At 40.6% G+C, this 72,089-nt stretch overlaps 2 protein-coding genes across 2 annotated transcripts; one reads left to right on the top strand and one right to left on the bottom strand.

Annotated features, from left to right (window-relative positions):
• Positions 1–33,787: 33,787 nt before the first annotated feature.
• LOC138872506 (uncharacterized mitochondrial protein AtMg00810-like) lies at positions 33,788–34,501 on the bottom strand. The gene is made up of 3 exons (XM_070150663.1): positions 34,339–34,501; positions 34,001–34,223; positions 33,788–33,917 (listed from the first exon to the last, which is right to left on the bottom strand). The coding sequence occupies exons 1-3, from the start codon at positions 34,499–34,501 to the stop codon at positions 33,788–33,790; spliced, it is 516 nt and encodes a 171-aa protein (XP_070006764.1).
• Positions 34,502–48,853: 14,352 nt separating this feature from the next.
• Positions 48,854–50,480, top strand: LOC138872505 (uncharacterized). The gene is made up of 3 exons (XM_070150659.1): positions 48,854–49,120; positions 49,208–49,603; positions 49,929–50,480. The coding sequence occupies exons 1-3, from the start codon at positions 48,854–48,856 to the stop codon at positions 50,478–50,480; spliced, it is 1,215 nt and encodes a 404-aa protein (XP_070006760.1).
• The last annotated feature ends 21,609 nt before the right edge of the window (positions 50,481–72,089 follow it).

The raw sequence follows: 72,089 nt of genomic DNA, 5'->3' as shown, positions 1-72,089 counted from the left end.
CATCTTACTCTTTAATGGCAAGCTCAACAACGAGAAGTTTTCCTAGTTGAAAAGCAGTCCTTTACGGACATGAGAGCTTACTCCGTTGTTGCTGATTTACTAAGCTAAGCATTTCCATTCTTTATGATTATGAAAAAGAAATGAATAGGGAGGAAGGCTCCAGCAGAAACGGAACAAAGAAAAGTTTCACCCTAATCCACTAAAGACAATCATAAAATTTACTTTCCTTTTCAAACCCGACATATAATAAAAATATATATAGTAGAGCTCTAAGAAATTGTTTTGGTGTATAAAAGAGGGGTTCTTTTGACTAAAATATATGATAGCAAAATGGAAAGGGTCAAACTCAAACAAAAAAATTCGCACCTTGAAAAGATCCTAAAAAGAAGAAGATAATAAAATCAAGCTATCTTAACGAATATAATGCCTCAAAATGTGGTATATTTGAAAAGCACTTACTCATGAAGAGTTAAAAATTATACTCCGTACTTAGTTATGCGAATCCAGTGAAAGACAATTTGCGACTTAGCTGTTCTCCCCAAGATACTTCATCACAAAATAATAGTAGCTTAATAAATAATAAGCACATCTAAGTATGCTAATATGAATGCTTATCATCTGGCAACCACAACTTTGTTCAAACAGCGACTTGCATAATCTTTGAACCTTTACTTTTCCACATTTTTCCAACTTGTCTTTTGTCTTCTTATGCTGGAATTCTTGAGAACGAAGATGTATTTCCTAACTCCTAAGCCTAAATTCAGTGTAGCTTGACTTGCTATGAATAATATAGTTATGGATTGAATTGCTGAACTTAATCTAGAATTGAGGATGAGTTGGGAATATATGGGATTGCATGAATTCTCCGTATTTAGATGACTTGAAATTGAAGAACTAGAAATGGAATTGGGATGCCCATGGCATGTAATCCAGAGACGGATTCGATTGTCACACGATACCATTACGTTAAATATAAATCTATAATTACTCAAAAATATTGGTACTGTCACGACCCAGAATTCTGATCTTTGGGACCGTGATAGCACCTAACATTTCACTTGCTAGGCAAGCCAACATTAGAGGATTCTTAAGTCAACTTCAGTCAATTTTAACAACAGAAAAGAATTAAGCTAAACAGAAGCAAAAATTGAATTTGCGGAATAACATAAAACCCATAATGACTGATACAGTTCGGATCTGGTGTCACGATTCACGAGCTTTTAAGAGTTACTACAAACAAAGTCTGAAAGAAAATATAATTGTTCTGAAAGAAAAGAAACAGTGTAATAAAGAAACTAGGAAGGGACTCCAAGGTCTGCGGACGCCAGTAGATCTACCTTGGGTCTCCTACCAAGCAAGTCCAGTTGCTAACCTCACGATCAGCTAGGGTCTGTGCCAAAATCTGCACAAGAAGTACGGAGTGTAGTATGAGTACAACCGACCCCATGTACTCGTAAGTGTCGAGCCTAACCTCGACAAAGTAGTGACTAGGCTATGCCAAGACACCTACATAATATTATAATAAACCTATGCAATTAATAGTATATGTACAAAATAACAACAAATAAGAGCTAAACAAGTAATATTGGGAGGGGGACATGCTAAAGGGGATACAAGATATGAGAATTTCAGCAGAAATGATAACCAGGACAATCAATATGCCTTTGACCAGTGAAAATAATTAAACACAGTAAGAAAAAGTGCACGGCATCACCCTTTATGCTTTTGCTCTCGACCTCACAGTAAAACAATGAAACTGCACTGCATCACCCTTCGTGCTTTTACTCTCATCTTCACAATATAAATTAATAGATATGGTACGACATGATCCTTCGTGCATTAACTCTTATAACATGGCAAGACATCACCTTTCATGCATTAACACTCCCAATGTGGCACGGCATCACCCTTCGTGCATTAACATTCACTGTATGGCACGACATCACCCTTCGTGCATTAACACTCTCCCTTACCATAAAGCAATGAACAAAAAGTAACAGGGAGATAGAATCACAAGAACAAGTCTTACTTCAACATTTGGTTCCACAATACCAACCTCAACTTTGAAATCAATACCCAATTATCACGAAAAATCCGTAGACATGGTAAGAATTATCAATTTAACAACAACTACTCTAAACACGGATAACATTATCAAAGAAAGCAATGATTACAAGAAATCAAGTCCCACCCGCATCCTTCAACCCGACAACAACGCATAAGTACTCGCCACCTCACATATACGTTGTACCCAACATCTAATCATGTAGAAAATAGACAAACAAGTTATATTCCCTCAAGTCAAGGTTAACCGCGACACTTAACTCGCTCCAAGGACCAAACTCAAAGTTCAACCACAACTTTGCCTTTCAAACAAGCCTCTGAACCAATAGAATCTAGAAAATTACCAACCAAACGATTCAAATTAAGCCTTAGGAACTACCTACGATTGCAAAGAATTCAATTTACGTTATTATTTAAAAAGTCAACAAAAGCCAACACCCATATCCACTTGGTCCAAACCCGAAATTCGGACCAAAATCCAATTACACATTCACCCCCGAGCCCAGTTATGTAATTTATTTTGGAATCTGACCTCGATTCGAGGTCATAATCCCTATTTTACAAAAAAAAACCCTAATTCTACCTAAAACCCCCAATTTTCACCATGAAAATACAAGATTTTTGGTTGAAATCTAAGGAAATGTACTGGAAGATCGAAAGAAACCAGTTTAGAATCACTTACCAATGATTTGGAGAAGAAAAGTTCTTTGAAAAAACGTCTCTAAGGTTCTTGAGTTTGAAAATTTATAGAATGAACCAAAAATCTCGTCTAAGTCCCATTTTGATTAGTTGCACATGTCGCATTTGCGACCTGGGGTTCGCAAATGTGAATCCCGCAAATGCGAAGAATCCATCGCAAATGCGAAGACCTCCACAGCTCTACTTTCCTCGAAAATGCGAAGAAATGTTCGCAATTGCGAACCATGACCTCAACAAATGCGACCATTTGATGGAATTTGCGATCACTGCCTCCCTCTGTCCCACTTCGCAAATGCAAATTTTTGTTCGCAAATGCGAACTCTGGCCTCCCCAGCTACTCTTCGCTAATGCAATGAGTAGCTCGCAAATGGGAATCCATCAGTGGTCACAAATGCGAAGCTTGACCTCACAATTGCGAGGTTTGAGGCCTGCAATAAAAACCTAAGCACACCAGCAATGTTCTAAGTCCAATTTTCACTCTGTAGCCCATCTGAAACTCATCCGAACCCTCGGGGCTCCAAGACAAACATGCACACAAGTCTAAAAATATCATGCGAACTTGCTCGCACGATCAAATTGTCAAAAATAATACCTAGAACTACGAATTCAACACCAAATCAAATGAAATTTTGAAGAAAACTTTGGAACTTCTATTTTCACAACCGGACGTCCGAATATTGTCAAACCAATTCGTTTCTCACCAAATTTCACAGACACGTTATAAATATGGTATTGGACCTATACTGGGTTCCGAAACTAAAATACAGACCCGATATCCAAAAATTCAACCATTTGTCAAACATTTCAAATTCATTAAGCCTTTAACTTTCAAATTACAACACAGTCCGATAACTCAAGCTAGAGACTTCCGATTTTGATTTCGTACATACGGCCAAGTCCCAAATCACGATACAGATCCAACGCGACCATCAAAACACGAATATGGTTTTGTTTACTCAAAACATTGATCGAAGTCAACTCAAATAGATTTTAAGGCAAAATTTTCATATTTTCTCAGTTTTTAACATAAAAGCTTTCCGGAAATATGTCCGTACTATGCATGCAAATCAAGGAGGGCTTAAATGAGATATTTAAGTCTCCAGAGCGCAGAATTAGGTTTGAACACATAAGATGACCTATCGGGTCATCACATTCTCCACCTATAAAATAATCGTTCGTCCTCGAACAGATATTGAAAAATACCTGGCCTGGTGAAAAGGTGGGGATATTTACTCCGCATGTCTGACTCGGACTGCCAAGTAGCTACCTCGATGGGTTGACCTCTCCACTGCACTCGAAATGAAGGATAACTCTTCAATATCAACTGACAAATCTGCCGGGCTAGAATAGCCACCGGCTCCTCCTCATAAGTCAAATCCTTGTCCAATTGGACAGAGCTAAAATCTAGCATAAGGGACTGATCGTCGTGATACTTCTAGAGCATGGACGCATGTAATACGGATGAACTGCTGATAAACTGGGTGGCAATGTGATCTTGTAAGCCACCTCACCCACTCTATGAAGAATCTCAAAAGATCTGATATATCTAGGGCTCAACTTGCCCTTTTTTTCGAACCTCATTACACCCTTCATGGGTGAAACCTGGAGCAATACTCGCTCTCCGACCATGAATGCAACATTACGAACTCTACAATCGGCACAACTCTTCTGCCTGGACTAGGCTGTGCAAAGTCGATCCTGAATAATCTTGACATTATCCAAGGCATCCTGTACCAAATTTGTACCCAATAACCGAGCCTCCCCCGGCTCGAACTATCCAATTGGCGATCAGCACCGCCTACCATATAATGCCTCATAAGGAGCCATCTGAATGCCCGATTGGTAGTTATTATTGTAGGCAAACTCCGCAAGTGGCAAGAACTGATCGAAAGAACCTCCGAAGTCTATAACACAAGCACAAAACATATCCTCCAATATCTAAATAGTGTGCTCGGACTGTCCGTCTGTCTAAGGATGAAATATTATGCTCAACTTAACCTGCATGTCTAACTTACAATGTACTGCCCTCTAAAAATGTGAGGTGAACTGTGTACCTCAATAAAAAATGATAGACACGGGCACACTGTGAAGACGAACGATCTCGCGGATATAAATTTCTTCCAACCGCTCTGAAGAATAGGTGACTGCCAAAGAAATGTACTGCGCTGACTTGGTCAGCCTGTCCACAATGGCCCAAACTGCATCGAACTTCCTCTGAGTATGTGGAAGTCCAACAATGAAATCCATCATGATACGCTCCCATTTCCACTCGAGAATCTCTAACTTCTAAAGCAAACCACCCGGTCTCTGATGCTCATATTTTATCTGCTGACAATTTAGACATTGAGCTACATATGCAACTATATCCTTCTTCATCCTCCTCCACCAATAATGCTGCCACAAGTCCTGATACATCTTGGCGGCGCCCGGGTGAATAGAATACCGTGAACTATAGGACTCCTGTAGAATCAACTCACAAAGTCCATCCACATTAGGCACACAAACACGTCCCTGCATCCTCAAAAGTCCATCATCTCCAACCGTAAATTGCTTGGCATCACCATGTCGCACCGTGTCCCTAAGGATGAGCAAATGTGGGTCATCATATTGCTGCTCCCTAATGCACTCAAATAAGGAAAACTGAGCGACTGTACAAGCTAGAACATGACTGGGCTCAGAAACATCCAACCTCACGAACTAATTGACTAGGGCATGATCATCTAATACAAGCGGTCTCTCACCAATTAGAATGAATGCAAGGCTTCCCATACTCACTGACTTCCTACTCAAAGCATCGGCCACCACATTGGCCTTTTCGGGATGATACAAGATGGTGATATCATAGTCTTTGAATAGCTTCAACCACCTCCTCTGCCTCAAATTGAGTTCCTTCTGTTTGAACAAGTACTGCAAACTCCGATGATCTGTGAATACCTCAAATGACATGCTGTAAAGATAATGCCTCCAAATCTTCAGCGCATGAACAATGGTTGCCAACTCTAAGTCATGAACATGGTAATTTTTTCCGTGAACCTTCAGCTCCCGCAACGCATATGCAATCACCCTGCCATCCTGCATCAAAACCGAACCAAGTCCAATGCGAGATGCATCATAATATGTCGTATAAGATCATGTACCTGTAGGCAACACCAACACTGGTGTCATAGTCAAAACAGTTTTGAGCTTCTGAAAGCTCGCCTCACACTCGGCTGACCATCTGAATGGGGGCACCCTTCTAGGTCAACTTGGTCAACGGGGCTGTTATAGATGAGAACCCCTTCACAAACCGACGGTAATAACCCGCCAAACCCAAGAAACTCCGGATCTCTATAGATGAAGTGGGTCTGGGCCTATTCTGAACTGCCTCAATCTTCTTAGGATCTACCTGAATACCCTCTGCCGACACAACGTTCCCTAAGAAAGCGACCAAGCTCAACCAAAACATTTTAAAAACTTAGCATATAATTGGTTGTCTCTTAGACGCTGAATAACGATCTGAAGATACTGCTCACGCTCCTCTCGACTGCGGGTGTAGATCAAGATATCATCAATAAACACAAACATAAAGGAATCTAGATAGGGCTTGAACACCCAGTTCATCAAATCCATAAATGTTGTTGGGGCATTTTCCATCCCAAATGACATCGCTAGAAACTCATAATGCCCATATCGAGTCCAAAAAGTTGTCTTAGGGACATCAGACACCCTAATCCTCAAATGATGGTAACCAGATCTCAAATCGATCTTTGAAAATACCTTGGCACCCTGAAGCTAATCAAATAAGTCATCAATCCTCGGCAATGGATACTTGTTCTAGATGGTAACTTTGTTCAACTGCCGATAATCTATGCACATCCTCATCGATCCATCCTTCTTCTTCACAAACAATACGGGTGCACCGCAGGGCGAGACACTAGGTCTAATGAAGCCCTTATTAAGAAAATCTTGCAATTGCTCCTTCAATTCTTTCAACACTCGCGGGGCCATGCGGTATGGCAGAATAGAAATTGGCTGAGTACCCGGAGCCAAATCAATACAGAAGTCAATATCTCTGTCGGGTAGTATCCCCAACAGGTCTGCAAGAAATACCTCTGGAAACTTACGAACAACGGGTACTGAATCAATGGAAGGAACCTCCGCACTATAATCGCGAACATAAGCAAAATAAGCTAGACACCCCTTCTCGACCATATTACGAGCCTTTACATAAGAGATAACCTTGCTGATCGAATGGACAAGAGTCCCTCTCCACTCCAATCAGGGCAACCTTGGCAAGGCTAAGATCATCGTCTTGGCGTGACAATCCAATATAGCATAATAAGGTGACAACCAATCCATACCCAAGATTGTTACAACCCATATTCACTTACGTTAGTTCATGACGTAAGATAGTCTACGTAAATCCATGAAGAGATTATCTTTAAGATGGGAAGAAGTTAATCTTATTGGTCTTGTATGATACAAGGGTGTATAAGGGTGGTTAACAGGTCTTAGAAGTTAAACGAATCAAGGATGTTGTAACCCGTATTTTTAGGTAAACCTAGAGATTCTTAACATACTCAAGAGGTCGTATTTTAAGGTATTTGAATCATATAATATCCGTATCATAAGTCTTTAAGTCAAACGAGTTATGAAACAAAGGTCGACAAAAGTTGTCGCAACTTAGGTTCATAATTTTACTTAAATATTAGGTCAAATTTTACTAAGATTTCTACCAATGTAATTAGAATTATGGGGTGATATATCTATCAAATTGAAGATCTATGAGTCTATTTTCCAATGCATTAAACTGTTCATCGATACGATCTCGGAGTAGAGAAATATTCGTGTTTTCGTGAGACTGCACCAAGCACCTCTTTATGGGGCCCACATGTCTCCAACCCGTTTTAAGTCATTTATTTTCAGTATATTCAGACCTTAGAACCCTAAAAACATCCTCTCAAGTTTCTCTCATGATCCAAGACCCAAACAAAGGGCAAACAACACAAATCAAGTGTCAGAAATTCCGTGGCGCTAGTAAGTTTCTTGTTCTTCTTGTTGTTGCTCATTTTTGTATTGTTCCAGCTCGTGTGGGAGGTTGTTTTTAAGGGTTTATGTTCTGTAAATACTCCCTCAAGTTTTTAATATCAACTCTAGGTAATTTTAAGCCTTCTAAAGTGATTCTAGTACTGAAAAACCCTAATTGATTACTAGTTTCGCTTCCTTGTTGTTGTGGCAGCATTAGAGGTATATTTCGTGGATAATTAAGGTCAAATTGGAGTTTTTATTTCTGTTTAAAGGTAAGGAACTTCTTACTCTACATGCATTTAAGATTATCCAAGTTACGGCTAAGTCATTAAAGCTAGAAATATATATCGAAAGGCTTGGTAGTAGTCTTGTTAGTTGGTGGACTGTTTTGGGAGGCTCAATATGATTATTCCATTTGGTGATTGTTTTGACTTGTGGGAAGTCATATAAATAAGGGTTGCTATCCATTTCCTCGTAAAATAGGTTGTGTTCGATACATAATAGTTACGATGTCTAAACGACAACGATAGTGTCATTTCTCTTATTGTAGACTAAGGAGTCATGAAATTGCATAGCTTGAGGTTGGGAAGAATATACAAGGTATGTGAGGATATACCTTTCCTTCTTTTGCATGACTTCGATTGTACATAATGCAATGAACGAGCTTCCAAAGGTACTCTACTCTTAGAAGTTAGCGGTACTTACATTGTTTCCCTTCTTATGGAACAATTGATGTTGAGGTTGCTTCTCTTATTCTTATGTTATCGATATTGTTGGTACTTCCTAATTCTTATAAGATTCTTGATGAAGAGTTATTCCTAATAACGTGTACGGAGAATATCGACCTTACGTCACTCTGAAAGGTTCAGAATATGATTCCAATGAGTTCTGCATGCCGGGTATGATATGAGTTGGGTTTTACCGAGCTCCACGTGGCCAGGTATGATTCTACCGAGCCTTATGATGGTCGGGTACGTTTTTACCGAGCCTATTATGGCCGGGTATGATATGATGATGATGATGCCCACGTAGGCATATATTTTAAAAGTTTATGTATATATACATATGTATCATGCATTTCATGTCAGTAGCCTTCAGAGGTACCCAGATGTTACAGGTTGTATATTCTATATCCCTACTTACATTACTGTTCGTACTTATGGTTTCCTGTGAGAGCATCTAATTTTTGACCATGCTTGAGTTTTTTTTAACTCTTTCACATCATTTAGCACGAACCTTACCACTTACAAAATTATTCCCTCACAACTCACACTTCCACTCTATCTTGCTAATACAAACACACACAACAACAAAAAGGCAAAAAAGAGAGGTAGGAAAGTAGGGGACAATAAAAGAAAAATGGGCGTGTGAAAAGAGGATGAGGGCATAATCTTGCACCCTAAAAAAGACCAGTTGTAAAGCTCATGAAGAGATGGTCACTTTCGACCAAACAAAGTCAAAAAAAGCAGCCATCACACTCAATTTTTACGCCATAAAAACAGCCATGTAAAGCTCCTCTTAAAAAAAGGGCCAGCTTTAAAACAACCCCAAAAACCATCCGCAAGATAACTAAAAAAAAAGATAGCAGCCAAACTAGTTGAAAATTTACTAAAAACCAGTCCGAAAACCCCCAAAAAAGAGAGCTAAAAATCCACCCCAAAACCGACCCTATTCTCTGTCCAAAAACAACCCCATAACAGCCTCAAAACAACTGCAAAATCCAGCCCAAGAGAGCGGCAAAATTCAGTTGCAAATCTCTGAAAAATCAGTCCAAAACTACAAGCAAAGCACCTCATTTTCAGCCCCAAGGCGCGGCCAAAATGCAGCAGCTCACCTCCCAAAACAACCTCTAATACCACTCAAAAGCAGCTGAATATTTATCATCAAACAACTATGACAACACCACAATTCAACAACATCAAGAGTTGAGTTCGAGGGTGCTGTTCGAATGATCCGGTCTTCAGTTCCAGTTGAGGTCGCCGTCGAGGTCCTCGCACGATAGCAACTCTGATCTCAATGTGCCAGCCAGATTTTGATTTTTAGCATTTGAGGTGATTTTGACTCTAAAGAAGGTTCATTTCTCACCTTTTACTTGATTAATTTATGATTGGAAGTCTTGTGTCATGAATCTTGAAGATAAATGAAGTTATGTTTCCCTTAGTATGTTTGTATGTTTTAATATTTTTATTTATGTGAACTTCATATCTACTATTATTTTTGATATGTTAATGAAAATTTGGTACAAGTTGATTAGTTTGTGTGATAGTGCCCCTCCTTGTTTAAAACAAATATTTTATAATTTGTCTCATGGGCTGTTGCAAGACTGAGAATATGATTTAGGATTTGGGCCAACTGTTTTTGATAATAAAAGAGGCCGAACAGCTCAATAACAAATAGTGGAGCTAATTTAGTATATATAGTACACTAATCTACCTTTCATAATCAATTGACTTCATCTCCCTCACAACAATCCTCTATAGCTTTAGTCTTACAATAATATCAAACTTAGGAAAGAAACAAAGCAAGAATACGCTAGAATGTTATAGGCGCACTCTTAATTAATAGATTTCTCGTGATTAGGTATACATTCACGTGACATAATTATGATTTTTCCAAAAAAAAAAATTAAAATCGAAGTATGCATTCACGCAACTTTGGGCAAAAATAATATTAATATATTAAAATATTTTTAATTGTGTACACGTGCGCATGACATGATTTTGCCACAATAAACAATGCAGATTTACACAAGTAATTTGTTTCAAAGATAATTCCATTAGTTATTTAATAAAAAGTTGATAGGTAAAACAGGAAAACCAAATAGATCACAGTTTATCCAAAATTAATTCAAGCCAAGTTCAAGTCAATAAACCAACCGTGCTAGAACCACGAGACTTGGGGAATGCCTTACACCTTCTCCCCGGTCAACAGAATTCCTTACCCCGACTTGTTTTTGCAAACCAATAATAATAGAGTCAAACCTTTCTTTGAATAGAGATTCAAATAAAAGGTGACTTGGAATACCGGCAAAAATCAATTCCAAGTGGAAACTCTGTAAATAAAATAATCCATATTTCAACTTTGTCACTTCAAATGGAAAAACTCTTTAACCCACAATCCATAACACATTACATTTTGTACATATCTTTTGGAGGGGTAAAAAAGGAGTGTCACACCTTTGGCGACTCTGCTGGGGAACTCTGTATAAGAATTCGAGCTTGTACATGTTGACTTTTTATTTGGCTTTATTAATTTTGTAAATATTGTGATTTATTTGTTCCTAATGTGCTACATGTTCGCTTTTTATCATTTTGATGTTGTTGAACTTTACATATAAACTATTTTCTCATGCACCCCCTCTGAGTCTTTTTGAAATTAAAAATTGGGTATTTGCTTGACATAGACCGCTTTCTTCGAGATAGCCGAGGTGCTTTTCACCTGGTGAAGGATTTTAATCACACATATTTTTAGACGGGGAGCACCACCAGTTAAGCCGGAAAGCAATGCTACCGGTATACTGACCCTCCTCGGCTCGAGTTGTCCACTCGAGTAAGCCAGACTAGATACCTTCTCCACTAGGATTTAAACCTAGAAGAACAAACCTCATGCCGGATGTCCCTAGTAGGTTCGTTTTATGTGCATCACGTGCATTTGACTTAGCGAAACTCGGCACAGGGGCTGAGTCCGTATAAGATAGGTATCCTATTTGAGATCATCATATCCACTTATGTGTTACTTGCTACATTATTTGGAAGGTTTGCTTACATTGTCGACCGGCTTTAGAAAATTGGCGCATCAGAATTATTAAAAAAAGAAAGAAAAAAAGGAGTCTTTCTCCTAGTTTAGCGCAAATAAACCCTTTAAAAAAAATTTGTAGTAGTCTGGTGTGAGGTGTAAAAATTAATTTTCATAAAAATCAAAAGAGAAAAATACTCATTTTCACCGAACTACGCGGGTCTGATTCTCACCGGATGTGAGATACATAGGCAAACCTTATCGGTTCTGGCCCCCAATTTTTTTTATTTTAAAAAAATAAAAAATATTTTCCTCCTTTACTTTCTTCTTTAGAAAAGAATTTTTAGAGACCCCAATTTTAAGAAAATCAAAAAAAATTCAAAAATATTTTCTTCCTTTTTCTTTTAGAAGTATTTCTTCCACAAAAAAAGTCAAAATCAGAATTTTTTTTCAAAAATCACAAAAAATTAAATAAATGGAAAAGGCAAAAAAAAATTGAAAATTCAAATAACAATAGTTGAACTCCAAATTATTCCTTTTTCTGTTTCAGAAGTTTTTCTGAAAATAAAAATTTCTTTTTAAAAAAAAAAGTCTTTCTTCCAATAATTTCAAAAAGGAAATAAAAAAATCAAAATTCAAAAAAAAGAGTTATATTTTTATTTTTTCTTTAGAATACTTTCTTTCAATCATTTAAATTTTTTTTTAAAAAAAGTCCAAAAATTCTTTATTTTTTTTTAAGTCTTTCTTGTTACCAAAAAAAATCAAAAAATATTTTCTTTGTTAGGAGCTTTCGTGGAGTTATTTGTATATGAGTAAAAAAAATTAGAGTTAGTTTGTGTACTTTATTCCTGATTTATTTCTGAACTACGTAATGATCTGATTCATGTGACGTCATTATACGTAGGCAATCCACATCGGATTCGATCATAGTCATAAACAAACTGAGCAAAAAAAAGAAGAAGAAGAAAATATTGAGTAAAAGAAAAAGGAAAAAGAGAAAGATTGGGTGAAAAAAATGAAAAAAGAGTGACATAAACAATAGAGAATGGGGACCATGATAGCTTTTAGCTCGAGGGGGACCATATGTCATTCAACCAATCATATATGCTTCCTAAGGTCCCACAACACTATTGTCCCCATGTTGCTTATGTCGTGGCACCGCTTCCCTATGCAGTGATGAATGCACAACCTTACACGCGACCATAATATTCTACACAATACTAAGCTCCACCTCCCAGAAATGCCCGTTGCTACCAAGTTCCATATAATTCCCAGCCAAATGATCCCTAATACAATCCTCGCCCAAGAGAGCCTCTCAAAAGGAATCAGTTCACCCCTATTGGTGAATCATACTCAGGCTTGTTCCAAAAGCTAGTCAGGCTAGGTCTGTGGTAACCAGTGGTCCCGAACCAATCAAACCCCGAGTCCCCCTCACACCGGGCTAATGCTAGATGTGAATACCACTTTAGAGCAATGGGACATGATATAGAAGATTGTTGGACTCTTAAAAGAGCAGTGGAATACCTCATCGAAGTAAAGACAATAGTGCTTAGGGATGAAGAGGCCCCTAATATGATGAACAATCCTCTGCCTACTCACACCAATGTGCCAGTAGTCGGAATAATTTGTGAACATGAGAAATTTGATCCGGCACTGAAGGCCATTGCAGTCATTGCCGAGACAAAAAAAAAAAGGTCGTCAAAGCTGAAAGTTCCCTATCAGATGAGAGTCTTGGTAACCAGTCTTGCTATCTTTTATGCATTCAGATTATTTTAGAATATGATCAGAATGTTTTACTTTATTCTCTTACTTTCCAACGTAAACCTTTCTATCTCATTGTCCAGGAATGTCGTTTTTCTTAATCTTGTTACTCTTCTTATTATCTTTTTAGTTCTGTTAATGCGTATTTTAATAACATGACATGCTTGTGGACATCATATCCAGATCCTAAAACGTTGTCAGACCCCGAAATAATGAATTAAGAAATAGAATGTTTTGAAGACAAGGCTTGTAAGAAAATAACTAGAAAATTGGAACGAAGTTGAGATTTCTTCTCTTCGGATCATTGTTGAAGCCGAGATTGAGGATAAACATTGGGTCAGGACCCGATTGAAACAATTGACATTGATTGATAAAAGGTGATTGGCTGGAGTCTGCCATGGGTAGTTGTACATCAAAATGTCTCACACCTACAATAAGAAAGTGCGGCCTAGGAAATTTGGATTGGAGCAACTCCTTCCGAGACGTATTCTTTCGCATCATGAAGAAGCTAAAGGAAAGCATGCTCCAGATTGAAAAGGTCCATACATTACAACAGGAGTACTGCCAAAAGAGAGCATTGTACCTCAGAAGCATCGAAGGTAAATATCCCTGAAACAACCGTCAACACGGATGCAGTCAATAGGTACTATGTTTGACCCTCTATGTAGCATTAATGTTCTCTGATTGGGATGACGAAGGCTTTGATTCTTGCTACCCAAACATCATTAACGTTTTTGCTAACCATTTTGAGTCGGTTACCTTTCTTTGATTACCCTCTTGGGAACCTAAAGGTGTTATTGAAAAATAAATGAAAAAAAATGAAAAAAACAAAAAAAAAAAACAAAATCAAAACAAGTTCAAGTCGTCCTGAACTACGTTCAACTTGATTTCGAAAGGATACGTAGGTAGCCTCTCTTTGGGGTTCAGTCACACTAAAATAAAAACTCAAATTCCCCCAAAAGTGAAACTGGGGCAGATGTTATAATGGTTCGGTGGTGGTTCGCCTGAAAGGTTCCAAAGTTTTAATTCAGTCCAAACTCTTTTACCCCAAATCTTTTTCAAGTCCTTCCGATCAATCGGTAAAGATGTCCAAAATTGAAGGATACAACTACTTGGATCCGATTCAATCAAATGAGAGAAATAAAATGAGAGTCTTATTGGTGAAAACCCACACGGGAACCGTGAGGTGACAGTAAGCAAAGAAATAAAATGAGAGAGTATTATTGGTGAAAACCCGCACGGGCACTGTGAGGCGACAATAAGCAAAGAAATCAAAATGAGAGAGTCTTGTTAGTGAAAACTCGCAAAGAGCACTATAAGGCGATGGTGAGTAGAGAAATGAGAGAGACCAGCTCGTGAAAACCCGCAAAGGGTGCCCCTGATCGAAAGAGGATTCTCACAGCCATCGGCATCGACAGAGTCCTGGCTAGGTTTCTCGATTTTGAGGCAAAAGCTGTGATGAATTTTCTGAGAGTCTGACGGTTTACACATATCAGGCATCCAATCCAAAAGGCATGTCATGTTCATTGAAGTCCTCATGTACTCCAGATAAGTCATTCTTTCCTTTCCCCGAAAGGGACACATCTTGTTTTAAACTCATTCTCCATTCCATTGTTTATTTTTTTTAAATCCCTTTCGGTCTAACTCTGTTCTGAAACTAAGACAAAGAAAGGATGGTACGATTGATTTACAGGGTTCTCATTTGATACAAGCTAATATGCAAAAAGGCACCCAGCCTCGTCAGGGGGCATAAGTAGGCCTCGACTGGCCATGGAGGCCGATGCTTCAAAATCAAAACTCTTGGAAGGAGAAAATCAAATTGAAGTGCCTATAAAGGCAAATGAAGTTCAAAAGGTTGAGTCCCACGTGACCAACCATCTCAGCAAAAGTTTGGAAAGCCAAGGTCTCAAGAAAATAATACAGAGTAGTCAAGCATCTCGGTGCCACGCTGACAGAATCGGTTCTTAGACGGCAGTGGCCACGAATCAAACTACTTAGGGCATCAGAGCCACAAACCAACTACCACTTTGAAAACTCACAATTTTTTCTTTGTTTGAAGTAGGAACAAAGCATGTAGAATAGTGATGCTAAAAGAAAGAATGTCACCAAACGTAAGCACTTTAAACTCTCCATATTTCTTTTACTTTCGGCATACATCACTATTGTTCACACCACCTATTTTTACGCAGGATAACACATGTAGAACCTTTTCGCCTATGGGGATCCAGCTCATAGTTCAGGGTAGAAGTACTTTTCGCTCAGGTTGTTTTTACGCATCTTAACCCAGGTAGAACCTTTTCGCCTAAGGGGATCCAACTCCATATTTCCGGGTAGAAGTACTCTTCACTCAGGTTGTTTTACATAGCTTAACCCAGGTAGAACCTTTTCACCTAGTGAGATCCAGCTCATAGTTCCGGGTAGAAGTACTCTTCGCTCAGGTTGTTTTTACGCAGCTTAACCCAGGTAGAACCTTTTCGCCTAGGGGGATCCAGCTCCATATTTTTGGGTAGAAGTACTCTTCGCTCAGGTTGTTTTACATAGCTTAACCCAGGTAGAACCTTTTCACCTAGGGGGATCTAGCTCATAGTTCCGGGTAGAAGTACTCTTCGCTCAGGTTGTTTTTATGCAACTTAACCCAGGTAGAACCTTTTTACCTAGAGGGATCCAGCTCATATTTCCGAGTAGAAGTACTCTTCGCCTAGGCTTAGTTTTACATAGCTTAACCCAGGTAGAACCTTTTCACCTAGGGGGATCCAGCTCATAGTTTCTGGTAGAACTACTCTTCGCTCAGGTTTTTTTTACGCAGCTTATCCGAGGTAGAACCTTTTCACCTAAGGGGATCCAGCTCATAGTTCCGGGTAGAAGTACTCTTTGCCCAGGTTGTTTTTACGCAGCTTAACCCAGGTAGAACCTTTTCAACTAGGGGGATGCAGATCATAGATCCGGGTAAAAGTACTATTCACTCAGGTTATTTTTACGCAGCTTAACCCAAGTAGAACCTTTTTGCCTAGGGGGATCCAGCTCATAGTTCTGGGTAGAAGTACTCTTCGCTCAGGTTGTTTTTATGCAGCTTAACCCAGGTAGAACCTTTTCGCCTAGGGGGATCCAGCTCCATATTTCCGGGTAGAAGTACTCTTCGCTCAGGTTGTTTTACATAGCTTAACCCAGGTAGAACCTTTTCGCCTAGGAGGATCCAGCTCATAGTTCCGGGTAGAAGTACTCTTCGCTCAGGTTGTTTTTACGTGGCTTAACCCAGGTAGAACCTTTTCACCTAGGGGGACCCAGCTCCATATTTCTGGGTAGAAGTACTCTTCTCTCAGGTTGTTTTACATAGCTTAACCCAGGTAGAACCTTTTCATCTAGGGGGATTCAGCTCATAGTTCCGGGTAGAAGTACTCTTCGCTCAGATTGTTTTTACGCAGCTTAACCCAGGTAGAACCTTTTCACCTAGGGGGATCCAGCTCATAGTTCCGGATAGAAGTACTCTTCGCTCAGGTTGTTTTTACGCAGCTTAACCCAGGTAGAACCTTTTCGGCTAGGGGCATCCAGCTCATAGTTCCGGATAGAAGTACTTTTCGCTCAGGTTATTTTTACGCAGCTTAACCCAAGTAGAACCTTTTTGCCTAGGGGGATCCAACTCATAGTTCCGGGTAGAAGTACTCTCCGCTTAGGTTATTTTTACGCAACTTAACCCAGGTAGAACCTTTTTGCCTAGGGGATCCAGCTCCATATTTCCGTTTGTTTGTTTTGGTATATGAGCAGGTTTTGCCTCGAGGCACAAAGTTAGAGATGACCAAGAGAAGTGTCAATCCAGCATTAAAAAAAGTGAATTCAAAATGCAACAACAGATGAAAAGATTTGGACTACTCAAGATATGACTGAAGTCACAATGCATTGTATTTTCCCGTTTTGATAAGAAGAAGCTGTAGAAGAGCCAGTCAAGACACAAGATCAAGTTTCTGAAGACATAGATAGGATATTGTAGTTTCCTTTTCTTTAATGTAACTTTTTTATATCTTTGATGTAATAAACAAGACTGCGGACCGGAGCCTCGACGGAACCTCACTTGACTCCTCAACTCGGCATTCCAACCTTTTTCTTGAACTACATGCGACTTGATTCCCTTATAACCCGGGATATGTAGGCCGTCCAAACCATGACTCGGTTGCACTCTTTGTCTTTTATTTCTCCAATTTTAAATAATGATATGGCAAAAAATTAGTCATATCGCTCATCTTTTCTTTGCCTGAAAACTCTTCATGTTTTCAAGCAAAGAGGGGCATGTTGTGAGCATTTAAATTTTTACCATGCTTGAATTTTTTTTAACTCCTTCACATCATTTAGCACGAAACTTACCACCAATACAATTATTCCTTCACAACTCACCTTTCATCTCTATCTTACTAATACAAACATACACAACAAAAAAGTCAAAAAAGGGAGGAGGAAAGTAGGGGACAATAAAAGGAAAATGGACGTGTGAAAAGAGGATGAGGGCATCATCTTGCACCCTAAAAAAACCAGTTGTAAAGCTCATGAAGAGCTGGTCACTTTCGGCCAAACAAAGTCAAAAAGAGCAACCATCACACTCCATTATTTCCGCCATAAAAACAACCATGTAAAGCTCCTCTTAAAAAAAAGGGTCAGCTTTAAAACAACCCCAAAAACCATCCGCAAGATAGCTAAAAAATAACAACCAAACCAGCTGAAAATTTGTTAAAAACCAGTCCAAAAAATCCAAAAAAAGAGAGCTGAAAATCCACCCCAAAACCAACCCTCTTCTCTCCCCATAACAGCCTCAAAACAACTACAAAATCCAACCCAAGAGAGCCGCAAAAATCAGTTACGAATCTTCTGAAAAATCAGTCCAAAACTACAAGCAAAACACCTCATTTTCAACCTCCCAAAACAACCTCTAAATACCACTCAAAAGTAGCTGAACATTTATCACCAAACAACCATGACAACACCACAAAACAACAACATCAAGAGTTGAGTTCGAGGGTGCTATTCGAAAGATCTGGTCTTCAGTTCCAGTTGAGGTCGCCGTCGAGGTCGTCGCACGATAGCAACTCTGATCTCAATGTGCCAGCCAGATTTTGATTTTTAGCATTTGAGGTGATTTTGACTCTAAAGAAGGTTCATTTCTCACCTTTTACTTGATTAATTTATGATTGGATGTCTTCTGTCATGAATCTTGAAGATAAATGAAGTTATGTTTCCCTTAGTACGTTTGTATGCTTTAATATTTTTATTTATGTGAACTTCATATCTACTACATTATTTTTGATATATTAATGAAAATTTGGTACAAGTTGGTTAGTTTGTGCGATAGTGCCCTTCCTTATTTAAAAAATATTATTTTATAATTTTTCTCATAGGCTTTGCAAGATTGAGAATATGATTTAGGATTTGGGCCAACTGTTTTTGATAATAAAAGAGGCCGAACAGCTCAATAACAAATAGTGGAGCTAATTTAGTATATAATGTAAGCTAATCTACCTTTCATAATCAATTGACTTCATCTCCCTCACAATAATCCTCCATAGTTCTAGTCTTACAATAATCTCAAACTTAGGAAAGAAGCAAAGCAAGAATACGCTAGAATGTTATAAGCGTGCTCTTAATTAATAGATTTCTCGTGATTAGGTATACGTTCACGTGACATAATTACGATTTTCAAAAGAAAATTAAAATTGAAGTATGCATTCGCGCAACTTTGGGCAAAAATAATATTAATATAATAAAATATTTTTAATTGTGTACACGTGCGCATGACATGATTTTGACACAATAAACAATGCGGATTTACACAAGTAATTTGTTTCAAAGATAATTCCTTTAGTTATTTAATTAAAAGTTGATAGGTAAAACATGAAAGCCAAATAAATCACAGTTTATCTAAAATTAATTCAAGCCAAGTTCAAGTCAATAAAGCAACCATGCTAGAACCACGGGACTTGGGGAATGTCTTACACCTTCTCCCCGGTCAACAGAATTCCTTACCCGGACTTGTTTTTGCGGACCAATAATAATAGAGTCAAATCTTTCTTTGAATAGGGATTCAAATAAAAGGTGACTTGGAACACCGGCAAAAATCAATTCCAAGTGGCGACTCTGTAAATAAAATAATCCATATTGTCACACCTCCTTTTTACCTACACCCCCGAAGGGTATAAGAGAATTTTTCTAGTTTAAGTGACAATCGAAATGAGATTATTTATTTAAAAATTCAGAGTCGCCACTTGGGATAATTTATGGTATCCCAAGTCACCGGTTTCAAATCCCGAATCGAGGAAAGATTGACTCTGTTTTACAGTCCGCGAATACAGAAATCCAGGTAAGGAATTCTGTTAACCCGGGAGAAGGTGTTAGGCATTCCCAAATTATGTGGTTCTAGCACGGTCGCTCAACTATTATATTTGGCCTATTTACTTGATTTTAATACATGTTTTAGCCTATGGTTCAATTTTACCTTTATAACCACTTTATTTAAATATTTTTCAGGAAGATTCAACGTCATTTAAGACACATCTTGAACCACGTCACATAAATGCACCCGCGGTCCACGACATATTTTATTTAACGTTGTTGAGATTTGGATTTGGGTCACATAAATGCACATCCGAGTTTAGGGAAATTAATTTAAATTACGCGCCTAAAGCACTACGCATTTTCGAAGCATTTTCTAAACTAACTTTGTGAGGGCCATATGTTATGAATTTTATTTTTGTATGGCGTACCTCAAATTATTTTTTAAAAGAAAGGTTTGTATATATACTTTTGAAGGCCAACTAAAGATATTCCTACTTATTTAATCTAAAAACAAGTACTATAACCACGTCACGGGAACCATACCCGTAGTTGTGATAGTTTAATTACGTGTCTAAAGTAAACTACGAGATTCAAGATTAACGTCCTAAACTAATTTGAGATTGTTTATGAGGTCATGAACTATGAAATTACTTATGGGAAAGTGTAGTAATTAATTATGGAATGGGCATGGCGTAATTTAAGTTTATAGGCCCAAGATTCCTTTCCTTTCAAGATCAAACCCATTGCCAATACAAAGGCCCTAAACCTTATGCTTACTCTTAGCAATTGCTTTTCAGGTATCTTGCATTAAAACAAAAAATGTCCATGCCTATGAATTCAAAACTTTCAAACCAATCAACATGGAAAATTTAGAGGAAAGTAATGGAATAGTTTCGTAAGTTACCAAACAATATATAGGTGTGGAAAGGCAATAACAGTGAAGAAAATGGAACAAATATACAAAATTGGAGAATGTATTATACACTAACTCAAACAACAAGTAGAGTTAAGCAACAGAGAATTGATAACAAAAATGTAATTAGAAAAGGAAGTAGTTAAGGGACAAAAAGAACGAACCATCAGTTAAGATTAAGGACGTTTCCTTAGGAATTGAATTACAGGACTTTCAACATCGACTCATCGTCTAAACAATAAGATTACAACTCGACTCGCCGGAGACTCGACCTCGACGGACCAGAAATGAAAATGTCACTGCGCCTTTCAACCTCGAACGGCAACAGGGCTCGAATCGGAACCAACGTCGAACAACGACTCAGATCACATCCATCTCAGTTTCATGCTCAAACTTTCTGCTGGATTTTCGGCCAGTTATGGTAACTGTTGCTGCTGGTTTCCAGCGAGTTCTGGTGTGAGGTGATGGGGTTAAGATCGTGGGCTGGTGGAGGATGATTTTGGTGATCAGAGATCATGCCGGCGTTTATGGGGTTCGACAGCAGCCGACACTGGCTGGAAATGGAGGAACTCGTCACCAGCGAGTTGCAGAAGAAGAAGGTGGAGATGGAGAGGAAGGTCATTTTTGGACTGGTTTCCGACAGTTGCTCCTTGATTTTTCACTGGTTCGATTTCTTGAAGAAGATGATTTGATGAGGGGTCTAATTTGTTCAAAACGGCGCCTGAAAAGGTCTCTAGGTCTAGCGTCTCTTTTTTGGTTGCTTAAGAATCAGCCATGAAAATGGCTCTTGAAGAAGAAGGAGAACAAGGGGGTCGGGTGAAAGAGACGAGATCAGGGGGTCTCCTTAGTCTCTGCGGCTATCAGCTGATTCTTAGGCTTTTTAGGGTCTAGATCTAATGTGTATTTTTCTTCTTTATAAAGTGTAGAATATCTAGGTTATATCTTGTATTTTTTGCTAATTAGTCCTCAGGTCTTTTGTGTATTAGGTCCTTAGGTTTTTAAGAAAGGTGTTAAGGTATTGGGCTCAAGAAATGGGCTTGAGAATTATGTGTTAGGTCCGAATATTAGGCCTAAAATGGGTTGCTCGAGCCCAAGTTTTATTCTTTCTCCACGAATGAGATTAAAATATCATATCATTTATTAATTAGTCATACTCAAGTAAACTAGCTGTTAAAATAAAACCGACCATTAAAATAAACTATTTTTTTTTGTATTTTTCAAGATTAAAAATGACTACAAAACATTAATGAAACTATTTTTTTGTAATTTTTATTTTCTTGTAATAAAATAAAGCAACAAAATAAAAATTAGTTGAAATAGCTATATTAGGCCTAAATTAATTATTTATATGCTAAAATATAAAAAATCTTGGGGAGGGTCAAAAATCACATGTCTACAGCTGCCCCTCTTTGACTGGAAACGCGAAGAGTTTTCAGACAAAGAATGACTAGACAGGTTTTTGACCTGACCCTTATTGAAGAAGACCAAAATTAAGAGAAAAGGGGAATGTGATCGAGACCTGGTATCTGAGTTGCCTATATATCCTTGGCTACAAAGGAATCAGGCCACGTGTAGTTCAAAATTAAGAAGAGTAATGGAGTATACCGAGGCGGAGAGCCGATTGAGGTGTCGTCGAGGTTCTGATCCGCGGTCTCGTTATTACAGCAAAATCAAAAATCAAAAAGACTAACTAAGCCTATCAGCTACGAGTTACAAGATTCCTATCTATGAGTCTTCTGAAGCTTGATCTTGAGTCTTGGTTGGTTCTTCATGCGGACCCTGATCTGAATCTTGATGCTTGTTAGCCGCAGGTGTTGGTTCAATCTTCTTCATCTTTTCAAACCAAGACGGGACATGAAGAGTTTGTGACCTCAGCCCTGTCTTGAGCAGCTCACATCTTTCATTAACTTCTACATTTGGATTCACTTCTTGTCTTTCTTTTTATTTTTATTTTTTTATTCTGGATTGTGACTAACTTCTGTTGATCATCTTGGACTGCTAACTCGCATTCTTGACGCGAGCTTCTTTTGTTACTGACCTGAATTGCATTCTGAATTGAATTCCCCCTTTTCCAGGTGGGCACCTGATTGCTGAACTTGAACCGTCTTCTCTTATTACTTGACACACTGTTTTCCCTTGCACCATGAACTATTTTCCCTTGAAACTTGAACTGTCTTCCTTCGAAACTGCTTTCCCTTGAAACTTGAGTTGTCTTCCCTTGAAACTGCTTTCTCTTGAAACTTGAGTTGTCTTCCTTCGAAACTGCTTTCCCTTGAAACTTGAGTTGTCTTCCCTTGTTCTCCAGGTGGGAGCCTGATTACAACAAAACAAACAAAATAAAAGAAATTTTCCTGCCCCAGTTTGATATTGGGAACATCTGTGAGTGTTAACAAAACTATAAATCACCTGCGCTGCTGTCTTTTTTCTACTTCTTTTTTGGTATCTTAGGAGAAAGGTTCATCGGACTAAGATTTCTATCCTAGGAGAAAGTTCATCGGACTAGGTTTTCTATCTTAGGAGAAAGATTCATCAGTCTAAGATTTTGATCCTAGGAGAAAATTCATCAGACTAGGTCCTTTCTTTTTGGGTGTCTTAGGAGAAAGATTTATCAGACTACGATGTTTATCCTAGGAGAAAGATTCATCAGACTAGGTTTTCTATCTAAGGAGAAAGATTCATCATACTAAGATTTTGATCCTAGGAGAAAGTTCATCAGACTAGGTTTTTTTATCTTAGGAGAAAGATTCATCAGACTAAGATTTTGATCCTAAGAGAAAGTTCATCATACTAGGTCTTCTATCTTATGAGAAAGATTCATCGGACTAAGATTTCGATCCTAGGAGAAAGTTCATCAGACTAGGTCCTCTTTTGTTGTCTTAGGAGAAAGATTCATCAGACTAAGATTTTGATCCTAGGAGAAAGTTCATCAGACTAGGTCTTCTATCTTAGGAGAAAGATTCATCAGACTAAGATTTCTATCCTAAGAGAAAATTCATCAGACTAGGTCTTCTATTTTAGGAGAAAAATTCATACTAAGATTATGATCCTAGGAGAAAATTCATCAGACTAAGATTTATATTGGGAGGAAAATCCATCAGACTAGGACTTTTGTCCTAGGAGGAAAAATGTGAAGATCAATGGCAAGATTTTATGCACAATAACAAGAAAAATAAAGGCAAAGATTTAAGAAACTTCCCTTTGTAGTCTTTTCTCTTCTTTTCTTTTCCTTCTCTTTTTTTTGAACCACTTTTCTTGCACTGCTTTGTTCCTGTTTCACATAAAGAAAAAATTTGTCAGTTTTGAAAATGGTGGTCAGTTTGTGGACTTGAGTCTTGCGCAGCTTGGCTTTTGTTCAATCAGCTAGAGTTGGTCTCAAAAGACTTTTGTTCTGCACCAACTCTGATTGTTTCACACCCAGTACCATTTGTATTCAGCTCAATCAGCCTTATCCCAACTGGAGATCTTTGCTTAGGTGACCTTTTCTGATATCTTAAATGACTTCCTGCTTTTTGAGCAATTTGTTTGTCAGATAGAATCATCAGTTATCTTTCTTGCGCCAAGTAGGCTGACAAAAGTCTTTTTGGGGAAGCCTTTGCATGAATCCTCAAGGTATATTGACAATAACAACTGAGTGCTGGCCAAATTTACTTTGTACAACTGAAAAGCTGGTAGCAGATTTTGAAATCTTTTCTTACTTATTTTGACAAGGACTGACTCAGAGTGAAGGACACAATAACGCAAAGAAATGAATATTAACCAAAAATGCCCCTGGTCGAAAGGACAGAAAGAAGAGTTTTTTTTTTAAATAACTAGCCTTAATGATCAAGACATGCATTTTGGACTCCACGGCCTGATCTATCAAACTAATACAATCTTCCCTTTTGTCATTCTTATGAGCTTTGAAATTGGGCTTGTTCGTGCCAATTCTTTGCATCAGCTTCGCGACTCACTTTCGACTAGTTTTGCCCCAAGGGGTTTTCACCAACAAGTCTCTCTCATTTATTCATCTCTAATTATCGTCGTCTTACAGTGCCCGTGAGGGTTTTCACTAATAAGACTCTCTCATTTTTCTTTTTCTTTTTCTTTCCCTCTTTTTGTGAGCAACTCGACAATGTTCTATGTCGTGTGACAACTGTTGCTCATTGCATGCATCTCTTGGCATTCTTGAAGGCATATTGGGAGGTCTTTATTTGGAAGGTTTTTGGATAGGGTTGGAAAGAAAGGTCGGCATGAAGGCTCAAAATGAGGGGTTGTAGACTTGCAACTCTTGGAATCGACTCTTTCAAAAATGAAATAAAATTTTTGCCCCAGTTTTAGATGCTGGGGATTTTTGGATTTTTCTTTTTTTTTCTTTTTTTTTTCTCTTTCTTCTAAATTCTTATTTGGTTGGACCGAATCGTGAGGCTGCCTACGTATCCTTTTTTATGGAATCAGGTCTTAATGTAGTTCAAACATCTGACCTAACTAATTTTTTTTCATTTTTCTTTCTGTTATTTTCTTCTTTTCTTTTCTTTTATTTTCTTTCTTTTTCTTTTGTTTTCAAAACAAGTTGCCCCAGCTCCTATTTTTGGGGCATGGACCTTTGACAAATGTTTTCTTCTTTTTTTTTTGAACTTTCTAAGAATTGCCCCAGTTTGTACTCTTGGGACATGGATTTTTTTTTTGAGTCTAAACTTGATTCCAAAAGAGGGTAGTCAAAGAAAATAACACAGGCTCAAAAGAGATAGCGAAGGATATAGAGTGTTTGGGTAGCAGAAAAAGGGTCTCCCAACCTCGAAACATCAAACATGGTATCTTTTCGCGATCACAGCATTGACGAACATGTGTGTCTTCTTGGTGTGCCGTGGTCACAAGACATTTTTTCATTCCTTAGTGAGAAACTTTACAACAAACTTCAATTGATTAAACATCCTCAAGCCCGATCTTCACAATGATTTGAAAGTGAATTTTACTCGACCTTAGTTCCAAAGTATTACCATTCTTTATTCATCCTCAAATGTATTTTTTTTAGTTATCCAATTCTAGATTAAATCAGTTTCTAAGATCTGGCCAAAATTTTTGCATGCATGTCATGTTATTAGAACTAGCGACAAAAGAACTAGGAAACTCAAAAGGACAAACTGTATTTTATTGAGTAAAGTATGAAAGAGTTTTACAACTAAACAAGCAACCCAAAATACGAGTTACAACCCTAAAATAACCCAAATAATGAAAATAGCAACAGAACAGACAGACAAGACTCACACAAACAAAATGGAGGGATAGAAGGGTTTGACTCAATAAAACAAATAAAATCTGGATCACAACCCTGAAATAATCCGGATAATAGAAAAAACATCAAAACAAGCTACTAAGAATCCTTCCTAGTGAGGAGGGAATGACTTTTCAATTGCTAGGCTTGACATTTAGCCACAAATTTGCTCATTAGAATCAGCAGAGCCTTCTCCAATTTCAACATCATTAACTTCAGTTAGCAAGTTTCCGAGAGGATTCTCATACTCCATGTCACCAGGCATCATCCCCACAAAGTGTGCATCATGATGTGCAGGTAAAGGATTCTGCGCGATATTTTGTGTGTCACTGTCTTGGATCACAATCAGGTTTTCCTGGATCATCCTTTCTATTTCTCTTTTCAAATCCCGACAGCTTTCATCATTGTGTCCTTGGGCATTGGAATGGTATTCACACCTTTTAGAAGCAATGCTTCTTGCACGGGGGTCCACATGATTTGGAGGAATAGGTGCAATCATGTCATACTGCTTTAATTTCTCAAACAAGCTTGCATAGGACTCTCCTATTGGTGTAAAATTATCTTTCAGCCTTTGTTCCCTTCTATACCCCTGGCTTGGATGTGGGTTATAGGGCATTTGAAAATTTTGTGGAGGCTGGTGGAGATTTACGTGCCTAAACTAATTTGAGATTGTTTATGAGGTCATGAACTATGAAATTACTTATGGGAAAGTGTAGTAATTAATTATGGAATGGGACTGGCGTAATTTTAGTTTATAGGCCCAAGATTCCTTTCTTCAAGATCAAACCCATTGCCAATACGAAGGCCCTAAACCTTAAGCTTACTCTTAGCAATTGTTTTTCAGGTATCTTGCATTAAAACAAAAAATATCCATGCCTATAAATTCAAAACTAACAAACCAATCAACATGGAAAATTTAGTGGAAAATAATGGAATAGTTTCATAAGTTGCCAAACAATATATAGGTGTGGAAAGGCAATAACAGTGAAGAAAATGGAACAAATATACAAAATTGGAGAATGTATTATACAGTAACTCAAACAACAAATAGAGTTAAGCAACAGAGAATTGATAACAAAAATGTAATTAGAAAAGGAAGTAGTTAAGGGACAAAAAGAATGAACCATCAGTTAAGCTTAAGGACGTTTCCTTAGGGATTGAATTATAGGACTTTCAACATCGACTCTTCGTCTAAGAAGCAAGATTACAACTCGACGGACCAGAAATGAAAATGTCACTGCGCCTTTCAACCTCGAAAGGCAACAGGGCTCAAATCGGAACCAACGTCGAACAACGACTCAGATCACATCCATCTCAGTTTCATGCTCAAACTTTCTGCTGGATTTTCGGCCAGTTATGGTAGCTGTTGTTGCTGGTTTCCAGCGAGTTCTGGTGTGAGGTGATGGTGTTGAGATCGTGGGCTGGTGTAGGACGATTTTGGTGTTCAGAGATCACGCCGATGTTTATGGTGTTTGACAGCAGCCGGCACTAGCTGGAAATGGAGGAACTCGTCACCGGCTAGTTGCAGAAGAAGAAGGTGGCGATGGAGAGGAAGGTCGTTTTTGGACTGGTTTCCGACAATTACTCCTTGATTTTTCACTGGTTCGATTTCTTGAAGAAGATGATTTGATGAGGGTCTGATTTGTTTAAAACAGCGCCTGAAAAGGTCTCTAGGTCTAGCGTCTGTTTTTTGGTTGCTTAAGAATCAACCATGAAAATGGCTCTTGAAGAAGAAAGAGAACAGGGGGGTAGGGTGAAAGAGACAAGATCAGGGGTCTCCTTAGTCTCTGCGGCTATCAGCTGATTCTTAGGCTTTTTAGGGTCTAGCTCTAATGTGTATTTTTCACCTTTATAAAGTGTAGGGATTTTTAGGTTATATATTGTATTTTTTGTTAATTAGTCCCTAGGTCTTTTGTGTATTAGGTCCCTAGGTTTTTAAGAAAGGTGTTAAGGGTATTGGGCTCAGGAAATGGGCTTGAGAATTATGGGATATGTCCGAAAATTAGGCCTAAAATAGGTTGCTCGAGCCCAAGTTTTATTCTTTCCCCGCGAACAAGATTAAAATATGATCTCATTTATTAATTAGTACTACTCAAGTAAACTAGTTGTTAAAATAAGATTGACCATTAAAATAAACTATTTTTTGGTATTTTTCAAGATTAAAAATGACTACAAAACATTAATGAAACTATTTTTTTGTAATTTTATTTTCTTGTAATTAAATAAAGCAACCAAGTAAAAATTAGTTGAAATAGCTATATTAGGCCTAAATTAAATATTTATATGCTAAAATATAAAAAATCTTGGGGAGGGTCAAAAATCACATGTCTACACCTATTTCAAATTTGTTACTTCAAATGGAAAAACTCTTTAACCCACAATCCATAGCACGTTACATTTTGTACATATCTTTTGGAGGGGTATAAAAGGGGTGTGACATCCTGCTTTACATACTCAGTACTTTATTCGTACTGACGTCCTTTTATTTATGGAGGCTGCATGTCGTGCTGCAGTTCCTGATAGACAGGTAGGCGTAGCTTCCCCACCACAGTAGGTTGTCTAGTTCATCGGTGATTGGCAAGATCCCTTCTTCGGACTTGCCGTGGTCTTGGTATGCATTATTGTTATAGACATTATGGGTATGTCGAGGCCCTGTTCCGGCAATGTTGTAGCACTAATGTTCCTTTAGAGGCTCATAGACAGGTGTCGACTCATGTATAGTTTGATATGCCTTGTTGGCTGATTTTTGTTGTATTGTTTTATGGAGTGTGATAGCTCGTACCTTATATATAGTTTCTTGATTGTCTGGTCATTCCATGTTATGTATGTTCATGCCATCATCTTTTATTTTTGGTTTTCCATGATCCATATCTATCATTTATAATGATCTCGTTGGCCCTAAAAGATAATAAATAAAGTTAGATAAAATGTACTTTGGTGCTCGGCAAGTATGGCCGGGTGTTAGTCATGGCCCTCCAATTTGGGTCGTGACAAAGATGACATCGAAATCTACCATATTGAGAAGTAGAAGATCTATACTAGTCTCAAGACTCCCAATGGTAACCATACACGAATGGTAAACACGATCGAGAATAATAGCATCTCCCACAGGTATGGACACATACACAGGAGCACTCAAAGAATTACGAGGCATAACCAAATATGAAGCAAAATATAATGACACGTAGGAATAAGAAGAACCCGAATCAAATAGAACTGAGGCATCTTTACTATAAACTGAAACTGTACCTGTGATAACCGCGTCATATGACTTAACCTTAGGCCTGGCTGGAAAGGCATAGCATCGGGGCTGGGCTCCACCACTCTGAACTATATCTCGAGGACGGGCCCTAGTTGGCTGGCCTTCACCTCTAGCAGCCTGACCTCCACCCTCTAGTTGTTTGACCCCTACCCCTAGCTGGATAAGAAGATGGTACAACACCCAGTGTCGGTACCATGGAACGAGAACCTTGATGCTGAGAACTGATCGATGCTCGAGGCAAAATCTAGCAATGTGCCTCGGATCACCACAAGTATAACAGGACTTCGGCTGCTGTGACTGCTGACCCTGAAACTGACCCTGTCGGCCTGAGTAACCACCCTGTAAACTCTAGAGCGGAGGTGCACTAATAAGATCTGGTGGTGCACTGTAGGATAGCTGGTCTGAATAAGGCATATGAGGACCACGACTACCCGAAGCACCGTGGGATGCCTGGAGTGCTAAATGAAACGGCCTGGGAGGATGGCCTCTACCAAAGGTACCATTGCCTCTGGATGAGGCACCACTGAATCCACAAAAATGACGAGGCCTCTTGTTAGACCCCTGACCTCCTCCCTATGCTAAAGCCATCTCGACTCACCTGGCAACATTGGCATCCGTCTGAAAAGAAATCTCACTCCTGGTCTCCTTGGCCATCTGCAACCTGATATACTGAGAAAGTACCTCAATAAACCTCCTTACCCTCTCTTTATCTCTCTCTCGGTAGGAAGAAGAAGAATAGCATGACGAGCCAGATCTACAAACCGGGTCTCATACTGGATGACAGGCATAGTGCCCTGCTGAAGACGCTCGAACTTCCTCCAATAGTCCTCTCTCAGTGTGACAGGAAGGAGCTTCTTAAGAAATATCTGAGAGAACTGGTCCCAAGTAAGAGCAGGTGACCCAGGTGGTCTAGTCGATACAAAGTCCTTCCACCATCTCTTGGCGGAGCCCATCATCTGGAATACAGCAAAATCGACCCCATTGGTCTCCCGTATCCCCATGTTCTGCAGCACCTTATGGCAGCGGTCAAGATAATCTTGTGGGTCCTCAAAAGGTACACCACTGAAATGAATTGGGAAGAGCTTGGTAAACTTGTCCAATTTTAATAATCCCTCAGAAGACATAGCTGGTCTATCACTGGCTTGTGCCGCAACAACTGGCTGAACTACCCTAATTGGATGGGCTACTGAGTCTGAAACTGGGGAGCCATCTGCTCCGGAGTGTGAGTAGCAGGAGTCTGTGCTCCTCCCCCAGCCTGAGAGACGGCTGGTGCCATAGGGAATGTGCCGTCCAGTGCCACACTCTCCATAAGGCTCACTAAATGGACCAAAATGTGTTGAAGCACTGGAGTGGCGATAAACTCCTCTGGGACCTGAGCTGGTCTAACTGGTACAATCTGGGCTTGATCCTCCTCATCAAACTCCATATGAGGCTCCACTGCTGGTGCTGCTACTCGAGCTCTGGGCTGAGCTCTGCCCCTGCCTCGGCCTCTAGAACGACCTTGGCCTTGACCTTTGCCCTTCGTAAGAGCTTTCATTGGGGCTATGGCTGCTACTCAGCTGAAGATACAATGCGTGTTCTCGCCATCTGCGAGAGAACAAGAGTAGAAGAGTTCAATTAGAAATGAGAGAAGACAATCGCACGAGAGAGAAGAATAGAAGGGAGATTGTTCCTAAACTTTGTAGACTCTGGAATATAAGTACAGACATCTACTCTATATGCCTGCTCGTGAATTGTGAGACCTAGGCAACCTAGTGCTCTGATATCAACTTCTCACAACGCGAAATTTCCACCTTCTGGACCGTGATGGCGCCTAACATTTCAATAGGAAAACCAACATTAGAGGATTCTTAAGTTGACTTCAGTCAATTTTAACAATAGAAAGCAATTAAGCTAAACAGAAGCAAAAACTAAATTTGCGGAATAACATAAAACCCATAATGATTGATACAGTTCAGATCTGGTGTCACGGATCACGAATTTCTAAGAGTTACTACAAACGAAGTCTGAAAGAAAATACAATTGTTCTAAAAGAAACGAAACAAATAAGAGCTAGACAAGTAATATCGGGAGGGGGACATGCTAAAGGGGATACAAGATATGAGAATTTTAGCAGAAATGATAACGAGGACAATCAATATGCCTTTGACCAATGAAAATAATTAAACACAGTAAGGAAAAGTGTACGACATCACCCTTCGTACTTTTGCTCTCGATCTCATAGTAAAATAATGAAACTGCATGGTATCAGCCTTCATGCTTTTACTCTCAACCTCATAATATAAATCAATTGATATGGCACGGCATCACCCTTCGTTCATTAACTCTCATAAAATGGCACAACATCACTCTTTGTGCATTAACACTCCCAATATGGCATGTCATCACCCTTCTTGCATTAACACTCACAGTATGGCATGACATCACCCTTCGTGCATTAACACTCTCTCTTACTATAAAGCAATGAATAAATAACAACAGGGAGATAAAATAACAAGAACAAGCCTTACTTCCACATTTGGTTCCACAATACCAACCTCAACTTTGAAATCAATACCCAATTATCACCAAAATTCCGTAAACATGGTAAGAACGATCAATTTAACAATAACTAGTCTAAACATGGATAAAATTATCAAAGAAAGCAATGATTACAAGAAATCAAGTTCCACCCGCATCCTTAAACCCGACAACAATGCATAAGTACTTGTCACCTCACATATACATTGTACCCAACATCTAATCATGCAGAAAATAGACAAACAAGTCATATTCCCTCAAGTCAAGGTTAACCACGACACTTACCTCGCTCCAAGGACCAAACTCAAAGCTCAACCATAGCTTGCCTTTCAAACAAGCCTCCGAACTAATAGAATCTAGCAAATTACCAACCAAACGATTCAAATTAAGCCTTAGGAACTACCTACGATTGCAAAGAATTCAATTTAGGTCATTATTAGAAAAGTCAACATAAGTCAATACCCATGCTCGCTTGGTCCAAACCTGAAATTCAAACCAAAACCCGATTACCCATTCACCCCAGAGTCTGGTTATGTAATTTATTTTAGAATATGACCTCAATTCGAGGTCTTAATCCCTGTTTTACAAAAATCCTTAATTCTACCCAAAACCCCCAATTCCACCATGAAAACACAAGATTTTTGGTTGAAATCTAAGGAAATGTAGTGGAAGATTGAAAGAAACCAATTTAGAATCACTTACCAATGATTTGGGGAAGAAACGTTCTTTGAAAAATCGCCTCTAGGGTTTTTGAGTTTGAAAATTTGAAGAATGAATCAAAAATCCCGTCTAAGTACCATTTTGATCAGTTGCAGATGTCGCATTTGCGAACCTAGGGTTCACAAATGCGAACCTCACAAATGCGAAAACCACCACAGCTCTGTTTTCCTCGCAAATGCAATGAAATGTTCGCAATTGCGAACCATGACCTATGCAAATGCGTCCATTTGATCACAAATGCGACCATTTGATCGCATTTGCGATCACTGCTTCTCCCTATCCCACTTTGCAAATGCGAAGTTTGTTCGCAAATGCAAAGTTTTGTTCGCAAATGCGAACTCTGGCCTCCCCAACTACTCTTTGCTAATCCGATGAATAGCTCGCAAATGTGAATCCAACAGTGGTCGCAAATGCGAAGCTTGACCTTGCAATTGCGAGGTCTGAGGCCAGCAACAAAAACTGAAGCACACCATCAATGTTCTAAGTCCAATTTTTACTCCGTAGCCCATCTGAAACTCATCCGAGCCCTCAGGGCTCCAAACTTAATATGCACACAAGTCTAAAAACTTCATACGAACTTGCTTGCACGATCAAATCGCCAAATAACACCTAGAACTACGAATTGAACACCTAATCAAATGATATTTTCAAGAAAATTTTGAAACTTTTATTTTCACAACCGGACATCTGAATCACGTCAAACCACTATTTCTCACCAAATTTCATAGACAGGTAATAAATATGGTATTGGACCTATATCGGGTTTCAGAATCAAAATACGAACCCGATATCTAAAAAGTCAACCATTGGCCAAACATTTCAAATTCATTAAGCCTTTAACTTTCAAATTTCAACAAAGTTCGATAACTCGGGCTAGGGACTTTCGAATTCGATTTCGGGCATATTCCCAAGTTCAAAATCACGATACGGACCCACCGGAATCGTCAAAATATGAATCCAAGTATGTTTGCTCAAAAAATTATCGAAGTCACCTCAAATGGATTTTTAGGCAAAAGTTTTATATTTTCTTAGTCTTTATCATAAAAGCTTTCCGGAAACACGCCGGGCAGCGCATGCAAATCGAGGAGGGATAAAATGAGATATTTAAGGCTCTAGAGTGTAGAATTAGGTTCTAAAACATAAAATGACCTATCGGGTCATCACATGTACAAGTGATTTTATTAATATTTGACTATTTTTTGAAGATATTTATAAGTATACATGAAGTTCTTGCTGAAGTTTTCTGGTACCGGTTGTGAACTTATGGTATAGAGATAATGTCAAGAAGGCAATGTATTGATATTTTCAGTTACACAAGTCCCCTTGTACTTATACAAAATATTGATCCTAAATTTTGGCTATACAACATAAAGTAGGACTCTTCTAGGATAACTAATACAAAGAGTCCTAATTCTTGTTAACTAAGCTAAGTGATCGTATAGTTATCAGGTTTGTTAGCCTGATCATTATCTTCAACACTTCCCCTCAAGATAGTGGGAGGTGACTTCACTACACCTAGCTTATCTCGAAAGAACTGGAACTAGTCTTTGCCAAGGGCCTTTGTATGAACATCTGCTAGTTGGTCCTTGGACCTAACAAACTGAGGAATCAATTGTCCTTGAGCTACCTTCTCTTTGGAAAAGTGGTAATCTAGTTCTACATGCTTAGTTCTAGAATGCATTACTAGATGTTTTTAGTCATGTATATAGCACTCAAGTTGTCGCAAAATAAGACAGGAGCAATCTTGATATACATTCCAATGTCTTGTAGAATGTAACTTATCCAGGTAATTTTAGCTGCAGTTACTGCCAGTGCTCTATACTCAGCTCCAGCACTTGACCTTGCAACAATGTTATGCTTCCTTGATGACCAGGAGACACAATTTGCACCAAGGTATTTACTATATCCAGTAGTAAACCTCGTTGTAATGGCACATCCTGCGCAGTCTGCATCTGAGAATCCATATTCCATACAGCCTGAAAGAGGGTTGTGATATGATTCTCAGTCCATGATCGATGGTTCCTTTGACATACCTCAATATTCTCTTTATTTCCTGAAGATGCATGTTGTTAGGATTCTGCATGAATTGACTTGCAAGATTAATAGCATGAGTAATGTCTGGTCTTGCGAGTGTGAGGTACTGCAAGCTCCCTACAATACTTCTGTAAGCTGAGGGATCAACTGCTTTGCCATCTGCTTCTTGTAGACCATGTTTCTGAGCTAGTGGAGTATGCACTATTTTTACATTTTCCATATCCAATTTTCTAAGCAGATCGTTTGCATATTTGCTTTGATTCAAATGGATTACTCCAGGAAAATAGCTTATTCGATGCCTAACAAGTAACTCAAGGATCCAAGATCCTTCATAGCAAATTCATGCCCAAGCTTTTGCACTACTTCCTCTATCTGCCTTTAGTTGCTTCCTGTTACAATTATATCATCTACATATAATATGTAATATCGTTCCTTTTGCAACACAGAGAGTGAATAAGGAAGAATCAGCTCGACTGCATTTGAAACCAAGATGAATTAAAAATATACTAAATCTCTCAAACCAAGCTCTGGGAGTTTGTTTGAGACCATATAGTGCCTTTTTCAAGAGACATATATGGTCATGATACATTGGATCAATGAAGCCCGGTGGTTGAGTCTTAAACTTCTTCTTGTAAATGACTATGTAGGAAGGCATTCTTAACATTTAGTTGCCTAATGGGACAATGTAGAGTGGCAACAACAGAGAGAATAGCTCTTGTAGTTGTAGTTTTCACTACTGGACTAAAGGTTTCTTCAAAGTCAATCCCTTCAAGTTGTGAGTATCCTTTAGCAACTAGCCTTGCTTTGTGTCTTTCTATAGATCCACCTGGATTCATTTTTTTAAACACTCACTTAGATCCTACTACATTAATATTTGAAGTTCTAGGAACTAGTATCCAAGTTTCATTTTGATATAAAGTTGCTAATTTTTCTTGCATAGCCTTAAACCAGTGAGGGAAACTAAGAGCTTATTTTATAGTTTTAGGTTTTTCTGGTTGTGTTTGTACAGCAGCTGGTGAGGTATGAGTTATAGGGAGAAACTTATCTTTGAATCTGGTGACCATTTTATGGCCTTGAGTAGTGATTTCAGGTTCAGCATGAACTTGCTTTCTGCTGGAGGTGGTTCATCCTAGGCATTGAAGAAGTGTTACAGGTCCACTTCTAGTTGTAATCCTCTTGGATCTGTCACTGTAAACTACATAGGTGTTTCATTTGAGTGAGAGGCCTCTGAGTACAATTCATCAGTGTTTGAGTTTTGCATTTCTGTAGAGGGCTCAACAACACTAGTTGTGACCTCCACAACCTCATCCTGATCAGATTCAACAGCATCACTGTGATCAGTAGTTAAAGAAGTTATTTGAGCAATAACACCATCATCCTAATTTTTAGAAACATCAGCTACAACAACATCATGATCAGCTCCCAACGCATCACATTGGTCATGTGAAATATCAGTTGCAACAACATCATGATCAGCTCCCAACACTTCCCCTGCGGCAGTAGGGTCTGATGAACCATACTTAGCGTGTGATTCTGAGAAAAATTCAAAGAATGTGTCCATATGACTAGAGTCATTTGGTGCACTTTCAATCTTGTTTTCCTGCACATAAGGAAGTGTTAGTTCATCAAAGACAACATGTCTTGACACAAAGACCTTCCTTGTGGTTGGATGGTAGCACCTATAGCCTTTATACAAACTGTTGTAACCAATGAACACACATGGATGTGACTTAGGTGAGAACTTGTGCTTTCCCTTTAAGTAAGGGGAAACGCATGCACCCAAACACTTTTAAACTATTGTAATCATGGTGTAAACCGTGCAATTTGTGAAATGGTGTTTCCTTTTTAATCATAGATGATGGCAATCTATTTATCGGAATACTGTTGTGAGAAATTATTATGTTTGATATTTTCAGTTACACGAGTCCCTTGTACTTATACAGAATATTGATCCTATATTTTGGATATACAACGTAGAGTAGGACTCTTCTAGGATAGCTAATACAAAGAGTTGTAATTCTTGTAAACTAAACTAAGTGATCGCATAGTTATCAGGTTTGTTAGCCTGATCATTATCTTCAAACACCGGTGACTCCTCTCCTTACCATGTATGTCCGCCTATGGCATGTATAATGATAAGTAGGAATTTGAACTACTTATTTGCACTCTTTTACTTTTGTTTTAGCTCAAAATTACTTAAAGGTATTTTCGTAAACTAATGAAATGTGCTTACTTTCAGGAGTGTTGGAATATGAGCTAAAGAGTTGAAGATCGGCTTAAGAAGGAATAATTTTGAACAAGGACCAAAATGAGGCTAAATGGCATAATACGAACTGCACAATATTGAGTGCGACTGCAGAACCTAAAAAACCCTAACAAGAAAAGCTACACAAATACGGACTGCACAATTCTGGTGCGGCCGCAGAAGATAACGTTCAAAGAGTTGGGATTTTAAGGTCAAGAAGAAATGTGGACCGCACTATTTTTGTGTGGCTGCATAATCAAGAGCGCGGCCGCACTCAGAATTGTGCGGTCCGCAGAAGTTTCACAATGCCAAAGCCAAAGCTCAAGGAGTGTGGACCATATTATAATTGTGCGGCCGCAGAAGCAAGAGTGCAGTCGCACTCAAAAATATGCGGTCCCCAGTGAAATTATGTGGTCCATAGTGAAAATTGTGCGATCCGCACTGTTAAATGATCAGAGACCCAGTAGTTTGAACCTGGGGTTGTGCAGCCGCACTCAAATTTGTGCGACCACACTTTAAAATTTTGCGGTCCGCACTCGGTAGTCTGTGGCCGAACTCAATTTTGTGCAGTCCGTACTGCCTCTTCTGAGTTTGCTTTACTGCATCTATCAAGCATGCATCTCTATACACTATGAGCTTCAATTATAACTGATTTATATTATATATGTGTTGTAGACAATGGTTAGATCACGGGGCAGAGGCGATACATCAAAAGGGAGGGGTGAACCCTCCCGAGGCCGAGGCTGAGGCAAAAGTTACCTATCACTAGCCATAAAGAGAGCCATAAGCAAGAAAGCAACCTCCAACAAAGCTCTTGAACCCTCCGAGACCAGTGAGTATCTCCCATCTGGGGAAGCTTCTGAGGGAAACTCTGTGCAAGCATTACCTGATACCCAAACTTAACCCAAACAAATCCCGAGTAAATTCTACTTGAGAGATGAATCCTCTTCCGCTGCCAGTTCTTCTGGGGGATTGGAAAAGGGTAGCCAAGATTTTGAGCCCTCTTCCTCACATGCCCCGGCTACACCAATCAATGTAGATTATGATGATGATGATGTCTCATATGATGGGAGAGGAGGTGACACTCGAGTGGGCGGCCTTGAGAGGTCGAGAAGGAGAGAGATGTGGGAATATAGATTCGTCAGCTTAACTGCCTTCAACAGATTTAGAGAGTGGTAGCCCTAGAGATTGTTCACACTTGAGCGACAGTTCTTAATGAAAGATTTGGACATTCACAACCCTAATGTCCTTAGACAATTTCGGGAGCGAAAGGGATGGAAATGGTTCACCCACAGTGTCATTGATACAAATAATCACTTGGTTAAAGAATTTTATGCCAATGTGGAACACATTAAGAAGAATACCAAGTTAACAAAAGTGAGAAACCTGAAAGTCAGATTCGACTCATGTTCTCTGAACGCTTATGTGGATTATGAAGGAATGGAAGCAGTGCAATACTTGGAAAAACTTTCTATGGGTGATGCAGCTCGCCCGTGGTTAGTAGAGATTTTAACTGCTCGAGGACCACCACCTCCGTGGCTCACAGCAGGGGTTCCCATAATTTGGGCCACCCTAAATTTCGAAGCCAAAGGATGGGAAACATTCGTATGCAGCCGCATTGATCTGTGCTTAAATGAGAACAACCTCCCACTTCCCCGAGCAGTCCTGGTGGCTTCTATTATGGCTGGGTACCTGATTAATGTTGGTGCCATCGTGTCCACCAACATCACATTAGCTGTCCAGAAAGATGAGAGATCATACCCGTACTCGAACTTCCTCACAGAGTATTTCAATAATCAAAAGGTGGAGATGAGGTAGTATAATACAAAAGTAAACACCAAGAAGCCTTTCTCATGGTACCACCTACAGGGTACTGACAACCCGACGTTTAAGGGTAATGCATCTACCTCCACTGGCCAGTCTAAGGAGCCAATAACAGTAGTTACTGATTTAGGTACTGAGCCTTCCACAGCTGCCATGCCTTCCACAACAGCCGGTTCGTCCACCAGTACAGTAGCCATGCCACCATTTTCTTCTTCTAGACCATCAGCTCCATTATCAGTGCCAGCTTCGTCTACTTATCCACAGACTGTTTTGTGACTCTCCCAGACATTGGCGAGTCTCAACAACTGGATGCAGGCAGCTACTTCAAAGCTGTCTGACTTATCCAGTGTTGTTGTAGCATAGTCTTCTACCCCAGCAGCACCACAGGTACCTCCTATCGCGCCCTCTTTTTTCCCCTCCGCAGAGCGAGAGAGAAGTTCGGGTTTCAACATTCATGGGGGATAATAACTCATTTCCTTTTGGGAATTTGGATTTTTGAAGAGTCGCCACCTAAGGGATTATGGTGAGTTAGGGCACCTAGAGTGATTAACTCTTAGACTAGTTTGCATTACCAGAGATTTTAGGGTAAAAGCTCAAAATAACCTTGAAGGGAAGGTGTTAGGCACCCCTCACAGTCCACAATGTTGGGTCCCGGCCGAACTTATATTTATGAATTATTCCTTTTAACAAATAAATAGTTTAAACACATACTTGCAAATAAAGGCATATTTTGGACATTGTATGACTCAAGTAATGAGATTAAAAAGGAAAAAGACTTGAACAAGTTGCATACATATAGAAAAGTAAAGTTTAACATCGGGAATTGGGAAAGAGGGGTCCTAGGTTGGTTAGCCTACAGGTTCACCCCACACAATGCCCGGTAAACACTCCTCAATGAGGGGCTACACGTGATATTAGTGCGTAGCCATCATATCCTTACTACCAATTCCCTCCCCTTGATCATAGCCTAACACGTTCTAGCAACCTTAAAAATCTCCTATGCGTGCACTACCCGTCCCTTCCTCATGGCCCTAGAGGTATTTTAGGACCGCTACTTTTGGACAGTTCTAGACCATCCTAAGGTTCTAAAGGATAAAAGTCTAGGCATCAATCAAGAACAATTAGGATTGCATTTAAAGAGAACAAATTATAGGCTCACAGTCACCTCCACAAATATAACAAATAAATGCACGTCTTCAAACAACAGTCAGGAATTTAAGAGAAAATCCTAGAACATGATATCTAGGTGAGCAGGGATATTATAGTATTGAATTAGGAGAAATATAAAATCCTATTTAGCTTGCCTACTAATTTAGACCTGTTAAATCTGAACAGTTTAAAGAACAAAGCACAATTTCATAGTTGCAGAATTTAAATCGCCCTAGAGGCTTCCCTAACCGCATACAGTAACGTCCTAAAATCATGGTATCTAGATTGATTAGGAATGCAGTAAAATAGTGAACAATTTTTAAACCGGACAACTTCAGATCCTGCAGACATGTTTTCTAGCGGTACTAATTTAAGGCAGTGTTTGAAAACTCATTTAAAGAAACGGATAATTAATTAAACCAATTTACACATGAATTAACTGATTTGCTTAACTAAACTGATTTTAAGTTCTCTAGACATGATTTCTATTAGAGCTGATTTTAATCCTTCTAGGCATGGTATCTAGTTAAAGCTGACTCTTGAACTTATAGGCATGATATCTAAGAAGACGAATGTGAATACATGTTGTAACAAAAACTAACCTTCAATTATTTTACACTCTATAGGCATGATATCTAATTATAAGGCTAATTTTAACCCTATAGGCATGATTTCTAATATTGTGGAAGTAAAGCAAACATAGCAAATGCATTAACACAATCCTATAGGCATGCCATCTCCCTGATTTACCCAACAAATATGTAACTACCCACCCTTTTTTTACTAATCACTCCAATATTGTTTACAATAATTATTACAGACCAATGAATTAAAATATGTAAATGAATAGAAGTTAATCCATAGGGAGCCTGCAGTAGGCCCAAATGAATTCCAAACCTCCAGTAGCCTCAAGTGCCAAAGTTCCATAAACAGTATCATGTCTAGGTGCGTCAGAGTTCCCTAAGGACCTCAAGGATCCCGGGCAATGCTCACACCTAGACTTTTTCAAACAATAACTAATTTAGGTGCAGTATGGAAAGGCTAGCTCTGACATGCCAGAGTTCAGAGAGATATCAAGGGGTCTCAAGTCAGTACACATATCAGAGGGGCAGAACCTAATATTCTAAGAGTAAAGTGAGAGTGATTGACATAGTTTTGTGTTAAAAATAGTACATAGATGACTTCAGAAGTGGAAAAGTTTTTCAAAAACAGGAAATAACTTAGTGGTAAAAAACAGTTTGAGAAGAGTACCAAGCAGCAGACAATCAATTGGTCACAAGAGACATTCAGATTCAGAAAAGAACACTTAACAAACATATCTTCACATGGGGATAAAGGGATTTTAGTACATAAGAATCACATTAGGGTACATGTATAGGGATAAAGGAAACCTATAGTCACAAACTGCATGCAACACTTAGGATCTTAGAAACTCAGTAAATAGTTAGGACATAGATAATAGTGTTGATACCCAATTTTTATCTATGTATTTTTATACTCAAAATACTTTCAAAATAGCATATGTATGCATATACAAGCACGCCCAAAGGCTTTGGTATTTTCCCAAATTTTTAAAGATTTTTAAAACTAATTTATGGCCTATTTTGCACTATAGAAACCAATAATTATTCCCAAAACTTGTCATTTTGGCGAATAATTTATTTTATTCTCGCATTTACACAAAATATAATTTACATGATTTTTGCATAATTTTACAAGTCCATTTGGTATTTTTAAACTAAAATTGCATGAAATTGCAATTTTAGCCTATTTCTCGATTTAATAGCATTCGTAATCACAAAATCATTTCTAATATTTTTAAATTAATACTTATGCATTGCTTATTAACTCGGTATTTTTAATTTGATTTTTTTAAACAATATTTATTACAACAACAACAACAACGACGACGACCCAGTATAATCTCACAAGTGGGGTCTGGGGAGGGTAATATGTACGCAGACCTTACTCCTACCCCGAAGGGTAGAGAGACTATTTCTATGAGACCCTCGGCTCAAAAAAAACAACAGGACCCATTTAAACACTATTTACTATTTTTATAAAATCAAAACGGGGAAAATTGGCTATTTAAATTGCAGTCCCTTTTAATTTCAATTGTAGCCCAAATTGCACCCTCAATTTCAACCACAATCCAACCCAATTCCGACCCAATTTCATTAATTACCCGACCCACACCATATTAATATAACCCGCCCGAATCCCCGTTTTAAATCGTGGCCGTTGATTATTTAGATCAACGGTCCACGTTAGCCCCTTCCTTAATTAAACCCACAAGACCCCTAACCCTAAATCATTTACACAAATGAGCCGCCCTTGTATTCCCTCGTCTCTCAAAACGCTCTCAACCACCCTCTGAAACCCTAGCCCTCTCCGCTAATCTCCGACCTCGTTCCACCAGAAATCATGGCTTCCCAGGCCCTGTGTAACCTATATCTACCCCCACGTACCTCTATACTCTTTTTTGCTCGAGGTTTCAGAGTCCAACCTTGAAGACCTTGACTCAGAATCTCTCCGATTCAGTTTCTATGGCCATTTCCAGCTCATCTCCGGCGAGTCCTAGCCCTGTGAGTCCATCTCCGACTCAGGACCAGCCCATTCCAGGCCTTTCTCATTTTTCTAGGGTTTTCTCTAAAACCCTAAGCCTTCGAGGTTTTCTTTGTTTCTCTCTAAGATCTACTTCAGATCCGTGCTATTTTCTAGGATTTTAAAGTATTTTTCACATCTTTTCGATTTTTTGTTTTCAAAATTGTTCATCTTCTCAAAACTTAGGGTTTCTGTGATTTCTACTTGTTCTACTGTGATTTCTTGCATTATTTGGCTTTGTTGTAATTCCTAAATGTTTTCACTATGATTTTGCGTATTTTTCTTTATTGTAATTCCTCCTAGGGTTTCCGAGTAATTTCTTTACTGTATTTTTCTTTACTTAGGTTTCCATGAATATTTGTGTTCTTTGGACCTCCTGAGTTTATTTTTGCCTGATTTTATATGTTTTCGACTCTACACTTGACTTGTGGAAGAAACCCTAGATTTTGGAGAATTTTTCAAACTACTTGTGTGCGATTATTTGCTGCCTGCCTGATTTCAAAACCCTAATTCTCCAAACCCATCTCATGTTTCTGATTCTTGCTAAGCTTTGCAAGACCTTTTTATTCCTCGCATATCTATGTTCTTCTATTTTGATCACATGACTACACTGTTTGTTTAGTCTTAGCCCTGCATGTTTAAGTTTATGCATCTTTTATAACCAAACATTTTCCTTTCAAAATAACCCTAATTTTGGGGGTTGATTTCCTATGAATCTATTTTGATTCTTTCTTTTTGACTGATTTGGACCTATTCTCTGACTGAATTCAATACCGAGCTCGAATCCCTAATTCCTTGATTTACTATGTGATTAGTGATTCTATTCGTGCCTTATTTGCTTAAAACCGTGTATCTTTCAAAACTTTATATGTATTTACCCTTTATTTTACAATTTATTCTTGATTCTTCTTTCCATAAATGAAACTCTGTTTTATTACCTTAAGTCTGATTCCTTAATTAAAGGAAGTCCTTTCCCTAATTGATTATGACTTGATACTAAGTTATTTTCTTGCCTTACTTACTGCTTACTTTCAAACTATAAAAAACCCCACCCCTTTTATTTCAAGGAGGAATAATTGCAAGTTCACACTCACTAAACTCTTTCTTCTCTTCTCTGCTACTTGTTCTGTTGCTTGGGTTTAGCCGACTGAAAGCCAAGGCTAAGCTATAGGATTCTATCTGCCCTACTTGCTTTACTGTGGTATGTCCATGATTTAAATACCATCTCCAAACTACGTGATTATTTACCCTTTTCATATGTCTGTTTATGTTTGACTTTCTTACATTATGCAGTTAAACTTCAGCATGTTACATCCCTACCCCATATTCCCATGTCTTTGATTCTGTTATGCTTGTATAAGTACTTTCATGTACATCCCTTTCCCCAAGTCCCCGTGGCTTAACTCTATTTGTTGGTACAAATGTTTTCATATCAATCCCTTTCCCTGAACCCCCTTTGTGTGTGAGTATTGTTTAGACTAGGGTGGCACCCTATTGCCATCCCTAGTTTAGAACCAGGTTGCTCTAAACCTATACTCAAATCAGTCCCATTCCCTTGACCCTGTTATGTGTTGAGCTTGACTCAAGTCTGGTGGTGTCCTAATCACTATACAGGCCTAAGTCTGACTTTCTATAGTTTGCTCTCTAATTTGCTTGAACCAAGTAAAGGATTAGGGGTGTGTCAGTCCCATCCATGGCTAGGTATGACCACCCTTTGCTTTGGTCTCCTATAATCCCCTCACTTTTACACTTATTCTTAGTTCTTTAAGTCATATCCCCCTATGGTAAGCCATGCTTTGGGACCCTAGAGTTCCCTCTGAACTTGGATGCCTAAGGGCTGGTAATTCCACACATTGCACTATTCTACTCAATCTTTAGGGTGTAAGCATTGCCTGGGCTTCCTGAAATCCCTTGGAACTTTGAAACACTCTAAGAGAAGGCCTTGGAATCTGGAGCCCGGATTGGGTAAAATACATGTGTTGGACATTAAGGTTGCTTTGGGCTTCCTCGGGTCCGTTTTAGTTTTGATGTATTTATTTTTTTTAGTCTTTCCCTTCTACTTTTGTAATATTTTGTAAAAAAAAAACTTGAGAAATATTAGTAAAAGGATGTGGGAGGGGTTTATGTTGTTTGCATCAGTCAATGAGTAGAAATCATGCCTATAGGACTTCAATATTGCAAATCATCTAGAAATCATGCCTATAGGACCTTAACGTTGCAAATCACTTAGAAACCATGTCTATAGGGTTTAATATTGCATACCATTCAGAAATAATGCCTATAGAATTTTGTATTGCAAGCATGATAGAAATCATGTCTATAGGAACTGCATATGCGTTAGGCAAACTGTAGGATAATTACGCTCATCTTTTACCAATGCTTTAACAACCCCCTTTAAAATTGAAACGTAGATGTCATACCTATAGGATTAATTGCAACTTGCTTGATCCGTTTAAGTAACATCAGTCTATCAATTGGTTCTTAACGTTTTTTAAGTAATGTTTTCAACAAAACTCTTTTGTAAACCATGTGTGCTTTCAAACTCTACAAATCTGCATTCTTTTCCATGAACAGTTTTTTTTCTTAAATAGTTCTGCCTAAAGCATTTTAATCAGTCCCTGAAACTGCCTTTAAAACAATTCTGCAACCAAATTCTTTTCTCAAAAATATTCCTACCTCCAAAATTCTTGCATAGCTCTTTTGCTTTTTCACTCAAACAGTTTGATGCTTTCGAAATCTGTACTTTCCTTTAAAATTCTTCTGCATCTGATTACCTCTTCTGAAATCAGTATTTTCTAAATCATTCGCCTAAAATACTTTTGATTTCTAACAAACCGGACCTGAGGGGCTCAAAGTAGACTTATTATCCAACTCTATGTGTTAAACTAATCTGTCCACTGTCAGTTTTAATCTTAAGACCAAATCAGTAATTGTAAGACATGCTAAAATAATTGCTATGTGATTTATGGGGTTTGTATGAGCCTTTTGAGTATTTGTTTTATTTCCCACTTATCTGCTATTTGTTTTGATTGACGCCTAGTATTTTATCCTTTTGAAACTCCATATATGCCTCTACCCCTTTATTTATTTTAGGATTAGAAGTCCAAATACCCCGGGACTAATAGGTCGGGACGGGTACTAGCATGCAATAAGCAAAACGAGACTAATCGCACTTAATACCTTGACGAGGTGGGAAGGGTAGAATATGGAGATGATGACCGATGCGCTAATATCACGTGCGACCCCTCTTCTGAGGAGTGATTGCTGGATATTGCATTGAAGTGATCCATATTATATTTAAACCTAGGACCCCTTTTCTCCTTCTTTAGTTATTGATGTTTTCTTAAATTAATGTTTCTTCAACTAAGCTTTCTCCTTTTAAAATCACTTGTGTCTTTCTTCTTTCAAAATTTTTCAACTTGTTATGTGCAAACTTTGCTTGTTTATTCCTACTCTTCTTAAAGTCATAATTAAGCACGGTCGGGAACCACACTAGTGGATCTTGAGGGGTGCCTAACACCTTCCCCTCGAGATAATCTCAAGCCCTTACCCGAACTCTGGTTTATCTTTCAAAAAATCTTATCTTCTTTAAAAGTGTCCTAATGCACTATAATCATTAGGTGACGACTCTTCAAATTCCATAACCCGATTCCTCGAAAGGGAATAAGAGTTGTTTTGTCCATAATGTCGAAAACCCGATTTTGCTCTTTAGGAAAAAGGGGGCATCGACAGCATGTCGACTCTGCTGGGGAGATGCTTTAAGGCTTTTACCATTACGTTCTTTTTATGACTTTATTGCTTCCTTTATTACCTTTATTTCCTGCTTTTAATCATTTCTCAATGAATACTAACGTGACTCTTCGTGTTTTCTTTTCCTTTAATTGCTTTCCCCTTTACTGCGTTACCATTATCTCAATTTCGTTTTCATTTCCGAGCATTTATTGTAATCTTTACTTTATAAAATTGAAAATAAATGTAATTTGTTTCATTATTGTAATTGCATCTCTCAACATCATATCCCACCCGTGCCAAAACAAATCCTATAGCAACGCTTACAATGAGTGGTTGCGCCCTTCCGATATCATAACCCCTAAATGTGGCAAAGGTATATTTGCGGTAAAACCAGTCGATCAATGGTGTAGTCGACGGTTCCGCGCCTTTCCCTCTTGAGTTGTCCGCTCAAGGGTACCTTGTCTAGCACTTCAAAGTAGAAACCTTACTCTATTAAACTGTTCATGCATCATGGTCAAACTTAGCCGAGTCAGTTATGTTGTCCGCATAATGACTCATTAAGATAGTCTAAACCAAAGTCCATCGGGTTTCCTCGAAACCCAAACGAATACCTCCACGTTATGTGCATTTATTTGGAGAACTAAATGCCCTTTTGCTAATTATTGATTTAAATAGTCGAGTCCGGTGGGGGTTAAGGGCCTAACGTTTTGTTTTGCAGAAAATGAGGCACGAGGTCCCCAGATTCGGTATGGTATCCAACATCCACCCAAGGTTGCTAAGTTGGTGGGAAGATCTTCATGGTAGTGATCAAACCCTCGTCCGCAAGTACTTAGGGAATTTACCCTCACTTCTGGAAATCCAACCCAATAACAAGATCATTGAGGCTGCCACTTTGTTTTGGGATGGTGTCCGATCAGTGTTCTGTTTCGTAGACTTGGAAATGACCCCTATGCTAGAAGAGATAGGGGGCCTAGCTGGTATCCCTTGGGAAACTCTGGGTTTGCTTATGCCGAAGAATCGCAAAAGTAGAGGCTTTCTTAAGATGATGGGACTCAAGAAAAACCCCGACCCTTCTTGCTTGAAGGACTCCTACATACCCTTCAACTTCTTATACGAAAGGTATGGCCACAACAAGTCCTATCACACCTACATGGACGAATTCTCCCTCACCTCTTTGGGGCATATACATAGAAGGTTGTTCGTGTTCATGTTTTGCTTCTTGGGCATGATAATTTTCCCTATGAAGAAGGCTAGGATCCACACCAGACTAGCCATGGTGACCAAGACCTTAATGGAAGGAATTGACGGGCAGTCTTTCAGCATAGTACCTATGATCATCGCTGAAATCTATCGAGCCTTGGGAAAATGCCAATAAGGGGCTCCGCACTTCGAGGGCTGTAATCTGTTACTTCAGCTTTGGCTTATAGAACACTTTCAGAAAGGCGACTACAGATAGGAAATCATACGCAGGGATTGGGATGACCACATCGCCTTTCATCACCCAAAGTGAATGAACTTCACACCAATATGTCCGCTCAGCCAGAGGACGCCAGTGGATGGGTAGAGCTGTTCGAGAATCTAAAAGTAGAGCAAATTCAGTGGATGTTCGAGTGGTTCCCAAAAGGGGAGTTCATTATTCGTTCCCGAGACGCACCATTCCTCATACTCATTGGCCTAAGGGGAACTCACCCTTACTTCCCCCTCCGAGTCATGAGGCAAGCCGGAAGGAAACAAATCATACCCAGGATAGAGAAAATGAGTCATTCCAGGGCTGACTTTCAAGATGATGATATCCCGCACAGGTGTCACGCTCAGCATATGTGGCACTACAAGCTCATTTTAGGGAAGGAGTCTATTGAACCAGACAGGTATCATGCCGGGTGTGTGCCGCACTACACAGGTTGGCTGGAAGATGATCACATTGGTTTGGGTCACCCAGGGTTTGTCCATGGTCATAAGCTTATCGATGAAAAGACTGCAACAAAGGTTAAATACAATCAACTGCGCAAAAGGATGCGAGAATGCGAGAACGAACATCGGGAAATACAGGAAGCCCACGAGAAGCTGATCAACGAGTGGAAGGATATGGCTGTCAATGCCAACAATCGGCTGGTGTATCTGGAACGAGGCCTAGTTGAACTGGAAGGTAAATTTCTGAAGAGGATCGACGATTGACAGAATGCTGAGGGTAATGAAGGTGGGCACCTGGCCCGAGCTTACTTGATACTGGGACTGCGCGAGCTGGTGCAGCTGTACGAGGGAGGCAAGAGTACCGAATCTGGGAAGGTCCTTCTGGGACCAAGTAGTAGGACTCTTATTTTCTGCTTTCATAATGTAATAAGGCCACTGGCCATTAGTGATACTTTTATCATTCAGTTGTTTTAAGACTCGTCTTGTTTTTATCAATAAAATGAGGCATTTAGCAATATAAGTTCTCCAAATTTAATTTGTTGCTAGGCTTACTGCGGGCACAACGAGGCACCCAAATTAGGAAGCGATTTATATTCCAGCACAATGTGTTTAAATATTGCAATATTATTTATCAGAATCTGCGCTAACTTGTTACCTTTTTGTTTTTTTTCTTTTATTATTTTTATTCCCCTCCCCAAAGGTTAGTTCGTGCATTCTGGCACCATCAGCGTACTCAACAAGATCTAAGGGTCCTCCACCTCCTCCTCCTCCAAGTCCTACCAGAAACAGGAACAAAGGCAAAATGGGAGATACAAGTGCTACAAAGGAAATCGAGGAACCTCTCAGAACGCTTCAATCACTAAGGAAACTGCTGCTCATCTTGAGCAAACTTTGCTGATATTTCGAGAAGAATTGGAGCAAGTTCGAAACCTGGGAAGTCTATCAATCACTCTTGCCGCTGCTGATGCCAACAACTAGAACCATACTACACCACCAGCACAACCCGTTCATGCCCAAGCCTGCAACACCTGCAACAACACTCCACTGCACGTTCCTGAAACACAAAATACCAAAAAAGACCATAACACTCCAATCTTTGTGGACACCATGCCACATTACAGTCAGCCAATCGCTAGTGCAATCGAGACAGATGACAAGATCTCCCCCATTCAGGATTTGGCTGCTGAGATCAAGAAGTTGACTAGCCGGGTCCAAGATTTCGAAGGTAACAAAAGTGTTGAAGGGTTAAATTACGAAGATCTCTGTGTTCAGCTAGATGTTGAGCTCCCGGAAAGTTACAAACCTCCCAAGTTCAAACTATTCGACGGTACAGGTGATCCCAGGGTCCACCTTAGAATGTATTGTGATAAGCTGGTAGGAGTCGGAAGGGACGAGAAGATTCGCATGAAGCTGTTCATGAGGAGTTTGAAGGGTGATGCTTTATCATGGTATATTAGCCAGGATGCAAAGAAATGGACTAGTTGGGTGAACATGGCGTCTGACTTTATGGATCGATTTAGGTTCAACACGGAGAACACACCAGATATGTTCTATATCCAGAATCTCAAGAAGAATTCCACAGAGACCTTTCGCGAGTATGCTACTCGTTGGAGGTCAGAAGCTTCTAAGGTTAGACCGGCCTTGGAGGAAGAACAAATGAACAGGTTCTTCGTCCGTGCTCAGGATCCACAGTACTACGAGAGGCTGATGCTAATAGAGGGCCAAAAGTTCTCCGACATCATCAAGTTGGGAGAAAGAATCGAAGAAGGCATCAAAAATGGTATGGTCACTAACCTCGAGGCATTGCAATCTACCAACAAGGCTTTACAGTTTGGTGGCTCATCAAAGAAAAAGGATGTGAATTCTGTGATGGCTGCGCAAAGGAACAACTCCCCTATGAAGTACCAAGCCTATCCCTCAGCTCCACTCACATATCAACCTACCCTAAATTACCAAGCACCATCACCCACCTACCAAATTCCATCACCTGCTCTACCACCTACGTATGAACCCTCTTCACACAGATATTCCCAACCCGCACCTATATACCAAGCATATAACTCCCAACTTTCTCACTACCCGTCAAAACTTCCCTCGACCTAGACCAAACTTCGATCGCAAACCTCCCAGACAATATACCGCCATAGCCGAGCCAATTGACCAATTATATCAAAAACTCAAGGCAGCTGGTTACGTTACCCCTATCCCAACCGTAATTCCAGAAAATCCTTCCCAGTGGATCAACCCAAACAAGACTTGCGCATACTATTCTGGGATGAAGGGCCATACCATCGACGAGTGTCGCTCGTTGAAAGACAAGATTCAGAACCTGATTGACAACAAGATCATTATAGCAAAGGATCCCGCTCTTAATGTCCACAACAACCCTCTGCCTGACAACGAGGGTAGAGGAATCCACATGATCGAGATCGAAGATGATTGGGACCCCAAGGGGTCAATCGGGTTGATAACTGAAGGAGACGAGCCTAAGAAGCCAATAGTTACTCTCAATCCCATTGTTGTCCAGATTCAGCCCTCTGAGGGAGATGTGGTAAATGTGTCTGTACCACTCGAGTTTGAAGCACCACCTTCAAAGGCGCCAAAACCAATTGAGGTTGAGTTCAGAGTTCCAAGGGTGCCTATGCCATTTGAAGTTACTGTGTTACCTCCTAAGGCACCAATTCCAGTCTCCATGACAGGCGTAACCCCGTTCAAGACAAATGCTATACCTTGAGATTATACCGCTGAGGCTAGAAGGAAGGGAAAGACATATACTGGGGAAGCGATTGCCGCATAGGGCATGACCAGGATAGGCAAGGTATACACCCCGGAACACTTGGCTGAGTCCAGCAAGCAGGCCTCCGGGCGGGCTATTGAAACTGGACCCGATGACCTTTGGAGGAAGGTACAGGCCAAAGAGTACTCGGTCGTCGAGCAACTTAACAAAATGCCAGCACAGATTTCTATTCTGGCTCTTCTACAAAGCTTAGAGGCACATAAAAACGCCTTAATAAAAGTATTGAGTAAAGCTTATGTTCCCAGCAACATAACAGGAGGCGAAATAGCAAACATGGTGGGGGCAGGTACTAGAAAGCCATAAGATCACCTTCCATGAAGATGAATTACCGCCAGAAGGGTTTGGTCACAACAAATCATTGCACATCACTGCGCAATGCGAGGATCACTTTGTCACCAGGATTCTAGTCGACGGGGGATCCAGCCTCAACATTTGTCCGTTGGTAACTCTTAGGACATTGGGTAAGGGATTGCACGAGATCAAATACGGGGCTATCAGTGTCAAAGCTTTTGATGGATCTCAGAGGTCCACCATTGGAGAAATTAGCTTATGCCTGTAGATGGGACCCACCTGGTTCAATGTCGAGTTCCAAGTCATTGACGTACCAGCGTCCTACAATTTGTTGCTAGGACGACCCTGGATCTACGCCGCTGGGGCTGTGGCATCAACTTTGTATCAGGCTGTAAAATTTGAATGGAATCATGAGGAAGTAATCATTCATGGCGACGGTAGCAACCCTATATATAGTCTCCAGGCCATCCCGATGATCGGAGGTAGAAGGGAAATCGGTGGAGAAACATACCATCACATCGAGCGAGTCAACGCCATAGACAAAGACAAGTGGTGGGATAACAAAATTGAGAGAATCCTGAATTGGAGCGGGTATGAACCCGGAAAAGGACTTGGCAAGAACCTGCAAGGTATCACCAAACCTATCAAGCTGAAGAAGCACGGTACCACTTTTGGCCTAGGGTATGAGTACACTTGGGAGGAGTTCAACCACTGGTCACCCCCATGGCGCGGACCATACCATCCGCTGGAGCACCCTATACCTCAGTTGGAGCAGATTTTTCAGCCAACAGACACTTCGTACGGATCAGAGGAAGACGAGGCACTAGCAGCAATAAAGAACCTGTTTCTGGAAGATGATATGGATTGTTGTGTTATCTTCGAGGAGGAAGTGGAGGAAGGCCCTTCCATTCAAGCTATGAACCAAGGGGAGCACCTCGCCAATTGGTCAACCAGGACCACCAATGCCCGTAGAGCCTTGGGGTAGCAAGGCTAAACGACGCATATGCATCATACTTTACTTTAGTTGATTTTACTTCTCCGCATTGTCTTTACTTTTGAAAAGAGCTCCGATGTTTTAAACGATTATGAAAAAGCATTTTCCAAGTTTATCTTTACGTTTTGCTCTCATTTATTTTCTCTACCATTTACTTTATTTTACACAGCATTACTATTACATATCTTGATGATGAACCAATGACTGTGACTTGCAACGGGACAGTGCGACAAACGGATATAGATTCAGAAGAGGATGAGATACCAGAAGAGGTTGTCAGGGAGGTCAAAAATTTCGAGAACAGGCCCAAGTCTAACTTAGACGAAACTGAGGTCATCAATTTGGGAACGCAGAAAATGTCAAGGAAACACGTATCAGCATACACTTGTCACCATCAGAAAAGGAAGAATACACAGAGTTTTTGAAAGAATATGAGGATATATTCGCTTGGTCTTATGATGATATGACCGATCTCAGCACATCCATCGTGGCTTACAAGCTACCGACAGATCCGGCATGCCCACCAGTCAAAAAGAAACTCAGAAAGTTTAAGCCAGACATGAGTTTAAAAATCAAAGAAGAGGTCACCAAGTAAGTCAAAGCTAGGGTTCTCAGAGTAGTGGAGTATCCAACATGGTTAGCCAACGTTGTGCCGGTACCGAAGAAGGATGGAAAGGTTAGAGTATGTATTGACTACCGGGATCTCTACCGGGCCAGTCCTAAGGATGATTTCCCTTTACCAAATATACACATACTGATTGATAACTGTGCCAAACATGAGCTCCAGTCATTCATCGATTGTTTTGCTGGATACCACCAGATATGGATGGATGAAGAAGATGCAGAGAAAACGGCATTCATCACGCCGTGGGGAATGTACTGTTACAGAATGATGCCATTCGGTTTAAAGAATGCTGGTGCTACTTACATGAGAGCCATGACAACAATCTTTCATGATATGATACATAAAGAGATCGAGGTGTATGTGGACGACGTCATCATTAAATCCAGGAAAGTTGCAGATCACATGGGAGATTTGAGAAAATTCTTCAACAGACTGAGGAGATACAACTTAAAACTGAATCTCGCCAAGTGTGCGTTCGGGGTCCCAGCCGGAAAGTTATTGGGTTTCGTTGTGAGTCGTCGGGGAATAGAATTGGACCCATCAAAGGTCAAAGCCATTCAATAGTTGCCACCGCCAAAGAACAAGAAAGATGTAATGAGTTTTCTGGGAAGGCTCAACTATATCAGCCGATTCATAGCTCAGTACACTGTTATTTGTGAACCCATCTTCAAGATGCTAAAGAAGGATGCCGCCACTAAATGGACTGATGATTGTCAAAAGGCCTTCGACAGAATCAAGGAATACTTGTCGACACCGCCAGTCTTGGTTCCACCCGAGCCAGGGAGACCCCTATTGCTTTATCTTGCAGTGTTGGATGGGGCATTTTGTTGTGTTTTGGGACAACATGACGAGACGGGAAGAAAGGAGCAAGCCATCTATTACCTCAGCAAGAAGTTTACCCGGTACGAGGCTCGGTATTCCTTATTAGAGTGCACTTGTTGCGCCCTAACCTGGGTGGCTCAGAAATTGAGACACTATTTCTGTGCTTACACCACTTATCTCATATCCAGGATGGATCCATTGAAGTATATCTTTCAGAAGCCCATGCCTACCGGTAAGCTCGCCAAGTGGCAGATACTGTTAAGTGAATTTGACATCGTTTATGTTATCCAGAAGGTAGTCAAAGGCCAAGCCTTGGCAGATCACCTCGCCGAAAATCCTGTAGGAGGAGAATACGAACCTCTAAAGACGTATTTTCCTGATGAGGAGATAGCCTTCATAGGAGAAGACATTGCAGAATCCTATGACGGCTGGAGGATGTTTTTCGACGGAGCCGCAAATTTCAAAGGAGTTGGCATAGGAGCAGTCCTAGTATCAGAAACTGGTCAGCATTACCCGGTATCCGCCAAGCTCAGGTTCCCGTGCACCAACAACATGGCCGAATATGAAGCCTGCATTCTAGGGATTAAACTGGCCATTGATATGAACGTTCAGGAGTTACTAGTAATCAGAGACTTGGACCTACTCATACATCAAGTTCGAGAAGAATGGGCAACCAAGAATCCCAAGATACTCCCTTATCTGCATCACATACAGGAATTGAGAAAGAGGTTCAGGAAGACGGAATTCTAGCATATTCCCAGGGTACAGAATGAGTTCGCCGATGCACTGGCCACTTTGTCATCTATGATTCAGCATCCAGATACAAACTTTATTGACCCCATCCAGGTCAAGATTCACGACCAACCAGCTTATTGTGCTCACGTCAAAGAAGAAGCCGATGGGAAACCTTGGTTCCACTATATCAGAAAATACCTGACAACAGGAGAGTACCTAGGGCTTGCCAATGCTACTCAGAAACGGACACTTCGGAGATTATCCAACAACTTCTTTCACAGCGGGGGGAATCCTATATAGGAGGACTCCTGATATGGGATTATTAAGATGTGTCGAGGCAAGAGAAGCAACCAAACTATTGGAGGAAGTGCACGCATGGACCTGTGGACCGCATATGAATGGTTTCGTCTTGGCAAAGAAAATACTCCGAGCAGGATATTTTTGGATGACTATGGAAGCAGACTACATCCAGTACGTCCGGAGATGCCACCATTGTCAAATACCTGCAGATATGATAAAGGTACCTCCAAACGAGCTTACTACAACAAGCTCACCATGGTCGTTCGCCGCTTGGGGAATGGATGTCATTGGACCAATTGAACCAGCCGCGTCAAATAGGCACAGGTTCATCCTAGTGGCAATTGATTACTTTACTAAATGGGTTGAAGCAGTATCATAAAAGGCAGTCACTAAGAAAGTAGTAGCAGATTTCGTCCGAGATCGTATGGTTTGTCGGTTCGGGGTTCCGGAATCAATCATCACCGACAACGGTTCTAATCTTAACAGCAACCTGATGAAGGCAATGTGTAAAACATTCAAGATTAAACACAAGAACTCTACGGCTTACGGACCTCAAATGAATGGAGCTGTAGAAGCAGCCAATAAGAACATCAAGAAGATACTAAGGAAGATGATCGAAATGCACAAACAATGGCATGAGAAGTTGTCATTCGCCTTACTGGGTTATCGTACCACGGTCCGCACATCAACTGGGGCCACTCCTTACATGCTGGTTTATGGTACAGAGGCGGTCATCCCCGCCGAGGTAGAAATTCCTTCCTTAAGGGTCATACAAGAAGCAGAATCAGATGATGCAGAATGGGTCAAGAGTCGTTACGAGCAGTTAGCCCTCATAGATGGAAAAAGAATGAACGTTGTTTGTTACGGTCAATTATATCAGAATAGAATGTCCAGAGCCTTCAACAAGAGAGTCAAGCCAAGGAAGTTTACACCGGGACAGCTGGTGTTGAAGAAGATATTTCCATATCAAGATGAAGCCAAAGGGAAATTCTCTCCTAATTGGCAGGGTCCGTATATGGTGCATTGAGTTCTAACCGGAGGAGCCCTTATTCTCGCGGAAATGGACGGAGAAGTCTGGCCGAAGCCTATCAACGCAGACGTAGTGAAGAGATACTACATTTGATCATATGCTTTTCCTTCATGATGTATTTTGAACTACGCTTGACCTGATTCTCGTTTAAGAGGGGATACGTAGGCAGCCCTATGGGTTCGTTCACACTTTAATAAAAATCCCATTTTTCCCCTCTATGGGAACTGGGCAGAATTTTGAGGAGGACCCTCAAAATTCCGAAGCCAGTTTGTCAGCTTTCGCATCAGCACCAACCCAGTAAACTAGGGCAGAATTTTGAGGAGGACCCTCAAAATTCTGGAGCCAATCCGCGTTCGATCATGCAGCACAGCCGTCAACAGCGCCAGTCCAGTAAATTGGGGTAGAATTTTTGAGGAGGACCCTCAAAATTCCGGAGCAAGCGAGGTTGCCGTGTCTTGAACCACGTTGCAGTTGTTGGTTCATCCAGAAATAAAATTATTCTTTTTACCTATATATGCATGCACTTGCCCTATATTCACTAAGTCATGCCCGAATATCATTTGGATCGCATCGTTTAGCAATGCTACCCCAATGATATGCAACAACAAGAGCCGGAGGATACGAACTAACCTCCCCCCTATAAAACTCACAATTTTTCTTTGGATGCAGGAATTCAGGCAACAAATCAAAGTATATTTGCTCTTCAAAATCAAAAACCCTCCAGAGGGTCAGTATCCGCACTCGACACTCCCCAGCAGTCTTAGTAGCGCAAACCGCCGACCAGAATTCAGGTCGCAAAAGCAAAACGCACCCACTTTTTAGAGTCGAAACTCTCAAACAATCACTCATTTCGCAAAAGTCTACTATCTACACCCAACATTTCCCAGCAGTCATGATAGCGCAATCATCTATCAGCTAAAAGAACTTACTACTGTTCGTTTCTTTACATTTCTGCATTGCATAAGGCTACTTGTTGCCTTTCGAGACTAAGCTCTGTCTCCATCTGCATTTCTGCATAAGGCTATTCTCTTCCTTTCGAGGTTAAGCTCCACCTCCATATTGTATAAGGCTATCTATCTACCTTCCGAGACTAAGCTCTGTCTCCATTTGCATTTCTGCATAAGGCTACTCTCTGCCTTCCGAGGTTAAGCTCTACCTCCATATTGCATAAGGCTATCTATCTTCCTTCCGAGACTAAGCTCTGTCTCCATCTGCATTTTGCATAAGGCTACTCTATGCCTTTCGAGGTTAATCTCTACCTCCATATTGCATAAGGCTAGCTATCTGCCTTCCGAGACTAAGCTCTGTCTCCATCCGCATTTTGCATAAGGCTACTCTCTGCCTTCCGAGGTTAAGCTCTACCTCCATATTGCATAAGGCTATCTATCTGCCTTTCGAGACTAAGCTCTGTCTCCATCCTGCATGGCTAAAATATTGCCACTTTATTTAAATTCTCGCTTCGGCTGAAATATCGCCACCTGCATTCAAATTCACGCCTTGGCTAAAAAATCGCCACTCTTTGCATTCATTCGGCTGAAAGATTGCCACCTTCTCATGGGCTGAAAAATCGCCAACTTATTCAAAGGCATCATAGTTAGGAGGCACCATCTGAATAGCCCGAGAACATCATTTCATGGCCTGCGAATCTTTATTTTATGCGCTTCATGGCCCAGGACATCATAGTCTGAGGACGTCATCCTAACCGTCCAAAGACACCATTCATGGTCCAATGGGAACTTGCATCACGTTTAAATTATGCAAATATATACGCACATCATGCACTTGCAAGTACTCCGGCTGGCTCACGGCTGTCTCAGCGATCCTGCTCCAGTTCTTCGCAACCTGTCCGATTCCAAGCACCCTCTCAAACCTGGCCATCGTGACCGTTCGTTTAAATTTCCATCGGCATATTCCGCCAATGGTTCTTGAACTACATGTGGCCTGATTCCTGTAAAACCAGGGATATGTAGGCATCTCAGAAACTAGAGAACGATCAAAATTCTTTTACAATCGCCATTTCCGGTCAAAATTGGCCATCTTGTCTTTACCCGACAACTCTTTCATCCTCCTAGGGTAAAGAGGGGCAGCTGTTGATACCCAATTTTTCCCTATGTATTTTTATACTCAAAATACTTTCAAAATAGCATATGTATGCATATACAAGAACGCCCAAAGGCTTTGGTATTTTCTCAAATTTTTAAAGATTTTTAAAACCAATTTATGGCCTATTTTGCAATATAAAAACCAATAATTATTCCCAAAACTTGTCATTTTGGCGAATAATTTATTTTATTCTCGCATTTACACAAAATATAATTTACATGATTTTTGCATAATTTTACAAGTCCATTTGGTATTTTTAAACTAAAATTGCATGAAATTGCAATTTTAGCCTATTTCTCGATTTAATAGCATTCGTAATCACAAAATCATTTCTAATATTTTTAAATTAATTATGCATTGCTTATTGTAAGCACGTGATTTTTGCTTCACGAAAGCTACTCCAAAAGAAAAGAAAATCAAAAAATATATGTCTTGTCATTTAGTGATTTTTATTTAATGTTAAATCTTGTGTTAATTGTTAACCAATATGTGTGTAACTTTATTTTTAATTTTTCTAAGTTTTACAATTTGTTTAGGAATTTTGTTTAATTTTGTTTCTTAAAGAAAAATGGGTGTGGAAAATCAGATTGGGCCCCAAAGTGAGGCCCAAAATGGGCACACAAATCCAGTCCAAGTCAGGCCTGCCCAAGCACTGACTCAAACGACGCCGTATAAACGTCCCTATTAGAGCCGTTGATCTGATTCGAACGAACGGTCCTGATCAGGCTGCTCATTTAACCTCAAACGACGTCGTTGTAGGCGAAGTCGATCTGAGCCGTTCATCTACATTGATCCAACGGTCCCTGGCTTCCCTCATGACCCGACCCTATGAAACCCGGTATTGATCCGTCGATCCCGGACCAACCCGATTCCCCCTTAAGTGGAACGACGCCGTTCTGCATCAGTTAGGGGATCCTGGCCATTGATCTCATCAGATCGAACGGCCCAGGATCAATCCCCTCCCCCGTATAAAAGCCTCAATCCTTCACCCCAGCCCCCCATAGCTAGACCCCTATCCGTCTTCTGAAGCTGAGAGGCAGGTTCCCATGGAAACCCTGGCCGCCATCCCACCCCTTCGCCTGAAAGCCGGCGGCGACGGTGCCATTGGCCATGAGTCTAACACCCCTGAACCACCATGACCCCCCCTCTCCAAATCCACACTCAGCTTACCTCGAACCTTCCCCGAACGTCTCGAATATTCATTCGAAGATCCGAGACCAAACCTATATCTATACCAAACCACCCCATATTCACCCTAGTCACTCTCCTAACGCCCCTCAGGCCCTAATCAGCTTTGGTTCCGGTCAAATGCAAGCAGAACTTGTCGAATCTCAAATCTGAGTTCAAGAACCCTAAAAAACCAAACCTGTTTCGTTTGAGGTAAGTGTCTGATGTAATCGTCTTTTCTTTCCTCTTTGTTTAGGTTTATGCATATGGTTGTGGATTTATTCTAGATTATTTTTGATTATTTTCTGTCCATCTTCGAAGATCCTTTTTGTTTGGTTGATTTCTTTTCTTAAACGTTAGTTGAGTATTATAAGATGTCTATTCGCTTCGTTTGACGTGGTCGACTAGTTAAGTTTCATAAACTCCCTGTTAAATGCCCCGAGTCTTGAAATGAATTGGTGCTTTGTTTAGTCTGTGTTGTTTGACGATCAATTGTTACGTATAATAGTTTGTATAGTCGATTTGAGTAACGTCATCAAAAATTAAGGGTCGTAAAGTTTTCCATTGTTGTCCGAGAAATGCCTGAATCACTCAGTTGGTTCTGTTTTGAGTTTAGTTGATTAGCGACTAATTAGTATACATTATAACTCGCGAAGTCGACTCGACACCTGTTGTCGTTTAGTTTCACAGTATTAGAATAACACACGACGTAACTCCTACTGGTTGATTTTTGTTGAATGGTTGTTTGTTAGCTGTGGGAGGGGGGGATTCAAACTTGTTCTCAAATGATTATAACCAGCAGATTCAATAGAGTGAAATATTGGGGCAGGGCAGTAATGACCAAGGGTCTGTGGGGTAATTTTGGTTGGGCAAAAGACTGTGTAAACGTTCAGGATTAAGGGGGGGCTATCAGTTGTTTAATCAGAAATACTATTAAACTAGTATTAGTGGGGACAAAACATAAGAGCATGGGAGTAAAATGAATACTTAAAACCCATGACTCTTGATTAAAGCAATAAGGCCAAGCATGGGGAACCAGATAACTTGCATCAAGAAGATGCCCAGGCATGGGAAATGAGGGGTATGGGCAGACCTGAGGGCTGTAAAGTTCTAGGCAGCCCTTAGGGATCCTCATTCAGATATAAATAGAGCTGTTTTTTAGTTAAGGGGGCTGGACTTTTAGTCTTCAGAAAAAGAAAAAAGAAAACAGAAAGAAATTTCAGAATACTGTGAATGAACACTGTCTGAAAACTGCTTAGGAGTTCAAGTTGGCCAAGTTGTCTTTGCTAATTGTTTTGTTGGTTATTTGCCGAGCTGTTTATGATTGTTGATCTGCTGGTGCTGTTACTTTGAGCACTCTGGTTTTCTGTTTGCTTCATCATTCTGTTTCTGGGACTGCTTGTTTGTTGCTCGACCACTTGTAAACTTCGTCATTACGGCTGGTTGTTTGTTGCTGTGTTGTTGTTGTTTATCTGCTGCTGCTGTGTTTGCTGTATACTACTCAGCTGATCATTTTCCTTCTTCTTTTGCTTTCCCTACCAGGTACATGACTAATACACTACCAATGTAATTTGAAAGTCGAGCATGAATACAAAAGAGAAGAGTTGAAGATGTTATTTTATACACAGTCTGTTATATTAATTACCATGTGATGTATAATAGTTTACGTTTTGCTTGGATACTGGAGGCAGCCCTCATGCTTAGTGAATGCCAATGTATGGTAGTTTGATGTCAGATTGTGTATATAGGTTAGTAGATAAAAGGATTCACATTACAGTAGGGTGCATATTAGACTTTAGCCAATTTTGTTCAGCATGCCATTGAATGCCTGTCACGTATAATACTATCCATCGTTAAGCTAATTTCATTTCCTTTTGATAAACTGCCCTGTTACAACTGATAGACCACCCCTTTAGAACAAAAACACCAGTTTCCGGCCTAAACCTCACGAAGGTCGAGCCCAAATCGAAACGGGCCAAGCAGGCCTTCACCAGAAAATCAGTGGCCCAGGCCTGGCGAATCCCGCATAAGCTGGGTTTGGGCCCATGAGGCCCGATCGCTCGTCCATGAGCGTGGCCCTGTTTTCGATTTTTGTTTGAAAAGCATTCGGGATCCTACTGTAAATAATTGTAAGCATGTAATTAACTAGGGCGATTTCTGTTTTCAATTGGTAGAGACAAATGCGATAAGAAATATAGCCGCTATAGGATATCCTTTCAAAATAAAAGATGAGATGAGCCTCGACAAATAAAATGCACAAGCTGCGGGGCCCTCACTGAATGTATATATAAAAAAAAATACTTAGAATTCGGGATAGGCCGTTTAGCAAAATTCGCGGCCTTCCCAGGATAATAATACGATAGTCTCTTTAGGCGCGTGTTTAATAATCTTACCTTCTTAAACATGGGTGTGCATTTCATGCGACCCAAATCCAAATCCCAAAACTTCAAATAAGATATGTTCCGGATTGTGGGTGCATTTCATGTGACGCAGTCCAAAGACATGTTTTAAGCGATGTTCACATTCTTAATAATAATAATTATGAAAGCGGTAAAAAGTTAAAATTTGCACATAAGTTCATATTTGTACAAAATCAGATAATCAAGCCGAATATAACAGTTGAGCGACCGTGCTAGAACCACGGAACTCGGGAATGCCTAACACCTTCTCCCGGGTTAACAGAATTCCTTATCCGGATTTCTGGTACGCAGACTGTAATATGGAGTCATTCTTTTCCTCGATTCGGGATTAAAATTGGTGACTTGGGACACCCTAAATCTCCCAAGTGGCGACTCTGAAATAAACAAACCAATCCCGTTTCGATTGTCCTTTAATTGGAAAAAACTCCCATGTACCCTCGCGGGTGCTGAAAAAGGAGGTGTGACAGCTCTGGCGACTCTGCTGGGGATATGAAAACCCAGAACCACTGGTTCAGGGTTAGAAATTCGAGCTTAGATAAATTGTTATATTTGGTTTTATCTGATTTTGTTACATGTTTGTGCTCAATGTGCTAAATGATGTTTTTACCGCTTTGATATTATTTGAACTGTATATAAACTGTGTCGAAACCCATCTTCTCTCTGAGTCTTCTTAATCATGAAGAAGGGCGTACTTCGTATGACTTCTTTTTTGTATAGTGTCAAATTCCAATTTAGAACGAGGTTCGGACAAGTTGCTAAGCCGGTGAAGCTTCTGTATTCCCGGTACGCTGCCCCCACTCGGCTCGAGCTGTCCGCTCGGGTAAGCCAGGTCTAGAACAAACACCCAGGTTCTGAACCTAGTATAACAAAGCCACATGCCGGATCCCTAGTATGAACGTTTATTTGCATCATGTACATTTGACTTAGGGGACTCAACACAGGGGTTGGGTCCGTCTAGGACAAGCAACCTGAAAATAATAGACCATTTTTTGGCATCTTATGTGCTACATGTTGTACTTATTCAAGGGTGAATTGTTATGTTGATCACGTCTAATAAGAAAGACGCACGTTTTTCCAGCATGGTGTTATTTTAATCAAAAGCACGGGGAACATTTGTGGAATTCAAGAGGCCTTGGTATTCCATATGTCCCCCACGCTTTACATTTTGGGAAAAGCACATGGGAACATTTGTGGAATCCAAGAAGTCTTGGAATTCCCTATGTTCCCCATGCTTCATTTTGGGAAAAGCACATGGGGAACATTTGCGGAATCCAAGAAGTCTTGGAATTCCCTATGTCCCTCATGCCACATTTTTGAAAAATACAATAAATATAAAAAAATAAATATATATAAAAAAAAAAGAGCATGAAAATTCAAAAGATTTTGTATGCTGTCATCATTTTCCACAAATTAGAAAATCGTGAAAAGAGGAGAAAATAACAGTGTAGAGATATAACTACTTATTTTAGAAAAAAAACCAATGTCCAAGTAGTGTAGAAACTCTACCAAAATTTTGAAAAAAAAAAGAAAAGAAAAGAAGGAATGTTTAATGTTTTTTGTTAATTTGTTTGTTTGTTATGAATGAAAAATAATAGTCTATTTGATTGTTGTGAAAAAATAAAAACAAAATATATATATATAGAAAATGGAAAAGGGTCTTCTCAAAAATAGTTTATTGGCCCGAACTACGCGGGTTTGATTCTCACCGGATGTGAGATACGTAGGCAACCCTCATCGGGTCAAACCCCCCCTTTTTGCTAAAAAAGTCAAAAACAAATAAATAAATAAATAAATAAAAATAAAAAAAACATGTCATAAATAAGTCGGGTGATGTCCAACCCCACCTTTTTGCTAAAATAGCCAAAAGCAAATAAATAAATAATAATAATAAAAAAAAAACATGTCAAATTTTAATTTTGTCATAAAGAAGTCGGGTGACGCTCTTTTATCAAGACATAGCCGAATGTTCCCGAAAGGGACGCCGGAAGGCTGACTTTGCATAAACAGCCACCCTTGGGTCATTTTTAAGATTTGGTCCAGTTGACCCACACAGCCTTAAAAATCTTCGTCCCCGAGACATTGAAAGGCCGTATTTGCAATATTGAGTTTGCTAATTTGGAAAACGATAAAAAGAGTCATGAATAAGTCAGGTGACGTTGTTTTGTCATAAATAGCCGAATGTTCCCGAAAGGGACGCCGGAAGGCTGACGTTGTATAAACAGACACATTTGGGTCATTGTTTTAGATTTGGTCCAATTGACCCACACATCCTTAAAAAATCTTCGTCCCCGAGGCGCTGAAGGGTCGTGTTTGCAACACCGGGTTTTTATTATAAAAAAATACCGTTTGAATTTTGTCATAATAAGCCGAGCCAGCTTCGGCCGCGTCTTAAACCGTTCTTGCCGAAATAACCTTAGAGTATCTTTCAGTTGTCGAAAGGTTATTTTCGTAAAAGAACGGACAAGTTTGTAAAGTGTTATAAAATAATCCTCCCCGGCCTCAGAATTCATGTGAAATTCGGAAGGGACCACATTTGCAAAAATAACCATTTGGTTGCATTTGTCGAACAGAGAAAGGGAGCTAGCCTTTTGTTTTTGAGTTTATAAATCTTTAATTAGAATATGTGGTTTGTTTGATTTTTCAGTTTATTTTAATAAGTAAATTGAAAAAAAAATGATTAGTATTGTTTATCTTTTATTGTGCCGAACTACGCAAGGTCTGAATCATGCGGGGTCATGATACGTAGGTAATCTCCATAAGATTCGACCATAACAAAAAAAAATTTGAAAAAAAAAGAGAAAAGAAAAAAAAATGAAAAATCAAAAGAAAAGAAAATACAAAATAGAATAAAATACAGGGATTCTCAAAGTACTTCAAAGGGGCAAATAAGCAAGCCGGGATGACGCATGTTGTTTGAAGCAAAGCATGTTAGAAACGGTTAACTGCCTAGGAGCATTGCATCCTCAATGTGTTGTTATCAAATCTGTTAAACTCTAAACGCTAACAAGTTTGTTGTTTTCCGAATCTCAAACAGTTAGTTGTTAAAGAATTCTGGCAACACACCCTTACCAAACTAGATCCAAAGGACCGATAACAACAAGCATGACTACTTCAGAGAATAGTACCGAGGAAGAAAGGCCGATGAGCCAGTTGTTAAAGGAAGCGATGGAAAAGATAGAAAGGATGGGACTAGAGATGAATGCAATGCAGCTAGCTCTAGCCAAAGCACAAAGGAGCCCTGAGCCACTAGGGCACGTGCCCGAATACCCCCACTCCGGCCCTTCAACAAGCCTCCCAAATCACCGTTGTCTTCAGGAGAGAAGCCCCCATGATTCCCAAGCTCCACCATCCCATCAACCTCTCCCGACACCAAATGTTCCCACTTTGTGGGACCCACATCAGTCACCCTGCAAAGAACGACCATCGAGCCATTGTTTCAGGCTCCTGATATGCAATACTATCTCCCTGAGCCCACATTTCATGCATCAGAACCCCATACCTACAACCCGCACTTAGAGGTACCGGCAGAGATTGAAAAGCCGGTTAAAATCCCCGAACAAGATGAGGTGACGAGGAAGTTCAAGAGCCTGGAGCAGTCCTTTAGGAACCTGCACGGATTGGGCAACCAGGTCAGCGTGGCCTACAAGGATCTATGCCCTTTCCCGGATGTCCAACTCCCGGCTGGGTTCAAGATGCCTAAGTTTGATTTATATGAAGGGCACGGTGATCCCATGGCGCATTTGCGGGGATTCTGTAGCAAAATGAGAGGGGCAGGTGGCAAAGATGAGCTGCTGATAGCTTATTTCGGCCAAAGTCTGAGTGGATCGGCACTAGAATGGTATACCAGGCAGGATTCCAGCAGATGGTACACTTGGGATGATCTGGCGCAGGCTTTCGCAGGTCATTTTCAATACAATCTCGAGATAGTCCCTGACCGTCTCACATTGCTGAGGACTGGAAAGAAGCCTGGGGAAAGTTTTCGTGAGTTTGGTTTCCGCTGGAGAGAACAAGCGGCCAGAGTTGATCCTCCCATGAAAGAGGGAGAAATGGTGGACTACTTCTTGCAAACACTTGATCCAACTTACTTTGGTCACTTGGTGACAACGGTTGGGAAATCCTTCAATGAAGTGGTAAAGATAGGGGTCATGATAGAGGAGGGCCTAAGGTCTGACAAAATCCTAAATTACTCAGCGCTCAAGGCAACGACCCAAGCTATTCAGAGCGGCGCGGGAGGTGTGCTCGAGGTCGCATCAGTCGAAGCAGGTACTGGGTCCAAATTCAGAGGTCCTTCCCCTCACTACCAGCCCAGGCCCCACACTCCATACAACCTTCCACAACCCTACCACAACATTACTATCCGCCTCGAGAACCACATTGTTCCGTACACCAAGCCCAGACATACACTCAGTCTCCGGTTCGCCCGCAATGGCGTGCGCCGGCTCCCCAGAACACATATGCACCACCACAAAACACCTATCCTCCACCAGGGGCATATAGAAACCCTCCAGGGGCAGGCTTTCGGGGAAATCCAGCTGCTAGGAATGACAGGCTGCGGAAACAGAGAACTTTCACTGAGTTGGGAGAAACCTACACCGCTTTGTTCCACAAATTGAGGAAATTGGGTTTGGTTAGTCCGGTCGAGACTCGAGGACCAAATCCCCCGCCCCAAAACTTGGACCAATCAATAAGCTGTGAGTACTGCTCAGGGATGTTGGGGCATGATACCGAAAAGTGTTGGAAATTGAGGCATGCCATACAGGATCTTATCGACACCAATAAGATCAAGGTCCAGACACCGGAGGCTCCTAACATCAACCAGAACCCACTGCCAGCGCACCATGAGGCTCACATGATCGAGTTGGTGTATGAGGGAGGAGAGTTGAGAAAACCTTCACAGACAGTTATGTTGATCCAGGCCGCTCCAAAAGAAGGATCGACCAGTGGAGGAACTGGGGTAAAGTCGCAGAAAGAAGGCGTCCAACCAGTGGTGATATTGGGAAAGAGCCTGTCCGCCATAACAAGAAATTTTGAGCCAAACAAGTTGGTAATATCAGGGACTCCACCCACGCCTGCAGTTGTGTTGAAAGGGGTGTACAGGGAACTGGTCACTATAAAGCCTGTGGTCCAGCTGCCGATGATTGATAGCAAGGATGTGCCTTGGAAATACGAGAAGGCAGTGATGATGTACAAAGGAAAACAGGTGGAGGAAGTTAGTTGTGAAGCACAAGGGCTGACTCGATCAGGTCGGTGTTTTGCTTCGGTGGAGCTAAGAAGAACCAACCCGGCTGCAACCAAGAAACCTGTGTCCGAAGAAGAGGCTGAGGAGTTCCTAAGAAAGATGAAAGTGCAGGACTACTCTGTGGTCGAATAGCTAAGGAAAACACCGGCCCAGATATCGCTGCTGTCATTACTAATCCATTCTGAGGAGCATCGTCGGGCCTTGATGAAGATATTGAACGAAGCTCATGTGCCCAACGAGATTTCTGTAAACCACCTGGAAACCATCGCCAACAAGATTTTCGAGGTGAACAGGGTAACATTCTCAGATGATGACCTGCCGATGGAAGGTACAGAGCATAATAAAGCTCTCTACCTAACTGTAAAAAGTGAAAACTCGGTAGTTACTCGGGTATTGGTGGATAACGGTTCAAGTGCCAATATCTGCCCATTATCCACTCTGAACCAGTTGAGGATCGACCACAGAAGAATCCACAAGAATAGCATCTGTGTCCGAGGATTTGACGGAAATGGAACAGCCACTATAGGGGATGTTGTACTTGAATTGACCATCGGTCCAATCCTGTTCACCATGGAGTTCCAGGTGTTAGATGCCACAGTATCTTATAACCTTCTATTAGGACGACCATGGATTCATGCAGCCAAAGCAGTCCCCTCCACCCTACATCAGATGGTGAAGTTCGAGTGGGAAAGACAAGAGGTCGTGCTACACGGCGAGGACACGGCGTGCACCATGGGTGGCGCCATTTTACCTTTCATAGAGACCAATGATGACAAAGGTCCTTGGGTCTACCAGATTTTCGATACAGTTTCGGCAAACAAAATTTCTGAAGGAGAAATCATCCCGCACCCTAGGGTAGCCGCCGCGACAGTCATGATGGTCTCGGAAATGCTGGGTAATGGATTTGTGCCGGGAAAGGGCCTGGGAGTCGAGCTTCAGGGGATTGTCCAACCTGTCTCCCTGCCTAAAAATCTAGAAACTTTCGGATTGGGGTTCAAACCAACCGCAGCAGATGTAAAGCAAGCGCGGAAAATGAAGAAGAAAGTCTGGTATCTTCCCAAACCCGTGCCACGTCTCTCAAGATCTTTTGTCAGAGCAAGCGCCAAAAGGCCACCGGTCCCAAAGATTCTAGGACCATTGATTGGTATGGATGGGGACCTGAATCAGAGTTTCGAGCGGCTATTCGCTGATGTCAGTATGGTAGAAGCTGGAGAAGGTTCCAGCAGAGCAGAGATACAGTTTGTGGGGCCTGAGGCCAAAACCAACAATTGGACAGTTACTCCTCTTCCTGTCCGAGGGGAGTCTTGGTAGTAGGCTTTGATTTATGTTTTGTTTGTTTTGTTTTGTTCGGATTATTCCAGGGTGTAATCCAAATTTTACTTTTGTTTTGTAAAAGTGTGAACCCTTTTATCCCGCAAGTTTAATAAAGTTCTCTTCTTTTGTCCCATTTTAATTTTGTTTTGTTCTTTTTCTTTCTGAACAGTTCTCTTTTTACTGGTTCTAATGACATGGCATGCACAGCGGATCTTCGACCTAGTCTAATAAATCAATCTGAATCCGACTCAATGATGCAAGAGGTCGTTTGTGACGATGAATCTGAATATGACGAAGATAAAGCCTTCGAAGAGATAAACCGAGAACTGTGCCAATTTGAAGAAAAACCCAAACCTAACCTAAATGACACTGAGGCTGTGAATCTAGGAGACGCTGATAATGTCCGAGAAACCAAGATCAGCATCCATATTGAGCCGAATGTCAGGGAAGAATTGATCAAAACCCTCGTGGAATTCAAAGATGTTTTTGCATGGTCATATGATGATATGCCAGGATTAAGCACCAATCTAGTGGTTCACAAATTGCCCACTGACCCGGCATACCCTCCGGTCAAGCAAAAGCTAAGGAAATTTAAAACAGAAATGAGTGTAAAGATCAAAGAAGAGGTGATTAAAGCAGTTGCAGGCGAAGGTCATTCGGGTCACTCGATATCCCGAGTGGTTGGCCAATGTGGTACCAGTTCCAAAGAAGGACGGGAAAATCAGGGTGTGCGTCGACTACCGCAACCTCAACAAAGCAAGTCCCAAGGACAATTTTCCATTGCCCAACATCCATATCTTGATCGATAATTGCGCTGGGCACGAGATCGGATCATTTGTAGATTTCTATGCGGGTTATCATCAGATCCTAATGGACGAAGAAGATGCGGAAAAGACAGCATTTATCACGCCATGGGGAACTTACTGCTATCGGGTAATGCCGTTCGGACTGAAGAATGTCGGGGCAACGTACATGCGAGCAATGACTGCTGTGTTTCACGACATGATACACAAAGAAATTGAGGTGTACGTAGATGATGTGATCATAAAGTCTTGGCGTCAGGAAGACCATGTAGCAGACCTAAGGAGATTCTTCCAAAGACTCCGAAGGTATGATATCAAGCTTAACCCGGCCAAATGCGCATTCGGGGTTCCATCAGGAAAGTTGTTAGGATTCATCGTCAGTCGACGGGGGATTGAGTTAGACCCATCCAAAATCGAATCCATCCGAGATTTGCCACCGCCAAAGAACAAAACAGAGGTAATGAGTTTGCTGGGTAGACTCAATTACATCAGCAGGTTCATCGCTCAACTCACAGCAACTTGTGAGCCCATATTTCGGCTGCTGAAAAAGGATGTTGCGGTAAGTTGGACGGCAGAGTGTCAAGAGGCTTTCGACCAAATCAAAGGGGCAACATGATGACACAGGAAGGAAGGAGCAGGTCATCTACTATCTTAGCAAGAAATTCACAGTATATGAGGTCAAGTACACTCAACTCGAGAAAACATGCTGCGCCCTAACTTGGGTAGCTCAGAAGTTGAAACACTACCTGTCCTCGTATACTACTTATCTCATATCCCGTTTGGACCCATTGAAGTATATCTTTCAGAAACCTATGCCCACAGGGAGGTTGGCAAAATGGCAAATTCTGCTCACAGAGTTCGATATCGTCTATGTGACGAGGACAGCCATGAAAGCCCAGGCGCTGGCCGACCATTTGGCAAAGAATCCCGTTGATGAAAAATACGAGCCTTTAAGAACGTACTTTCCCGACGAAGAGGTAATGCCTACAAGTGAGCTGGAGTTACCCGAGGAACCAGGTTGGAAGCTTTTCTTCGATGGAGCCGCAAACGCGAAGGGGGTTGTAATAGGAGCAGTACTCATTTCCGAAACAGGACGCCATTATCCTGTTACGGCTCAACTACGCTTCTATTGCACCAATAATATGGCCGAGTATGAAGCTTGCATTTTGGGTCTGCGATTGGCTGCGGACATGGATGTCCAAGACGTCTTGGTCTTGGGAGACTCGGACCTCTTGGTACATCAGATTCAGGGCGAATGGGAAACACGGGACTTGAAACTCATACCTTATCGACAATGCTTGCACGATCTGAGCAAGCAATTTCGATCGGTGAAATTCAAACATATCCCGAGAGTTCATAACGAGGTTGCGGATGCATTGGCCACCTTAGCATCAATGTTGCACCACCCTGACAAAATGTATGTTGATCCTCTGCACATCCAGGTCCGTGATCAGCACGCTTATTGCAACGCCGTAGAAGAGGAAGCAGATGGCGAACCCTGGTTTCATGATATCAGGGTATACCTCAGAATGGGGATATATCCGGAACAGGCCACTGGAGACCAAAAAAAAGCCCTTTGGCGTTTGTCGAATGGTTTCTTCCTCAGCGGAGGAGTTTTGTACAAAAGAACCCCGGATTTGGGATTGTTAAGATGTATAGATGCCGGTCAAGCCACGACGATCATGGCAGAGGTACATGCTGGAGTTTGCGGGCCACATATGAGCGGATATGTATTGGCAAGGAAGATCCTTCGAGCAGGGTATTATTGGCTTACCATGGAGCATGACTGTATCTCTTTCGTGAGAAAATGCCATCAGTGTCAGATACATGGAGATCTGATTCATTCTCCGCCAACAGAGTTACACACGATGTCAGCACCCTGGCCGTTTGTTGCATGGGGCATGGATGTCATTGGACCTATCGAGCCGACAGCATCCAACGGTCATAGGTTCATTCTAGTAACCATTGACTCCTTCACCAAATGGGTTGAGGCTAAAACCTTCAAGTCGGTAACTAAAAAGGCAGTAGTGGATTTTGTGCACTCCCATATCATCTGCAGATTTGGGATCCCAAAAGTGATCGTTACGGACAACGGTGCAAACCTTAACAGTAGTCTGATGAGAGAGGTATGCCAACAATTCAAGATTACCCACCGCAATTCCACCCCATATCGCCCCAAGGCGAATGGAGCGGTCGAAGCAGCCAATAAAAACATCAAGAAGATACTGCGAAAGATGGTGGAAGGATCTAGACAATGGCACGAGAGATTACCCTTTGCTTTGTTGGGTTATCGCACTACCGTCCGGACTTCCATAGGTGTAACTCCTTATTTGTTGGTGTACGGAACTGAGGCCGTAATACCGGCGGAGGTCGAAATTCCATCCCTCCGGATTGTTGCTGAAGCCGAAATTGATGATGATGAATGGGTCAAAGCTCGACTAGAACAGTTGAGCTTGATAGACGAGAAAAGATTGGCAGCGGTGTGCCATGGTCAGCTGTATCAGAAGAGAATGGCAAGAACATATAATAAGAAGGTACGCCCCAGGAAGTTTGAAGTAGGGCAGCAGGTATTGAAGAAGATCCTCCCACACCAGGTCGAGGCCAAAGGCAAGTTCGCCCCAAATTGGCAAGGGCCTTTTATCGTGACCAGAGTATTATCCAATGGAGCTTTGTGTTTGACGGATATCGAGGGAAGATGTGTTGACATGGCTATCAATTCGGATGCAGTCAAGAGATATTATGCGTAATTTCTTTGATTATGGCAATTATTGGTTCGTCCATTTGTACTTGGTACTTATCGGATAATGAAATGACGGAGGCAATTCTTTCTTCTATCCAAACACGTTTTACCCTTGTTTCCCCCTTTGAGCCTTAAGTTATTCTTTCATACCCCTCTTTTGGAATCACTAACGGAAAAGATATGAAAAGAGAAAAAAGAAGAAAAGAAAATTTTTAAGCGAAAATGAAAAAAAAAAAAGAAAAAGAAGATAAAAATCACAAACCGTGGGAACTACGTTTGACCTGATTCCTCAAAGAGAATACGTAGGCGCCTCACGGCTCGGTCATAGTGTGCATCATAGTGCACATAGTGTGCATCATAGTGTACATAGGTACGCATAATAGGCACAGTGTGCAAATGCACATAGCTCAACATAGAGTAAAAATAAAATCCCCCGAGCAAGAAAACTGGGGCAGAGGCTATGTTTTAAAATTCCAACAAAGGTTTGATTCCAAAAGTTGTAACGGATCACCCATCAAAGTTATTTCATTTTTTGATAAGCCTTTCTTTTAGCCCCACACCAAAACCAAAATCGACGTCCAAAAGACCTCCCGATCAATATCCAAGAGGTGCCAAGTCAAGCAAATGAAGACGAGAATAATACACTGATCCCCGGAGAGGAAGGGGATCATAAAACTGGAAATGAATTGATAGTCCAAAGGAATCTCCAAAGATAGTGTCATATCAACAGCACTCCAATTCCCCGCTGAAGAAATCAAATGAGAGAGTCTTATCGGTGAAAACCTTCACAGGCACCATAAGGCGACGAAAGATGAGAGATATAAAACGAGAGAGTCTTATCGGTGAAAACCTTCAGAGGCACCATAAGACGCCGGGAGCTGAGAGAAAAGAGAGAGTCTCATCAGTGAAAACCCCTCGAAGGGCACTATGAGGTGACAAGGCAGATCAGCAAAAGGGCCCGCG

The sequence above is a fragment of the Nicotiana sylvestris genome, chromosome 1 (genome assembly GCF_000393655.2).
Source record: "Nicotiana sylvestris chromosome 1, ASM39365v2, whole genome shotgun sequence".
In the NCBI taxonomy this organism is placed as follows: Eukaryota; Viridiplantae; Streptophyta; class Magnoliopsida; order Solanales; family Solanaceae; genus Nicotiana; species Nicotiana sylvestris.
Note: the sequence above shows the minus strand (reverse complement) of the source record. Positions and strands in the feature narration are given on the sequence as shown.

Bases quoted from the DNA above. Each gene is read 5' to 3' on its own strand.
- LOC138872505 (XM_070150659.1), top strand. From the start codon at position 48,854: ATGCCACATTACAGTCAGCCAATCGCTAGTGCAATCGAGACAGATGAC. The intron at 49,121-49,207 runs GTAGGAGTCGGA...TATATTAGCCAG, and splicing joins GAATGTATTGTGATAAGCTG to GATGCAAAGAAATGGACTAG. The intron at 49,604-49,928 runs GTGAATTCTGTG...CAAAAACTCAAG, and splicing joins GCTCATCAAAGAAAAAGGAT to GCAGCTGGTTACGTTACCCC.
- LOC138872506 (XM_070150663.1), bottom strand. From the start codon at position 34,501: ATGGAAAATGTAAAAATAGTGCATACTCCACTAGCTCAGAAACATGGT. The intron at 34,224-34,338 runs GTCAATTCATGC...ACCCTCTTTCAG, and splicing joins TCATGCTATTAATCTTGCAA to GCTGTATGGAATATGGATTC. The intron at 33,918-34,000 runs GTATATCAAGAT...AATGCATTCTAG, and splicing joins ATTCTACAAGACATTGGAAT to AACTAAGCATGTAGAACTAG.